Here is a 71,624-nt window from a genome sequence, read left to right on the forward strand (position 1 = left end):
CCCCTCTCTCCCCCCAGCGCTGAGCCCCCCTTCGCCGCTCCCCTCAACGGTGGGCCTTGAGAGCAGCCAGACTGAAATTGCTATCTGGAATCAAGCACGGCGGACAGCTGTTTTCCAGGGTGCCCGAGGGATTCAGGCCCTGATCCCACAACCCCCTAAGTGATCTGAACCCAAATCCTGCTCTCGCTAACACAGGGATCAGCCCACCAAAACCTCTTCCTCCGTCCCAATTCTGTTCCTACAGACCCCGCTGCCTCTCTAGCTGTGCCAGCCTGATGCCCCTGCAATACAACAGTTGTTTTAGCACAAATGAGCCAAGACTGATCAACGACATCTCCAACGTTTATTAACCAGCAGAAGAGATGAAACCGCAGACATGGCCAGGCAGACACATAGGGGAGTACGCAAAAGGCCTGGGGTGGGGGAGGCCTGGAGGAGATCCCCTGGAATTGGAGAGGTGCGGGGCAAATCAAATCACACAAGAGAGACAGAGGTAAGACCACTCGAAGTGTCCTGTCATTGGCAACACTATCGGTCCACTTCACCAAACACTATGTCCTGGGTGCCTGAAAGAGAAACAGAGACACAGACATGAGCCGACTGCTGTGGAATATTGAACACACAAACTGTACCAAGAACAAATATGTCACTTTCCAGCTACTGGGCTTAATCTGAACCAAAGTTGCATCAACTACCTATATGCTAACAGTGCGTTCAGTGGAAGTTGCATCACCATTCTCAGAATAACTGCTTCTTTTCAGATAGTTCCTCTTTTCAAAAGATCAACAACTAGCTGGAAATCAACATGACTCAAGGATTTGTGTTCCAAGTGCAGTAAATCTCCCTCTACACTGTCCCCATCAAACACTCCCAGAGCCTTGTTGCAATGGAACGGAGCATGGAGTTAGAGAAGACTAGCTCCAGATGTACACAGCATTGTCAGATCACATTGAGGTCAATTATGGGGTGGGATTTTCAGGCCTCACTTGCCCTGAAACCAGAAAATCCCACCCGAGGTCAAGTCCTTTCCAGGGTCCGCCACTCACCCGCTACGATTCCCATGGCAGACAGAACAGGAAATTCTGGCCATGGTCTCCTGGCTTAAGGAAGGACATACTTGCTTTGGAAGTTGTTCAGGGGAAGTTGACTTGGCTGATTTTTGGCACAAAGGAGATCATCTGATGAGGAAAGGTCGAGAAGGTTGGGTCTGTAACTCACTGGAAGAACGAGAAGCGACCTAGTTCGCAGGGGCATTGGGCTGGCACAGCCAGAGAGGCAGCGGGGTCTGTAGGAACAGAATTGGGACGGAGGAAGAGGTTTTGGTGGGGCTGGTCCCTGTGTTAGCGAGTGTTCTAGAAGACTAGAACTCGAGGGCACAACCTCCGAGCGAAGGGAAGCTCCTTTAAAACTGAGATGAGGGGGAATTTCTTCAGCCAGAAAGTGGTGAACCATATTGCCACAGAGGACTATGGAGGTCAGGTCATTGAGTGTCTTTAAGACAGAGATAGATAGGTTCTTGATCAGTAAGGGGATCAAGGGTTAAGGGCAGAAGACAGGAGAATGGGGATGAGAAAAATATCAGCCGTGAATGAATGGTGATGCAGACTCGATTGGCCAAATGGCCTAATTCTGTCTTATAACTTATGGTCTTACTGGCATTGGGGGGGGGGGGGGGGGGGGGCGAGGGGGAGCAGACCCCAGAGTGGGGGTATGGGAGTGGCTGGGGGAGGGGGGAGAGTAAGTAGGAAATTGGATTTGAAGTCACACGTAGAGCAGTGCTGCAGGCTGGAGGGTTGAGCGGATGCTGTTCTATATCCCCAGCAGCAGGTCAGTGACAGCACTGGCTTAAAATGGACAGAGAGATAGTGTGCAGTACATGACACTGAACACTGTTCTCACGTGAATAACGAGAATGGGGAAGTGTGTCCCTTTGACAAGTCAGTTAACAACCACAGTATGGCCGTTCAGAGCTAATTCTGGACATACAGTCAGAGATATTTGCAGCATGATAGCGGTCACTTTGCTTTGGAGTGTGTGGAGCGGGGGCGGGGTGGGGAGAGAGGAAATCTTGCTGCTCAGGTAAACAATCAGCAGAGACAGTCTGGGGTCTACTCACTCTCAGCTCAGGCAGCAATTCAGGATCCAGACAGACTCTATGCCTGGGTGGGGGCAACTAATCTGTCCTGCAGCAACACTACCCCCCCCTCCCATTGTCCCCCTGGTGTATCACACCCTCCCATATCCACTCCCCCCCTCAAACCCGGCTGCTCATTCTCACACTCGTCCCCTCCCCCCATCTCTCACACACACACCACTCTCCATTCTCCCCACTCACTCTCTCACACACACACACACACACACCCTTCTCTCTTGTCCCTCTTCTCTCTCTCATCCCTCCCTCTCTCCTTCACATCCTCTTCCTCCCACCCACCCCTTCCACTTTTCCTCCTCTGCCCTCAGTAATACAGACCAGCAGTGGCTGTGGCTGAGAGACAGGCAGTAATGTCAGGTGGATACATGTTGTGAGAATGAGGAAATACAAAAGGACTGAGTAACATTAATAGGCACAAGATTAGACACAGGAAATCTGAATCATGGAAAACAAGTGTTATGTCCTTCAGCTGTCCATCGCCCAGAATTTACTTCCCTCTTTCCCCATCAGTACTGATCTGACTCAGTCCACAGCTCACACCCCAAAGGCAAAACCAGGCTGATTTTAGAGCTTCTGCACTGCAGAGGCTGTTCCCATCAAACACTCCCAGGACAGGTACAGCACATGGTTAGATACAGAGTAAATCTCCCTCTACACTGTCCCCATCAAACACTCCCAGGACAGGTACAGCACGTGGTTAGATACAGAGTAAAGCTCCCTCTACAATGTCCCCCACTGCCAGCATTAGAACTGAGCAGTGTGTGTGATGCTTGTGTCTGAAGGGAGTGATGCTGACTATTCCTGTCTGTTGCTTAGATAGATCGAGCAAAGAGCAGGCAGGAATTGGTCGAATGGCCTCAGTCTGTACTGCGAAACAGCGAGCACACAGAAACGGAAATCTGATTTCAAAATCAGCCTCTTGCAGCTGATGTGATGACAGTCCATCCAGCTCCCCTTGGCACCATCCTCCTCCCCCCTCACACCCAAAGTCAGAGACTCACCAATGATTGCAACCACATCGGCCAGCATGTGTCCCTCAGACATTCTGTCTAGTCCAGCCTGCATAAAAACAATGGAGTTAGATCAGGCAAGTGGAGAGAGACAAGGGGGGCACAGGGATGGAGGGGGCGGGGCAGTTTGGCCACACGAGGGCAGGCCCACGGTGGCGCATACACTCAGGTGCGCGCGCACAGGGAGGGGCCCGCGCGCACGCGCACAGGGAGGGGCCCGCGCGCACGCGCACAGGGAGGGGCCCGCGCGCACGCGCACAGGGAGGGGCCCGCGCGCACGCGCACAGGGAGGGGCCCGCGCGCAGTGCCCCCACCCCCTCCCCCAATACACACACACACACACGCCCACGGAGACAGTTGTTGTTTCTCCATTGTCATCGATGAGGAGCTCGACACCATTAATCATTTTGAGGCTGGTTGCGGTGTGTCTGAAGATGACTGATCAGGGCAATTCGGGCAGGGAATGTCCTGGCACATACTGGACAGATGATGGTGTCGAAACTAGTGCTTGATTTGGATTCAAGTGAGGGAGAGTTGCGCAGCGTCAGCCTCACTCTCTCTTCCCAATTCCCATCTAGATCCAGTGGCAAGACAAGAGTCAAGATGGTTAGAGATGGGATCAGGACGTCTCCTGTGTCTTGTCCTGCTCTTCGCGTTCCACAAAATTTGCAGAAACCGCCTTCTTGACTGCTGGACCTTCCACTGGTCTTGTCTGCTCAATCCACCGGACTCTGTCTTCACATGCTGGGATAGACATCTCCCTATCTCACTGAGGGTTGAGACTCTCACCTGGTTTAGCTGGCTTGTCGTAGCCGTTGCCCGGGGTGTGGCTGCTGTTGCATGCAAACAGCTACGGAGAGCCACAGATGAGAGCTAAGTGCCAGGTGGGACAAAGGGTGGACAAACCGCCCTGCAAAAGACGTGACATGTTCCCCCACCAGAGGTACTACCCCTCCCTGACACCCCATACACGCCAGAGAGAGAGAAGCACACACACATTGCTGCTTCCCAGCAGCAAGAAATTAGGACTCGTAGAGATACAGATACACCCAGACCTACATGACCTACCAAGTGGGCGAATCCCGGTGCTTTTATCTTGCAGCGATATGGACGACTGCTTCCGTCCGAGACCAAGTATACGCCAAACTCCCCCTGTGGTGAGAGAGCGAGCGAGAGAGAGACTGTGAGCAGAATACAGAGTGAGCTGTCTCTCCTCACTCTAGGTGGATGGGGAAGGAGGTGGCATCGTGAGGGGTGGAGTGGGGGGAACAGGAGGGGGGAGAGGAGGGAGAGTGAGGGGGCAAGTGGGGGCAAAGGGGAATGCTCCTCGTACGCTAGCGGGGTGTGGCTGGGGGCGGGACAGGCGACAAGTTCATTCGGGAAGCTGTGAATCGCCTGAACTCAGTTCTCATCCCCTGGGGTGGGTCCAGGAACTCGTCAGTGCTCTCTCCTGGCTGGAATCTCTATCACTCTCCTTCTCTCCAAATTGTCCTTCTTACTGTCTCCATCCCTCCTTCAACGCCTGCCCTTCATACTGAATGTCTCATTTCATCTCCTTCCCTTCCTCTGTCCACAATCTCCTGTTCTTTGCTGAGCCTCCCTCCCCAGTTTCCATCTCTCCATTCCTGACCTCCCAGGCATTCCACTGCATCCCTTCCCCTCACTCAGTTTGTTTTCCCCCTTCCTCCATCTCCCTAGCTCTCCTCAAACTGCCCCTCTCTCCCTGGATCCCAGCCAGGTTTCCACCTGTCTGCCTCCCTCAACTTCAAATTCTCTCTAATGGCCTCTCTCCCCTCGCTCCCCCCGCCAAGCCGTCCCTTGACTCCCTTTTCATTCAAGAATCTAAATCAACCATAGAAATGTTCGGTGAGCCTAGGTCCACCAATCTGAAGACTCAGACAAGAATTTCTCATGGCATTCTGAAATTAGAAATCCGTAAGATGTAGGAGCAGAAGTATTCCACTCAACCCATCGAGTCTACCATTGCCATTCAATGAGTTCATGATGATTGATAATTCTCCACTCCCACCATATCCCAATAACCCTTGATACCCTTACTGATAAAAAATCTGTCCATCTCAGCCTTGAATATATTTAAGGCCTCTACTTTCTCAGAAGACTGAGGACATTTGGCATGTCAGCTACGACTCTCACCAACTTTTACAGATGCACCATAGCAAGCATTCTTTCTGGTTGTATCACAGCTTGGTATGGGCTCCTGCTCTGCCCAAGACGGCAAGGAACTACAAAAGGTCGTCAATGTCGCGCAATCCATCATGTGAATCCCAACCACAGACTCTGTCTAAACTTCCCACTGCCTCAACAAACCAGTCAGCATAATTAAGGAGCCCACACACTCCAGACATTCTCTCTTCCACCTCCTTCCGTTAGGAAAAAGATACAAAAGTCACGTACCAACCAACTCAAGCACAGCTTCTTCCCTGCTGCTGTCAGACTTTTCAATGGACTTATCTTTCATTAAGTTGATCTTTCTCCACACCCTAGCTATGACTGTAACACTACATTCTGCACTGTCTCGTTTCCATCTCTATGAACAGTATGCTTTGTCTGGAGAGTGCACAAGAAACAATACTTTTCACTGCATATTAATACATGTGACAGCAATAAATCAAATTAAATAATGACCCAGACACTACAAACCTCTGCAGTTAAGACTGCCACAGGTTCACTACCCTCAGAGAAGAAATTCCTCATCTCTGTCTTAAACGGGTGACTGTTTATTCAAACATTCTGCCCTCTCAGCATCTACCCTGTCAAGCCCCCCTGAGAATCCTTTATGTCTCTGTGTACTGTGCTGTACTCTTCTATGTTCTATGTAACACCAATGCCCCACAAGACTGTGTCCTCAGCCTCCTACTTTATGCCTTATACACCTATGAATGTGACCAAATTCCCCTCCAACTTGATTTTTAAGTTTGCTGACAACACTACCATAGTGGGTCAGATCTCAAACAACATCGAGACAGAGCACAGGGGAATGAGATAGAGAATCTGGTGAACTGATGCAGCAACAATAATCTCTCCCTCAATGTCAACAAAACGAAGGAGATTGTCATCGACTTCAGGAAGGAGAACGTGCCCCTGTTTACATCAATGGGAATAAAGTAGAAATGCTCGAGAGCTTCAAGTTTTTCGGCGTCCAGATCACCAACAATCTGTCCTAGTTCCCCCCATGCTGACACTAACGCCCAACAACACCTCTACTCTCAGAAAATTTTAAAAATTTGGCATGTCCACTACAGGTCTTATCAACTTTAACAGATGCACCATAGAAAGCATTCTCTCTGGCTGTATCACAGCTTGATATGGCTCCTGCTCTGTCCAAGACTGCAAGAAACCACAAAGGGCCATGAACGTAGCCCAATCCATCACACAAACCAGCCTCCCATCAATTGTTTACACTTCCCGCTGCCTCGGCAAAACAGCCAGCCTAATTAAGGATCCCACACACCCCGGACATTCTCTCTTCCACCTTCTTCCTTCAGGAGAAAGATACAAAAGTCATGTACCAACTGATTCAAGAACAGCTTCATCCCTGCTGCCATCAGACTTTTGAATGGACTTACCTTGCACGAAGTTGATTTTTCTGTACACCCTAGCTATAACTGTAACACTACATTCTGCACTCTGTTTCCTTCACTGTGAATGGTATGTTTTGTCTGTAGAACGTGCACAAAACAATACTTTTCACTGTATGCTAATATAAATAAAATAAATCAAATCAAAAGGTCCCAGGGAGACCACTCCCTACATTTTCTAACAACACTCTTACCTTGGGAGCCTCGATGGCAGTGTACGTGGCTCCTGGCGGCACCTGATATCCTTCAGTGTATAACTTGAAGTGGTGAATCAGAGACTCCATTGAGGTCTGTGAAGCAGTAAGAGTCACAGAGGGTGATGGGAGGGTGCAGAACAGAGCAAAAACTTGAGGCAGCGAGCAAGCAGAGCGAGGGAACCATCCACCGCAGTCCCAGTCTAGCATTTATGTCTTTCAGGACCCGGACAGTTCAGTCTGTGGTGCTGCTACCAAGCCCCTCTTGGTGACTGACATTGAAATTCCCCATCCAGAGTACATTCTGTACTCTTGTCACCCCTAGTGCTTTCTCCAGTTGGTGTTCAACATGGAGGCATACTGATTCATCGGCTGAGGGTGGAACAGTACACATTAATCAGTGGGAGGTTGCCTTGCCCATATATGACCTGGTGTCATGAGACTTCAAGACTCCCAGACTCCCAGGGCAACTTCCTCCAGACTGTACCACCTCTCCCAATGGGATAGGACACACTAAGGAACGGTGAAGGTAGAGTCTGGGACATTAGCTGTAAGGTATGATTCCATGAGAATCATATATAGACCCCCAAACAGCAGTGATGTTGGGAATGGCATTAAACATGAAATTAGTGATGCATATTGGCGATTATGAATGATTTTAATCTGCATAGATTGAGCAATCAAATTAGCCTCAATGCCGTAAATGAGGAATTCTTGGAGTGTACCTGGAATAGTTTTCTTGATCAATATATGGAGGAACCAACTGGAGAGCAGGCCATCTTAGACTGGGCACTGTGTAATGAGGAGAGGATCATTGCCAATCTAGCTGTGTGAGACCCTTTGGAGATGAGCAACCATAACATGCTAGAGCGCGTTCTCAAGATGGAGAGTGAAGTAGTTGATTCAGAAACTAGAGAAAGGTGGAAGAGAGAATGCCCGGGGTGCGTGGGATCCTTAATTATCTTAATAAAAGAAACTATGAGGCGTGAGTTGGCCTTGGGAAGTTACTTAAAGGGATGACAGTGGATAGACAATGTCAAACATTCAAGAAACGTATAGGGGAACTGCAGCAACTGCTTATTCCTGTCTGACACAAAAGCAAAACGGGTAAGAGGGCCAGCCAACCCATGGCTTACATAGGAAGTTAGAGAAGTATTTGATCGAAGGAAGAAGCATATAGATTGGCCAAGAAAAACAATAGGTCTGAGGTTAGGAAGCAGTTTAGAATTCAGCAAAAAAGGACTAAGGGATTGATTAAGAAAGAGAAAATACAGTGCAAAAGTAAGCTTGCAAGGAACATAAAGACTGACACTAAGAGTTTCTATAGAAACGTGAAGAGAAAGAGGTTGAAGACAAATGTAGGTTCCCTACAGACAGAAATGGGGGAAACGTGTAATAGGGGACACAGAAATAGCCGAGCAACTGAATATGTACTTTGGTTCTGTCTTCACAAAAAAAGGACACAAATCAGATGCCAGAAATGCTGGAGAATGCAAGATTTAGTGAGAGGGAAGAACTGAGGGAGATCAATATTAGTAGAGAAATGGTACTGGGGAAGTTGATGGGATTGAAGGTGGATAAATCCCCAGGGCCTGATAATCTACATCCCAGAGTACTTAAGGAAGCGGCTCTAGAAATAGTGGATGCACTGGTGGGTCACCTTCAAGAACTCTATAGACTCCAGAACAGTCCCTGCAAATTGGAGGGTAGCAAATATCACTCAAATATTCAAAAAGGGAGGTAGCAAGAAAACAGGGAATTATAGACCATAAGCCTAATATCGGTAGTGGGGAAAATTTTCAAATCCATTATCAAGCACTTTATAGCAGAGCATTTAGAAAGCAGTGGCAGGATCAGACAGAGCCAGCATGGATTTATGAAGGGAAATCATGCTTGAGAAATTTGTTGAAATTCTTTTAAGGTGTAACTAGTAGAGTTGACAAGAGGGAGCCATTCGATGTGGTATATTTGGACTTATAGAAAGTTTTTGATTAAAGTGCACGGGATTGTATTGAGATGGATAGAACACTGGTTGGCAGAGAGGAAACAAAGAGTAGGAATTAATGGGTGCTTTTTAAATTGGCAGGCAGGAACTAGTGCGGTGCCGCAGGGATTGGTGCTGGGATCCCAGCTATTCCTAATATATATTAATGATTTGGGCGAGGGAACAAATGTAACATCTCCAAGTTTGCAGATGACACCAAGTTGGGTGGGAGGGTGAACTGTGACGAGGATGCAAAGATCCTTCAGAATGATCTAGACAGGTTGGACAAGTGGGCTGAATGGCAGATACAGTATAATTTGGATAAATGTGAGGTTATTCACTTTGGAAGCAAAAATAAGGCGGCAGATTACTATCTGAATGGCTGTACATTAAGAGAGGGGAGTGTGCAGCGGGACCTGGGTGTCTTTGTGCACTAGTCACTGAAGGTAAGAATGCAGGTGCAGCAGGCAGTAAAGAAGGCAAATGGTATGTTAGCCTTCATTGCGAGAAGTTTCAAGTACAGGAGCAGGGATATGTTGTTGCAACTATATAGGGCCTTTGTGAGGCCACACCGAGAGCACTGTGTGCAGTTTTGGTCTCCTTTTCTGTGGAAGGATGTTCTTGCTCTCAAGGGAGTGCAGTGAAGGTTTACCAGGCTGATTCCAGGGATGGCGGGACCAACATACGAGGAGAGATTGACTCAGTTAGGATTGTTTCTGCTTGAGTTCAGACGAATGGGGGGAGATCTCAGAGATCAAACAGGATTAGACAGGATAGATGCAGGGAGGATGATCCCAATGGTGGGGGAGTCCAGAACCAGGGAGCACAGTCTGAGGATTCAGGATGGACCATTTAGGACAGAGGTGAGGTGACATTTCTTCATCTAAAGAGTGGTGACCCTGTGGAATTCATTACCACAGGAACTAGTTGATGCTAAAACATTGAATGCATTCAAGAGGTGGCTGGATGTAGCACTTGTGGCGAATGGGATCAAAGGTTATTGGGAGAAAGCAGGATTAGGTTATTGAGTTGGAGGATCAGTCATGATCTTAATGAGTGGCAGAGCAGGCTCAAATGGCCTCCTCCTGCTTCTATGTTTCTACTACGTCAGGCTGTTGCTTGACTAGTCTGTGAGACAGCTCTTCCAATTGAGGCACTGGCCCCCAGGTATTAGTCAGGAGGACTTTGCAGGGTCAACAGGGCTGAGTTTACTGTTGTAGTTTCCGGTCAATCTGTCTGGTTTCAATCTTTTTCTTTTGCTTTGTAAAGGTTGAATGCAACTGAGTGTCTCGCTCAGTCATTTCAGTAGGAATTTGAGAATCAACTAGATTACTGTGGCTCTGGAGTCACCCGCAGGCCAGATCGGGTAAAGACAGCCAATTTCTTCCCCTGAAGGACATTAGTGACCCAGATGGGTTTTTATGACAGTCATCGGTAGAGCCAAATGTCACCATGTGCCATGGTGCGATTCCAACCCGAGTCTTCACAGCATTACCAGAAAATTCTGGAAAATCTTAGCAGGTCTGAAAGCATCTGATAATAGAGGCAATGTTGAATCTGGATGAATATTTGTCAGAGCTCCTAACAGCAGTCATCCAGACTCGAAATGTTGACTCTATTCTCTCCCCACAGATGCTGTCAGACCTGAAGAGATTTTCCAGCATTTTGTTATTATTTCAGATTCCAGCATCTGTAGAAATTTGCCTTTATCCTCAGAGTATTACTCTGTCTCTCTGGGTTATTAGTCCAGGGATTATGCCACTACACCACTGCATCTCCTTACCATGACGGTGAGTGGGGGGGGTATTTGAATATGATTAAGAAATGTTGTCAATGGCCAGGTTGGTCTACCTGGAATCCAGGCATGCAGCAACGCACGGGGCTCCCAAGTGAAAAGCCACTTGATTATGGCAAACCATTACTACACAATGCAGGCTGGAGTGGCTCAATGCAGGGCCTCAGCACTATGTTCCCTAGGCTGTCCTAGCCAGTGACAAGTGCATCCCAGAAGCAAATAACAGGAAGTTGCGTGACTGCGTGTACCTTCATCTCACTTCTTTTGGGAGGAGAGATCTTGGCATCATCCACTTTGATTTCACCTTCAGGCATTTTATTCAGACACTGCAGAATGATTCGCAGACTCTGCCTCATTTCCTCCACTCGGCACAAATACCTGTGGAATAGTATCGAGGGCAGGTTAGATACAGAGTAAATCTCCCTTTACACTGTCCCCATTGAACACTCCCAGGACAGGTACAGCACGGGGTTAGATACAGAGTAAAGCTCCCTCTACACTGCCCCCATCAAACACTCCCAGGACAGGTACAGCACGGGGTTAGATACAGAGTAAAGTTCTCTTTACACTGCCTCTATCGAACTCTCCCAGGACAGGTACAGCACGGGGTTAGATAGAGTAACACTTTCTCTACACTGTCTAGATGAGACTCAGTCTATCAGTGTGAAATCAGCGCGCTGTTTGCTGACCTGTCATAACAGTCTCCTCGGCTGCCAATCGGAACATCAAACTCAACTTGGTCATAAACATCGTAAGGCTGCGTCTTCCTGAGATCCCACTTGATTCCGGATCCGCGGAGCATTACCCCACTGTGATGGAGAGAGGCGAGGTTAGATGTATACAGGAGTGGCAGGGCATGATTTCCAGTCACCATATATCCCTCCTCTCCCACCCCACCTCACCTAAATCCGTAGTTCAAAGCTTCCTCTGCACCAATCACACCGATATCCACTGTCCGCTTCTTCCAGATCCTGTTGTTGGTGAACATCTGGAGGAGGGAAAGAGGCACAGTGAGCATGAGAGAACGAGTCAGTGCATGTGGGGGAGCGCAGGGACTCGAACAGGCAGAAGGGAGCAGGAAACAGAGAGCACGCTCAAGAGAGTAAGGGAGAAAAGAAGAAGGAGGCATAGAGGGCATGGCGGGAGATGGGGCAGCGGGGCAGTGAGGAGGAGGGGGCCGGCGGCGCGAGGGGGCAGTGAACGTGAGAGACGGTGGCGCGAGTTGAGAGAGAGCGCGAGAGATAGCAGCTGAAGGGGAGAGCAAGAGACGGCAGCGCGATGAGAGAGGTAGCGAGATGGCAGCATGAGGGGACAGAGAGTCACAGAGCCATAGAGGTTTACAGCATGGAAACAGGCCCTTCGGCCCAACTTCCCCATGCTGCTCTTTTTTTTAAAAACCCCGAAACTAATCCCAATTGCCTGCATTCAGCATATATCTCTCTATACCCATCGTACTCATGTAACTATCTAAATGCTTTTTAAGATAAAATTGAACCCGTCTCTACTATTACCTCTGGCATTTTGTTCCAGACACTCACCACCCTCTGGGTGAAAACATTGGTCATGATGTGGAGATGCCGGCGTTGGACTGGGGTAAACACAGTAAAAAGTCTGACAACACCAGGTTTTAGTCCAACCTTATAACTCAATCCATCAAGTCCATAGTAAACTCACTAGCTTTCGAGGGGATTCCCTCTTCTTCAGGTGAATGGAGGGTTCTGGCCTCAGACAGAGCATATAAAGCACAGACAGTTCACAGATTACTGAGTAGAATGCGAATCTTTACACCTAACCTGCTGTTCAAGTCCTAAAGTGGCTGACAATGTGTGTGGAAGGAGCACTGAGCACAGGTTAAAGAGATGTGTATCGTCTCCAGACAGTACAGTAAGTGAGGTTTTGCAAACCCAGGCAAGTCACGGGGGTTACAGATAGTGACAAGATCCATGTCGCACTATCTGTAACCCCCGTGACTTGCCTGGGTTTGCAAAACCTCATTTACTGTACTGTCTGGAGATAATACACATCTCTTTAACCTGTGATCAGTGCTCCTTCCACACACATTGTCAGCCACTTTAGGACTTGAACAGCAGGTTAGGTGTAAAGATTCGCATTCTAATCAGTAATCTGTAAACTGTCTGTGCTTTATATGCTGTCTGAGGCCAGAACTCTCCATTCACCTGAAGAAGAGGGAATCCCCTCGAAAGCTAGTGAGTTTACTATCAAATAAATCGGTTGGACTAAAGCCTGGTGTTGTCAGACTTTTTACTGTGAAAACATTGGCCCTCTGAACACTTCTGTGTCTCTCCCCTCTCACCTTAAACCTATGCTCTCTAGTTTTAGATTCCCCTACTTTTGGGAAAAGATATTGACCATCTACCTTGTCTCTGCCCCTCATTATTTTATAGACCTCTATAAGGTCACCCCTCAGCCTCCTATGCTCCAGAGTAAAAAGTCCCTGTCTATCCATCCTTATAACTCAATCCATCAAGTCCCAGTAGCATCCTAGTAAATCTTTTCTACAGTCTTTTTAATTTAATAATATCCTTTCCATATTAGGGTGACCAGAATCGTGCACAGTATTCCAACTGTGGCCTTACCAATGTCTTGTACAACTTCAACAAGACATTCCAACTCCTGACTGATGAAACCGAGCATGTCAAATGCCTTCTTCACCACTCTGTCCACCTGTGACTCCACTTTCAAGGAGCTATGAACATATACCCCTAGATCTCTTTATTCTGTAACTCTCCCCAACAGCCTACCATTAACTGGGTAAGTCCTGCCCTGGTTCAATCTACCAAATACTATCAAACAAATAAATCGGTTGGACTTAAACCTGGTGTTGTCAGACTTCTTACTTAATCTACCAAAATGCATTACCTTGCATTTGTCTAATTAAACTCCATCTGCCAATCGTCAGCCCACTGGCTCAATTGATCAAGATCCTGCTGCAACTGGAGATAACCTGTCCACCATGCCACCAATCTTGGTGTCATCTGCAAATTTACTAACCATGCCACATATATTCACATCCAAATCATTAATATAAGTGACAAATAACAGGAGGCCCAGACTGATCCCTGAGGCACACTGCTGGTCACAGGCCTCCAGTTTGAAAAACAACTTTCTACAACCACCCTCTGGCAAGGAGCCAATTTTGTATCCATTTAGATACCGTAACCTGGATCCTGTGAGATTTGCTTTCTGCAACAACCTACCATGTGGTGCCTTGTCAAAGGCCTTGCTAAAGTCCATGCAGACAACATAACTGCACTGCCCTCATCTACCTTCTTGGTTACTCCTTCAAAAAACTCTTATCAAATTTAGGAGACATGATTTTCCACTCACAAAACCATGCTGACTGTCCCTAATCAGTCCTTGCATCTCTAAATGCCTGTAGATCCTGTCTCTTAAAATATCTCCCAACAATTTACCCGCTACACAGGGTTCACTGGCCTGTAGTTCCCACACTTTTCCTTGCAGCCCTTTTTAAACAAAGGCACATTTGCCAATCTCCAATCTTCAGGCACCTCACCCGTGACTCTCGATGATGCAAATCTCTCTGCTAGAGCACCCACAATTTCCTCCCTCGCCTCCCACAACATCCTGGGGTATACCTCATCAGGTCCTGCAGATTTATCTATCTTGATGCGCTTTAAGACTTCCAGCACCTCCTCCTCTGTAATATGTACACTCCTCAAGACATCAATATTTATGTCCCCAAGTTCCCTAACATCCTTGCTTTTCTCAACAGTAAATACTGATGAGAAATATTCATTTAGGATCTCACCCATCTCTTGTAGATCCGCGCACATAGATGACCTTGTTGATCCTTAACAGGCCCTACTCTCTCCCTTATTACTCTTTTGCCCTTTATTTATTTGTAGAAGCTCTTTGGATTCTCCTTTGCCTTATCTGCCAAAACAATTTTGTGTCCCCTTTTTGCCCTTCTGATTTTTTTCTTAACTCTACCCCTATTCTCTTCAAGAGATTCATTTGATCCCAGCTGCCTACGCACTTCATGTGCCTCTTTCTTCTTGACCAGGGCCTCAATATCCAGGATTCCCGACTTCTGCCAGCCTTGCCCTTCACTCTAAGAGAAATGTGCTTACTCTGAACCCTGGTTAACACGCTTTTGAAAGCATGCCACTTACCATGTGTCCCTTTTCCTTCCCACAGACTTCCCCAATTAACTTTTGAAAGTTTCTGCTGATACCATCAAAATTGGCCTTGCCCCAGTTTAGAATGTTAACTTTTGGGACAGACCTATCATTTTCCACAGCTATCTTAAAACTAATAGAATTATGGTCACTGGTCCCAAAGTGATCCCTCATCAAGAGTAGTCACCCGTTCTTCCTTATTTCCCAAGAGGAGGTCAAGTTTTGCCCCCCTCTCTAGTCAGGCCATCCACATACTGAATGAGAAATTCCTCTTGAATACATCCAACAAATTTCTCTCTATCCAACCCTCTAATACTATGGCCGTCCCAGTCAACATTGGGAAAATTAAAATCTCTATTACCACCCTTTTTTTGGACCTATCTGTAATCTCCTTACATATTTGCTCCTCAATTTCCTGCTGACTATTTGGGGGCCGATAGTACAACCCTATCAGTGATTTCCCCCTTTTTATTTCTCAGTTCTACCCATTTAGATTCAGTGACTGAACCCTTGGATATATCCCATCTCAGTACGGCCGTGATGCTTTCCCTTATCAAAAGTGCAACGCCACCTCCTTTCTTACCTCCTGTTCTATCTTTCCTGTAGCATCTATACCCCGGAACATTAAGCTGACAATCCTCTCCCTCCCTTAGCCATGTTTCAGTAATTGCTATAATATCCCAGTCCCAAGTACCGATCAATGGCCTGAGTTCATCTGCCTTGCCTGTCAGGCTTTTTGCATTGAAATAAATGCAGTTTAAGCTGGACTTCCCTTGCTCTCTGTCTTGCTTCTGTCTGATACTAGGACTACTGACACTGCCTTTATTAACTAATGCACTCTCTTTAACTTCTGTGCTGTTGTCAAACTTCTCTTCTGTCTCCCTACTACTTTGGATCCCACCTCCCCCCCCGCCAAACTAATTTAAACCCTCCCGGGTGCTCTAGCAAATCTCCCCGCCAGGAAGTTTGAGCCCCCCCTCCAGTTCAAGTGGGACCCATCCCTTTTGAACAGATCAGCCCTTCCCCAGAAAAGATCCCAATAATTCAAAAAGCAAATCCCTGCCCCCTGCACCAGCTCTCAAGCTAGGCATTCATCTGTCTAATCCTCCTACTGCTACTCCCAGTGGCACGTGGCACTGGTAGTAGTCCTGAAATTATTATCTTCGAGGTCCTGCACGTTAGCCTTCTGCCTAACTCTCTGTATTCACATTTCAGGGCCTCATCTCTTTTCCCACCTCTGTCGTTGGTACTAATATGTGGCTGCTCACCCTCCCCTTTAAGAATTTCCTGCAATCGTTCAGCGACGCCTTGACCCTGGCACCAGGGAGGCAACACACCATCCTGGAATCTCGATTCCGGCCACAGAAACGCTTCTAACTAGCCAGTCCCCTATTACTACTGCTCGCTGGCTCTTTACCCGACCCTTTCCCACAGCAGAATCAGCTGTGGTGTCACAGGCCTGGCTACTGCTGGTATCTCCCCCTGATAGGCTATCCCCCTCAACAGCATCCAAAATGCTATACTTGTTTGAAAGGGAAATAGACACACAAGACTTCTGCACCACCTGCCTGCCTCTCCTGGTGTCAGCCAATTTACCTGTCTGAACCTGTAGTGTGACAACCTCCCTGTAACTAGTGTCTATCACACTCTCTGCCTCCTGTATGCTCAGTAAGAAGTCTCACAACACCAGGTTAAAGTCCAACAGCTTTATTTGTAGCAAACACCAGGAGCTTTCGGCTGTTCCTTTGTCAGGTGGGTGGGAGGACCTGACGAGGGGAGAAAGAGGGCGAGAGGAGGCAGGGGCGAGGGGAGAAAGAGGGCGAGAGGAGGCAGGGGCGAGGGGAGAAAGAGGGCGAGAGGAGGCAGGGGCGAGGGGAGAAAGAGGGCGAGAGAAGGCGGGGCGAGGGGAGAAGGAAAGCGAGAGAGAGGAGGCAGCAAGAGGGGAAAGAGAGAAGGCAGCAAGGGGACAGAGAGAGAGAGAAATAGAGAGAGAGAAGAAAGAGAAAGTGAGAGAGAGCAAGGAGGCGAGGGGCACAGTTTGGTGAATGTTATGAGAAAATCTGGCCTAAGCAGTTACGGTGAGCCTCACCTCCTCAACCTCATCGATGCGTATGGAGAAGTTCTTGATAAACTCGTAAATATCATCCATTAAGCCGAGAGGTAGATCCTGCAAACAAAGTGATAGGTACTGAGAAGGGTGAGCCACCATTGGAGATCAGATGCAAATCTGCGAGGAGGGTGGCTCGAGCAGAAAGCTGCGGCTGGTAGCATCACAACCCAACATGCCCGACACCCGTGACTGTAACCCCTCAACCCTGCCCCACGTTCTCCCACCACCGCCCGCCATTCCACGTCCCCTCTGACCTGGTGGACACCGCCTGGTCGGATATAAGCTGCGTGCATCCGAGCTCCGGACACTCTCTCATAAAATTCAAACATCTGCAGAGATAAAAAAAGAGAGTGAGGTGATAAAAGACAGGAGAGTGAGAGAGGAAAGAAGAATTAGAAAGAGAGTGAGACAGAAAGAGAGGATTGGGAGTGAGAGAGAAAATGAAGTATAGAGAAAAGTGAGAGAGACAGAAGGGATTGAGAGAAATAGTGATAAAAGGGATTGAGAAAGAGAAAGAGGTTATTAATTTGTTCACTAGTTCATAGAACCATAGAATCCCAAGAGTGCAGAAGGTCATCATTTGGCCCATCGAATCTGCACCGTCAACCATCCAACCCAAGCTCTATTCCCATAATCCTACGTATCTACCCTCCTAATCCCCCTGACACTGAGGGCAATTTACCATGGCCGATCTACCTAACCCGCACATCTTTGGACTGTGGGAGGAAACTGGAGCACCCAGAGGAAACCCACGCAGACACAGGGAGAATGTGCAAACTCTACACAGACAGTGATCCAAGGCCGGAATTGAAGCCCAGTCCCTGGCGCTGAGAGGCAGCAGTGCTAACCACTGTTTCACTGTTAGTTCAATAATTAATCAATTTGATGGTTTCAAAGAATTAATAGTCAATTGATGCCATTCGTTAATTCATTCGCAAATTGTATTTTCACGTTTTACTCAAATAGTTTGCAATTTAGTCAATTAGTTAATGAGCTAGTTCATTATGGAATCATTTGGTTGTTTGGTCAATTGTCTAACCTGCTAAGTCTGAATTAACCACTGAGTCAATTGTCTCCATTAATAAATCGTTAACTCGTTCAATAGTTTAGTTAGGTTTTTCAGTTGACTTGTCAAGCCAGCAGAGTGTGGCTCTGTCTCTCACCCACCCTTCCGTGACCCTCACCTTCTCCCGCTCCTCAAACATCCAGAAGAAAGGGGTCATGGCTCCAATATCCAGGGCGTGGGTGGTGATAGCCATGATGTGGTTTAGAATCCGCGTGAGTTCGCCGAAGAGGACTGGTGGAGGGAGAACAAAACAGATAGGGTCAAAGGCGGCAGAGAGGATCAACACAATCACAGGGTTAGAGTGCTCCCCAGCCACAGTCAAATTTCTCCCTGCCCATGTGGATGGCGAACCCACCTACATTCTCCTCCGTCCCCAGCTAAATAGGCTGAGGGGGAATGCCCCACACCGCCGAGACACCAATAGCGACAGACAATGCCACAGCGTCCACTCGACGGACAGCCTTACCTCGTATCCACTGGGCACGGATCGGAGGGCGGATGTTCAGCAACTTTTCCACAGCCAGGGAATAGCATTGTTCATTACACATCATAGAGACGTAATCCAGGCGGTCAAAATATGGGAGGGCCTAGCAAAAGCAGAGAGAGAGAAAATGTCAGTGACATCTGGTGGCCCGCATACGGTAGCATTGGCACCACATAAGCAGCAGCCAATGACCATCTGCAACAAGAGAGGATCTATCACTCTGTTACAGGAATTTCAAATAATCAGGGATTTAAGACACTAATAAAACGACTAGCGCTGAGCGAATGACTCCAGATCACAATTACAGACGAACAGGGCTACTATCTGCATAAAGACCATATAATCACAGTAAGAGATTTAAACAAGAAAGAGATTTGAACAAGTGTTTCTGATTTAAGCATGTATTTTGGATTTTAAAATGTTTTTCAGATGTATTTTTCAATCTGTGCACTTTAGCCAAAGGCAGGCTACCCAGCAGCATGATGGCTTAGTGAGATGAACCACATTCTTTGGAACAATGAAACCACAGGATGTGTATATTCTTCTTAGCACAAGGACAGCATGAGTTTCCAAAACCATAGTGTGAATAGAGCTGTTCAATTGGTACTGATAAGACAGTGTTTCTCAGATACGGGAATATCAACTGTGTGACTAATTGAGAGTTGGTGTGAACAGCACCTTTGAAATCAATAGCTAAGCATCTGGGGTTGCTAAGCGACAGGGAGAAGCAGCATTTGGATTCTATGGACCAATAAAATCCTGTAATGGCAGAAGGTAGAATGTAATTGGCTAAGGTATAAGACAACTATTGACAATGATTGATTTGTACTAACGATGACTGGTTAATAACTAATGGGAAGGCGGGAAAAGCAAACTGAAATGTATAAATGTCCTGTCTGACGTACTGCAGAATGGTATTGGAATGGTCAGGGCCTTCTCTTTAGAGAGGTGTTGAGCTGACCAATGCTATCTCTCCCAGAGATCGCTGGTCAAATAAATATACACCTTTAGTCACGATACTGACTTTGCGAGCCTCTGTATTAGCTGAAGTTTCAGCATTACTTAGTCTTTGAAAAGAAAACCCAACCCTTGACATTCGATGATATTACCATCACTGAATCCCCAATATCAACACCCTGGGGTTGCCATTGACCAAAAACTGAACTGGACCAGCCATATAAATACTGTGGCTACGAGAGCAGATCAGAGGCTGGGAATCCTGCAGTGAGTAACTCACCTTCTGACTCCCCAAAGTCTGTCCACCATCAACAAGGCACAAGTCAGGAGTGTGATATAATTCTCCCACTTGCCTGGATAGATGCTGGTCCAACAACACAAGAAACTTGACACCGTCATGGCAAAGCAGCCTGCTTGATTGCTACCCCCTCCACAAACACCTACCCACTGGCACACAGTGGCAGACATGTGCACCATTTACAAAATGCACTGAAGGAACTCACTGAGGTTCCTTAGGCAGCACCTTCCAAATCCATAACCACTGCTGTCTAGAAGGACAAGGCAGCAGATACCTGGGAACGCCACCACCTGGAGGTTCCCCTCCAAGTCACTCACCATCCTGACTTGGAAATATACAATGTTCCTTCACTGTCACTGGGTCAAAATCCTGCAACTCCGTCCCTAACAGCACTGTGGGTGTACCTACACATCAGACACTGCAGCGGTTAAGCTCACCACCACCTTCTGAAGGGGCAATTAGAGATGGGCAATAAATACTTGCCTCCCCAGCAGCAACCCATGTAAAGAAAGGGTGGGAGTCAGCCATTCAACCTTGAGAGGCTGCTCCACCAACCAAAGAGCTAGCTCATGGCTGATCCGATAATGGCCTTAACTCCACTTTACTGCCTGGCTTCCATCACCTCCTACACTCACCATTGGCCAGGATTGGAGCGGTGCTGGCTGAAGGGAGGAGTGAGCTGGATGACTCCATTTGAATTGGCATGCTGGGCATCAGTGGATGTCCAGCCCATAATTGATAACATCTGTTACCCAACGAGCCGAGCCACCTTGAGGACATGCCCTCCTTGCCTTCACCTGTGTGCTCGGGCATATCCAAGGCAGTCCTCCCTCTTATCATCAGGGACAGTGGTTGGAAGTCTTGCACACAGCAGCCCCATACAACCATAGCTTGTTGGTTCACAGTCTCCCAGGACGCCTGTGCTTTTTTGTGGCCTTGTGGAGTCCATGGATCAGGCATATCTGATTGGGTATAGGCCGCACCCCCTTTTCATTTCCTGGAAGACCTTTCACTCACGAATCTCCTGTTCTATGGGCACCCAGTGCCACCAGCCAAACCTGCTCCTGGCTGAACTCGCCGCCAACAGACGATCGAGGGGTTGGTCTGGCCAGCTTGTCTGCCCTTCCTCCGTGGTGGGTGCTTTTGGAGAGGGAGCGTGCAGTGTCTGCAGCTTGGTCGAGATCTTCGTAGCCACTGGGCACCAGGAGGACTGGGATGCCTTGGTTAATCCCTTTGGTTGTAATTTCTGAGCTTTCAGTCAGAGAATCTCTACAGTGCAGAAGGAGGCCATTTGGCCATCGAGTCTGTACCAACCACAATCTCACCCCGAGGCCCTATCCCCATATATTTACCCTGCCAATCCCATAACATTAGGGTCAATTTAGCATGGCCAATCGACCTAACCCACACATGGGCTGTGGGAGGAAACGGGAGCACCAGGAGGAAACCCACACAGACACTGGGAGAACATGCAAAACCCACACAGACACAGGGAGAACATGCAAACTTCACACAGACAGTGACCCAAGCTGGGAATTGAACCCAGGAACCTGGTGCTGAGAGGCTAACAGTGCCACTGTGCTGCCCATCCACATCTTTAGACTGTGGGAGGAACCCATGCAGACACGGGGAGGGTGCAGACTCCCACTTTCCTCAGGAATTTGTTTATGTTTGATGCCAGGTTGATTTATTTTCTCTTCTACTTACCTCCCTCAATTTAATTTTACTGATTTGCCAGAAAAATCCTCTACTCCTTGTTGGTCAAGGGTTTGTCCAACACAATGTAGAATATATCCAGTGACATCCACTGTCCTCTGAGGAAGAGAACTGCAGCAACAAACATTTCTCCTGGACTAAATCCCTGCTCATCCTGGTTAAACTAAATACACCAGCTGCTGAAATGCTGCTGGCTGTTTGGGCTTCAATGGTGTCAGTACATTGGGGAGCCACTGGGTGACAGAATCACACTCGGTTCAATAAAAAGGCAAATGTACCTTTTCACATATCCAGCACCTTTCACAGGCAGCAAGGTACATTGACAGTGTCATCACTTCTGTAACGTGGACAGTCAATCTGCAAACAGCAAGATCCCACAACAGGCCACATGCTTGTGGCTGGATCAGCTGGACTCTTATCACTGTGCTGACAGGAATAAATATTGGCCCCAGGACAGCAGGGAGAGCTCAGGAACATCAGATACACTGCGCGCTCTTCGATATCCAACCGAAGGAACAGCTGCTGCAGCACTCCATCAGCACCGACTGTCTGACACTGCAGCACTGACCCTCTGACAGTGCAACGAGGAAAGCTGCGAGGGAGTTCCTGAGGGGAGAGGACGTACCTGCAAGTAGGTTTTGTATTCAATGAGCTTCTCTGTGCCCCGGTGCAGGAGGCCGATGTGAGGGTCACATTTCTTCACAGACTCCCCGCTCAGCTCCATGACCAGGCGCAGGACTCCATGGGCTGCAGGATGCTGAGGACCAAAGTTGATGACGAAGTTGGTAACCTTCCTGTCCTTTGGTGGATCTTTGTCTGTGAAGGCGTGCATGGACACAGGGAGTTGGAAGGGAAAGGAGGGAGAAAAAGATGGGTTTGCCAGTCAGCCATTGTGAACACAAACCAGAACGACCTTCCTCAGCCCTGGATGGCAGAGTGGGGGAAGCTCAAGAGTAAAAACAGGTGGATTGCCCCTGTCCCTTTGTTTCCACAAGCCTCTCTTACCGTTCCAGGGGGGGGGTTTCCACTTGGCTGTGATTTCGGTGGGGTACATCACTGCCCCTTCATATTGCTGCAGCCATTCTGGGTCAGGCTGCCATTGCCTTGCACCCCTGAAAGAGAGAAAACAGCAACAGTAACTCATCCCCCTCATATAAAAAAAACAACTGCAATTTAATTCCTTGGTGTCCGTTCTCCAGGAGACACTTCCCCCGCCTCCCCCACACGTGCTGCAGCACCGTACTGACACTCTGCCCCCTGCACTGAACCCCTGCACCCCTATGACAACCCCGACACTGTGCACCACCCCATGCCCACGCTGATGCTCCCCCCCCAGCCACCCCAACGCAGATGTTCCCCCACCTCTCTCACCAACACTCCACACCCCATGCCAATGCTTCACTGCCCAGCCACGCCAACACTCCCTGCTGCCCATCCCCACACCGGTGCACCCCCCTGCCTCCAACTCGACAATGCGCCACCCTGCACCCCATCACCACCCCCACACAGACACTCCCCCCGCCCGCTCAGAGACAGACACTGCCCGCAGGTACACTCCCCCAACCAAGACACCAAACTCCCACCCCAATCCCCTCCATCAACGCCATCCTCATAGCCCCACCACCAACCATCCTCTACAAGCCCACCTCTGACCCCCAGACCCTCCCCCACAGCTCCGTCACCCCCAGACCCTCCCCCACAGCTCCGTCACCCCCAGACCCTCCCCCACAGCTCCGTCACCCCCAGACCCTCCCCCACAGCTCCGTCACCCCCAGACCCTCCCCCACAGCTCCGTCACCCCCAGACCCTCCCCCACAGCTCCGTCACCCCCAGACCCTCCCCCACAGCTCCGTCACCCCCAGACCCTCCCCCCACAGCTCCGTCACCCCCAGACCCTCCCCCACAGCTCCGTCACCCCCAGACCCTCCCCCACAGCTCCGTCACCCCCAGACCCTCCCCCACAGCTCCGTCACCCCCCAGACCCTCCCCCACAGCTCCGTCACCCCCAGACCCTCCCCCACAGCTCCGTCACCCCCCAGACCCTCCTCACTCTACTCCTCCCTTAAGCCCCTCCCCCTCCAAAACCAGGCCTCCACGTTCCCCTCCTCTCTGGCATTGTTACCTATCGGGAATGGAGCCGGCAGAGAGCGCGGCCCCTACCCTCCGCTGAAGCAGTTGCAGAGAACAGCCCGGGTTCCCCCCGGCTCTGAGCAGAGCCCGCACTGCCGCCGCCATCAGTCCGACCTTCACTGACCGGGTTACCGGAAACCCACTGATACTGCCAGCCGTCACATCCGCCCGTCCGCCATCTTCCTGAGGGGTGATCGGGCCAATCAACGCGCAGAGAGGGCTTGTTGGGACTCGCCATCTTTGTGAGGGGCAAAGCGCTGGCGTCCATCTTGGGTGCCCATCTTGATGCGGGGCACTCTTTCTCACTCGATCTGCATAACGGCTGTTAACCGAGGGCTACTCGCCATCTTTGTTAGGGGCGCATTCTCCCTTCTGTGCGAAACTGAGGAACGGAATGGAAGTCAAGACATCTATAAGCAGAGCCTAACCCAACTTCGATCCTTATCTCCATTTCACTGACGGGCTACCCCCATATTATTTATTTCTTTCCTCCTAAAAACAGCTTTCTGATGTGAATGCGTCCATTATTTTTTTAAGTGCCAAACTAGCTACATGGCGATCAATCAGCTAAATTGATTGTTCAAGTGCAAATGATTTATTTAAACCTGCGGCCCGCTCCAGACATCGCTTTCGAAACTGCCCCTCATAAACATGGCGGACAGCCGCAGCAGCGGACGGAATGCAGACGTTGCTTTGCCCCGCAGAAAGATGGCGGTCCGGTGCTGCGGCGGCGCCTCTTATTGTGCCCCTAAGTAACATGGCGGGTAAACAGATAACACGGTGGGGGCGATCAGTCGGCGATGCCCTTTTCAAAAATGGGGCCATCCAACCAAATCAATGAGTGACTCCTCATCTAGATTCACCACAGTGTGGAAGGGAGAGTCAATGTGGATGGTGCCTGGGCAATGTATGAAATATAATATAAATGTATAAACACTTGGCGGAGGCAATCCATAGGATCTAGGCTGGATTAAGAAATAAGGACACAAGGAACATGAAATCGATGGAAAATGATGAAATGAGGACGATCCGGTTAATTTGGACCGATTCCCCCCCGCCTCTTCGCCGGGCATTCAGGGTGATGTAGTCCCTTTGTCTGCCCATCTCTGGGCTGACATCACCCAGAGGTCCGCGCGGACAGGCGGCCGCCACTGGCATCATGGGAGTTGTAGTGCAAAAGACACGCGTGCGCAGTGGGTAATTCCACCCGAACCACCGTAGCAGGCTGGAACTACAACTCCCGGCAGGCATCGCCGCCGCTCCTCCCCTCTTACGTCAGTCTCGGTCCTGACAACGTAAGAGCGCGATTCCGTCAAAAGAACAGAGGTGGGCGGAGAGATAGGGGCGGGGAAATGGAAGCTCCAGACACCTGACGGGAACTGTAGTCCGTTTTGCCGGCAGACTCCTTTGGACAGAAAGGGCAAACGTGGCTGGGAAAACTACAACATCCAGCCAGCCACGCGACGTCGCCACGCCCCCCCGGCCATGGTGGAGACCACGCCCCCGTCCCTCCTCCTTCTCCTCCTCCTTCCAAGGTCCAGCGGAGGAAGATGGCGGAGCTGATATGGTGGAAGCTTTGGCTTTCGTTCTGAGAGAAGCGGTGCGGTGTCAAGCGGCAAGAGAGAAGGGGGAAAGAGAGACGTAGAAGGGAGTAAGAAGCAGGAGAAAAACATAAAAAAAACCCCAACCCCCCCAAATCAAGGGTCAGCATTCAAGATGGCCGCCTGCTCCCTTGCCCATTGACAGCCCCCAAGAGAAGGTCTTTGGTCAATATCAGTTCCTTGCTGTTCTCCAAGACCTCATTTTGACCTGGTTGACCATTCAGACCACGGCCATCATCAGGAAGTCAGAATCCAGCTCCTAGGATTGACCAAATCCCCTCCATTATATTCCCTCTGAGAGGTCCAATTCTACTTAAGAGTTTTCCCTGACCCTCTCAATCTGCTGTCCTGTTCTCCCTCATCCCTAAACTCCTTTTCCAAGATTCTCTTTTGGCACATTATTGCCCCCCCCGCCCCTGGCCTGAATAGCAGAGAGCTAGGACTCTGTCTCAAGGGGTCAGTCACACTTCTCAAATTGTTTTCCTCCACAGGATTGAGGCTGCCGGTTAGACTTGATAGCTCCTCTGAAGACTTTCCCAGTATCCCTTGATTTGGCCTGGTGAGCTACTCTAACCCAAGCAGCAACTTGCTTCCAAGGGCTCAGCAAAGTTGGCCTTGGTGAAGGTGCTAAGGTATACTTTGGGGACGGGAAGGGAAAGGGAGTCTTAGCTTATTTTTGGCCTAACCCAAACAAAGGGCTTATTTTTGTATTTCCCAACCCAGTTGGAAGTATCCTTGAGCTCTCAGTGTGGAGGAAATTCCTGCCTCAACTCTCACCACTCCCCACGACCCATATTTAGAAGATTGCCAGAGCTGTTCACTTGGTTGGAATCATTTTGTGAAAGCTCTTTTGCCTTTTTTGTTGTGTTAACCAGGACAGCAGGCTGAAGCTAACTGGACTTTCTCAGTCCACTGACCAGATACTCCTTGTTTCTTAGGAGAGGATTTTTTTTGACATTGAACAGTGTGAGGTTGGGGAGCTGTTTTTCCCGGCAAAAAAAGGGTGGCACAGTGACAGAGGGAGCTAGGGGAACACGGAGGGGGCACAATGAGAAGGAGTGGGAAAGGGACTGTCTGTTACCCTGCTGCTACTCATTTGGAATAGTCCCTCCATTTTGCCAACCCTCCCCACCGCATTATTTCTAGACCATCACTTTCCAAAGCTCCAAACTAAAGGTGGTCCATTGGAATTGTTGTCTGTGACTCTCGGTCTCCAGTGTACTCTTGTGCTTCTTCATCAGAACGGCCGACAGGTCTGTTCTCCGAGGACGGATGGCCAATGCCAAGGGGAGCGGGCAGCAGTGGCCCGAGGAGCAGGTCAACAGGGAGCACGGGCTGTACTCCCTCCACCGGATGTTCCAGATAGTGGGTGCCCAACTCACTCATCGCGATGTGCGGGTACTCTCCTTCCTCTTTGTTGACGTCATTGAGGACTATGAGCGCGGCATGATCCGCAGTGGACGGGACTTCTTCCTCGCCTTGGAGCGTCAGGGTCGCTGTGATGAGACCAACTTCCGGCAGGTGCTGCAGCTGTTACGCATCATCACCCGGCATGATCTCTTACCCTACGTCACACTCAAACGAAGGAAGACGGGTAAGAGCAGCTCATTATGAGGGTGCCATGTGTGGGGGTGCCAATCGCGGGTGTCAGCTGAGAGGGTACTAAACTTACATTGCATTCTCCTAGGGTCAGTGCTGGGGGCATGTGCACTGTCAGAGGGTCAGTACTGAGGGAGCGCCGCACTGTCAGAGGGTCAGTACTGAGGGAGCGCCGCACTGTCAGAGGGTCAGTACTGAGGGAGTGCCGCACTGTCAGAGGGTCAGTACTGAGGGAGCGCTGCACTGTCAGAGGGTCAGCACTGAGGGAGCGCCGCACTGCCGGAGCATTGGTGCTGCGGGAGCGTCGAGTTGACGGAGCGCTGTGCTGCTAGAGTGTCGGTGCCGGGGTGGGGGTGCCGCACCACCTCCCCTCCTCCATGCTGATCCGCTGGCAGCGCAACCCCCCCCCCCACCCCGGCGACTGCGCTCCTATAGCGGGGTGCCCCGACAACGCAGCGCACCTCAGTTACCGGGATCATGACTGTGCGCCCCCCCCCCCCGTCCCCCACTTGGTGCCCCAATGGCGCGGTGCCCCCTCGTGCTAATGCTGTGACAGTGCGGTGCCCCTGGGCGCCAGTGCCCCGATGGCATGGCGCACTCCCTGGTGCTGACACAGCGACTGCGCCGTGCCCCCCTTCCACGACGCTGTGCACCCCCCAATGCCCCAACAAGTGCAGTGTGCCCCCTGGTGCCGATGCCCTGACAAGCATGCAGCCCCCCCATCCCTGGACGACGAGCCACCCCCTCCCCCGTGTTGACGCCCCAACAAGCGTGGGGCACCCTTCGGTGCTGACTCGCCGCCGCGCTGTTGTGATGTTGGCGCCAAGGGGGCGTTGCACCATCTGGGTGCTGGGTCGGGAGGCCGCGCTGTCATGGTTCTGGTGCCCGAGGTGCACTGCGTTGTCAGTGCCCCGGCGCTGCGGGGGATACCATGCTGTCACTGCGCAGGCGCCAAGGGGGGTGGTGCACTGCCAGCGGGTCAGCATGGGGGAGGGAGGAGGCGGCGTACTGCTGATGGGTCAGTGCTGGGGGCGGCGCATTGCCGGCAGGTGAGTGCCGGGTTTTGGTGGGGTTGGGGGGGCGGTGGTGCGACACACTGCTGACGGGTTGATGCTGGGTTGGAGGGGGGCGGCACACTGCCAGCGCGTCAGTATGGTAGAGGGGGTGGCACACTGCCACAGGTCATTGTGAGCAAAAGAGGTACGTGTTCTCATTGGCAGAAAGGTAGGTTTGTTTGTTGGAGTGGGCTGAGATTACTGTTCAGAGAAGTTATGGAAATGGCTGAAGAAATTGCTAATTCAGGATCTCCTTTTCAAGGGAATATAAAACCAAGCTAATTCTCTCAATGGGTTGCAACATTGGTGGTGACTAACCCCTCTCTTTCTCAATAGTCTCCCCAGATCCAGTGGACAAATACCTGGAGGACACATCGGTAACCTACGTGATGCCACGGGCATTGGCAGCAACCAGAGGGGCAGAATACAGTAAATCAGGTATTTCCCAGGGCGCTGCTTCATACACTTCTGTTCCCCTTAAGTCTGACCCTCCAGTGGCAGCTACACAGGGTTTAGTAAAGCTCCCTCTACACTGTCACTCCAATCACTCCCAGGAGGGGTACTGCTACGGAGGGAGTGCCACACAGGTTTATTAGGCCGATTCTGAGGATGTAGGTCTATCATCTGAAGAGAACAAGTTGGTTAGGATTATTTTCATTCAGGTTTAGAAGAGCAACAGGTGATCTCATAAAATCTTTTTGATTTTTCTGAGAATAAAATTCTAAAAGATTTAGATGGGGTAGATTTATAAAGAATGTTCCCATTGGTGGGGAGTCATTGTTTTAGGATAAGAGCGAAATCTGTTCACCCAGACAATGGTGAATGTGTGGAATTTACTTCTACAAAATGTAGATGACGCCAAAACATTGTATAGTTTCAAGAAGGAATTAGAACATAGAACATTACAGTGCAATACAGGCCCTTCGGCCCTCGATGGTTTCACAATCGATGGTGCAACAATCTAAAGCCCATTGAACCTACACTATTCCAATATCATCTATATGTTTACTCTGTGTCTAACCCCGTGCTGTACCTGCGCAGGGCGTGTTTGATGAGAATGGTATAGAAGCACCTTTAAATGCCCTTAATGTTGGCGAATTCATTATTGTTGCAGGCAGGGCATTCCACGCCCTTACTGCTCTCTGAGTAAAGAACCTACTTCTGACACCTGTCCTATATCTATCACCCCTCAATTTAAAGCTATGACCCCTCATGCTAGCCACCTCCATCCGAGGAAAAAGGCTCTCACTGTCTGCCCTATCTAATCCTCTGATCATCTTATATGCCTCTATTAAGTCACTTCCTAACCTTCTTCACTGTAACGAAAACAGTCTTAAGTCCCTCAGCCTTTCCTCATAAGACCATCCCACCATACCAGGCAACATCCTGGTAAATCTCCTCTGTATCCTTTCCAATGCTTCCACATCCTTCCTGTAATGTGGTGACCAGAACTGTACACAATACTCTCAGTGCGGTTGCAACATGACCTCGTGGCTCCTAAACACAATCCCTCTACTAATAAAAGCTAACACACCGTATGCCTTCTTAACAACCCTATTAACCTGGGTACCAACTTTCAGGGATCCATGCACGTGGACACCAAGATCTCTCTGCTCATCCGCATTACCAACTATCTTACCATTAGCCCAGTACTCTGTATTCCTGTTACTCCTTCCAAAGTGAATCACTTTACACTTATCCGCATTAAATTTCATTTGACACCTCTCAATCCAGCTCTGCAACTTATCTGTGTCCCTCTGTAACCTGCAACATCCTTCCGCACTGTCCACAACTCCACCGACTTCAGTGTCATCTGAAAATTTACTAACCCATCTTTCCGGGCCATTTATAAAAATGACAAACAGCAGTGGCCCCAAAACAGATCCTTGTGGTACACCACGAGTAACTGAACATTTCCCATCAACCACCACCCTCTGTCTTCTTGCTTTTTGATCCAAACCGCTAAATCCCCCTCAATCTCATGCTTCTGTATCTTCTGCAACAGCTTACCATGGGGAACCTTATCAAATGCTTTACTTAAATCCATATACACCACATCAACTGTTTTACTCTCATCCACCTCTTTGGTCACCTTCTCAAAGAACTCAATAAGGTTTGAGAGGCAAGACCTACCCTTCACAAAACTGTGTTGACTGTCGTTACGAGGTTAGGTGTAACTTTTCGGGCTATGGAGATAAAGGTATAAGGGGAGAAGGCAGGATCAGATTATTGAATTTAATCAGCCATGATCATAATGAATGGTGGCACAGGTTCGAAGGGCCGAATGGCCTTCTCCTATTTTCTATTAATGTTTCTACACTGTCTGCATCAGTCACTCCCAAGGAAGGTACAGCAGGGATTTAATACAAGGTTATGCTCCCGCTTCACTGGTCCCATCAAACATTCCCATGGTAAACACTGTAAAGATCTCTTGGGGCAGGTACAGCATGGGGTTAGATATGGAGTAAAGCTCCCTCCCAAAGGGAGAATAAAGCTCCCTTTGTACAATCCTCTTCAAACACTCTCAGAACAGGCACAGCACATGGTTAGATACAGAGTAAAGCTCTCTCTGTACCCTTTAAACACTCACAGAACAAGTACAGCATGGGATTAGATGCAGAGTAACGTTCACTCTGCACTGTCCCCAAGAAACACGCCCAGGGTGTACAGCACTGGGTTAGGAACAGAGTAAAGCTCAATGGCTGCAGGATGTAATAGTTTGGGACCAGAATATTGAAGGATATGTGACTTCTTGGAAGGATAAGAAGCTGAGAGGAGTGGCTCTGATAATTAATGATGGTATTAATACATTGAAGAGGATAACCTAAGTTTCAGAAACAGGTTGTAAAGCAAGATTGAGATGAGAATTGATAAGGACACAAGATAATTTGTAGCAGTGGCAGCTGCCCCTTGTAGGCACATAGTAGGACAGAGTATAAATGAAGAGATAATGGGAGCTTGCCAGCAAGCTACTGCAAAAATCTGGAAATTTTAATCATTATATAGATTTGAAATATCAGAAGGACAGAGGTGGCCTAGATTAGGAATTTGCAGGATATTTTCAGGATAGTTTCTGTATGCAGCAAGTTCTGGAGCCAACCAGAATACAGGCTATACTGGACCTGGTATTATGCATTGAGAAAGGATTAACTGGTAACCTCACAGAGGAATTGGTAATGGGAAGTAGTGAGATGGAGGATGAGTTGAACAAGTATATTACATCTGTCTTCACTATAGAGGACACAAGTCAACTCCAGCAGTGATCATAATATGGTGAATTTTACATTCAATTTGATGGAAAGAAGAAGGGGTTCAAGACTAATACTTTAAACTTGAAAAGGGCATGAAAGCGGAGCTAGATAGAGGGAACTGCAAATGTGCTTGAGGGATAGATCACTCGAGGTTCAGATGCAGACATTTAAAGGGATATTTCAAAATACACACAATAGACACATTCCAGTAAAAAAGAAAAACTCCTAGGGGAAAGGCCCATCTTCTGCTGTTAACCAGAAAAATTAAAGATAGGATCAAAGTTAAGGAAAAAACATATATTTGTGCAAAAATGGATGGCAGTTTAAAAATTAGGAAAGAATATGAAGAACACAATAATGATAAAAAGGTTGCTGAGGAACAGAAAGCTAGAGTATGAGAAATATAAAGGGGAACAATAAGAGTTTCTATAAATATTTGAACAAAGCAAGCACTGGTCCTATATAAATGGCTTCTGAGGAATTGGTAATGGAAAGTAGGGAGTTGGAGGATGGTTGAACAGGTATACTGCATCCCTTTTCAATATAGACGATATAGGTAACATCCCAGAAATAGCTGTAAATCAGGAAATGAAATGGAAAGGAGGGAATAACTCAGAAAAATTACAATTAACAGGGAAGTGGTATTGAACAAATTGTTGGGGCCCTGGGCTGTCAAACCCCCTGGTCCGTCAAACCCCCTGGTCCAGATGGACTTCAACATAAGGCCATAAAAGAAGTGGCTCGTGAGATAGTTGATGCATTGATTTTAGTTTTCCAAAGTGTTCTGGATTCGGGAAAGGTTCCATTAGATTGGAATTTAGCCAATGTAATTCCTTTCTTTGAAAAGGGAGACATAAAACTGAAACTACAGGCCAGTTAGCCTAACATCTGTCATTGAAAAATATTAGAAGCCATTATTAAAGATGTTAGAGCAGGGCACTTGGAAAAAGTAAAGGCAATCAGGCAGTGTCGATGCATTTTGTAAAAGGGAAATCCTGCTCAATCAACTTATCGGCATTTTTTGAAAAAGTCGCGTGCTGTGGATAAAGGGGAACTGCTGGATGTAATGTCCTTAGATTACCAGAAGGCAGATGATAAGGTTCCACATCAAAGGTTATTTGCATGAAAATAAACTCAAAGTTTATGATGCTCAAAGCTGTGATGATGCTGTGCCTTTATGAAATGTATTTGTGTCACGTTTCTTGTACAGGATTTGTTTAAGCAGTCAGTTCTGTTCATCAGTGCCACGTCAGCTCTTGTTGATACTGCAGAAGCACAATTGCTCCCAATTGCTGGACTGTTTGTTTTAATCTGGGTTAATCCAGTTTGATTATTTTAGTGTACTCCTCTGGAGTTTTTCAGAGTAGGGTTGATTGATAGGAAAAAAATGTGAGTGGATGGGACTTACAAGGAAAAATCAAGTCAGTTGCTCCTTGGGATCTTAAGAGAGAGGTAGCTTTCTCTGAACCTTTTTCTGTCTCTGGATTTGAAGACTGGGTTCTGCCAGGAAATAAGCCCCTTTCTGTGGAGGCTGCTGTATGAGACTCAGAAGACAGGTGTCTTTATGTATCTGTCAAGAGTGGTTCAAAAGCTGGCAGTCTAGCATCCCTGTAAGCATTTTTTTATGTGCCAACTTGGTCTGAAGAGATAGTTATAACTTACATTGGAACTGCAGAGGTAGTTAGTTGTTGAGAGTTATATGTCGTATTTAGAGTATTTTTCAGTTTGTAAAGTTATGCTAGTTCTTTTTGTTATATTTTAACAGTGTTGTTAAATAAAGTTTATTTTAATAAAAGCTTCTTAGTGGGTCAATCGAATCATGCCTGGAGCAAAACACCATATGCTGACCCTAATGCCAAAATCAAACAAAGTTGGGGTCAAGGCTAACTTCCTAATATACTTGGACTTTCTGATCTGATCGCTGACAAGTGGGTAAAATGTTGGCATGGATTGAAAATTGGCTAGCTAGCAGGACAGAGTTGGCATAAATGGGTCTTTTTCTGGTTGGCAGTAAGTGACGAATGGTGTACCACAGATATCAGCGCTGGGGGCCTCAACATTTTATAATTTGTATAAATGATTTAGATGAAGGGGCTGAAGGTGTGGTTGCTAAATTTGCTGGTGAGACATAGGTAGGAAAGTGATTTGTGAGGAAGCTACAAAGGAACATAGGTTCAATAAGTGGGCAAAAATCTGGCAAATGGAGTATAATGTGGGAAAATGTGAGATTCTGAATTTTAGCATAAAGGAAAAAAAAGAAGCTTATTATCTAAATGGTAGATGATGAAGAGATGCAGAGCAATCCGAGTGCCCCAGTGCACGAATCAAAGCTTTGTATACAGGTACAGTAAATAATTAGGAAAGCTAATGGAATGTTATCATTTATTGCATAGGGAATTGATGACAAAAGTACAGAGGTTATGCTTCAGCTATATAGGGCATTGGTGAGACCATAGCTGGAGTCTACTGGTCTCCTTATTTAAGAAAAGATGCTAATGTGTTAGAAGCCTTTCAGAGAAGTTCACTAGACTAATACCAGGAATGGGCAGCTTGTCATATGAGGAAAGGTTGAGGAGTTTGGTTTGTATCCACTGGAGTTTCGAAGAATAAGATACAACTTGATCGAAGCTTTTAGGATCCCAAGGGATACTGACAGGGTGGATGTGGGAGTATCTAGAACCAGAAAATAACAGGTCATTCATTTAAACAGAAAGAAGTCTCACAACACCAGCTTAAAGTCCAACAGGTTTATTTGTAGCAAACTCCACAAGCTTTTGGAACACACTGCTCCTTCGTCGGGTGGGTGGGAATTCTGATCACAAACCGGGTACAAAGACCCAAACTCAATTTCGGTGAATAATGATTGGAATGTGAGTCTTTACAGCTAATCAATTCTTAAAGGTACAGACAGTGTGAGTGGAGAGAGCATTAAGCACAGGTTAAAAGGATGTGTTTTGTTTCCAGACAGGAAAGTTAGATTTTGCAAGTCCAGGCAAGTTGTGGGGGTTACAGGTATTGTGACATGAACTCAAGATCCCGGTTGAGGCCGTCGTCATGTGTGCGGAACTTGGCTATCAGTCTTTGCTCAGTGACTCTGCGCTGTCGCGTGTCGTGAAGGCTGCCTTGGAGAACGCTTACCCAAAGATCAGAGGCCGAATGCCTGTGACCGCTGAAGTGTTCGCCAACAGGAAAAGAACAGTCTTGCCTGGTGATTATCGAGCGGTGTTCATTCATCTATTGTCGTAGCGTCTGCATGGTCTCCCCAATGTACCATGCTTCGGGACATCCTTTCCTGCAGCATATTAGGTAGACAATATTGGCTGAGTTGCAAGAGTATGTACCGTGTACCTGGTGGATGGTATTCTCACATAAGATGATGGCATCCGTGTCTATGATCTGGCATGTCTTACAGAGGTAGCTGTGGCAGAGTTGTGTGATGTCGTGCTCACTCTTTTACTGAAGGCTGGGTAGTTTGCTGTGGGCAATGGTCTGCTTGAGGTTGTGCGGTTGTTTGAAGGCAAGCAGTGGGAGTGTGGGCATGGCCTTGTTGAAATGTTTGTCTTCATCAATGGCATGTTGAAGGCTCCGGAGAAGATGTCATAGCCTCTCCGGGGAAGTACTGGACAACGAAGGGAACTCAGTCCGCTGTGTTCCGTGTTTGTCTTCTGAGGAAGTCGGTGCAGTTTTTGGCTGTGGCGCGTGGAACTGTCGATCGTTGAGTCGAGCGTCATATCTTGTTCTTACGAGGCATCTTTCAGCGTAAGGAGGTGTCTGTTGCGATCCTCTCATCTGAGCAGATCCTGTGTATACGGAGGGCTTGTCCATAGGGGATGGCTTCTTTAATGTGTTTAGGGTGGAAGCTGGAGAAGTGGAGCATTTTGAGGTTATCCATGAGCTTGTGGTACAGTGAGGTGCTGAGGTGACTGTCCTTGATGGAGATGCACGTATCCAAGAATGTAACCGATTTCAGAGAGTAGTCCATGGTGAGTCCGATGGTGGGGTGGAAATGTTGATGTCGTTATATAGTTGTTTCAGTGATTGTTCACCATGAATCCAAAGGAAAAAAGTGTCATTTCTGTATCTAGTGTTTAGAATCAATTGAAGGTCCTGTGTGGTGAAGAAGACTTGTTCAAACCTGTGCATGAAGATGTTGGCATATTGAGGTGCAAATTTGGTCCCCATGGCTGTTCCGTGTGTCTGGATGAAGAACTGATTGTTGAAGGTGAAAACGTTGTGGTCCAGGATGAAGCGAATGAGTTGTAAAATTGGATCTGGAAATTGACAGTTGTCAGCATTGAGTACTGAGGCAGTTGCAGCAATGCCATCGTTGTGGGGGATGCTGGTGTAGAGTGCCGAGGAGTGCTCCTGGTTCAACTGTTCCACGTGTGCTGAGTTTTTGTAGGAAGTCCATAGTATCGCGACAAAAGCTGGGGGTTCTTTGTACAATGGGCTTCAGGATGCCTTTGACATAGCCGGAGAAGTTCTCACACAGGGTCCCATTGCCCGATATGATGGAACGGCCAGGTGTGTTTGCCTTGTGTGCCTTCGGGAGGCAGTAGAGATCTCCAACAGGGGGAGTACGTGGGATGAGAGCACGGAGGGTGCTCTGAAGGTCTGGATCAAGGTCTTGATCAGTCTGCTGAGTTGATGGGAATGTTTTTTGGTCGGATCTGTGGGTAACTGTCTGTAGTGTTTCCTGAGGAACACTACAACTGATGTTGTACACTAGATACATCGATGACATTTTCTTCCTTTGGCCTCATGGTGAACAATCACTGAAGCAACTATCTGATGACATCAACAAGTTCCATCCCACCATCAGACTCGCCGGAATCGGTTACATTCTTGGACACACACATCTCCATTAAGGACGGTCACCTCAGCACCTCACTGTACCACAAGCCCACAGATAACCTCACAATGCTCCACTTCTCCAGCTTCCACCCTAAACGTTAAAGAAGTCATCCCCTATGGACAAGCCCTCCGTATACACAGAATCTGCTCAGATGAGGAGGATCACCACAGGCACCTCCAGACGCTGAAAGATGCCCTGATAAGAATAAGATATGGAGCTTGACTCATCGATCAAAAGTTCCGATGTGCCACAGTGAAAAACCGCACCGACTGCTTCAGAAGACAAACACAGGACATGGTGGACAGAGTACCCTTCGTCGTCCAGTACTTCCCTGGAGTGGAGAAGCTACTACATCTCCTCTGGAGCCTTTAACGTGTCATTGATGAAGGTGAACATCTCGCCAAGACCATCCCCACACCCCCACTTCTTGCCTTCAAACGACCACACAACCTCATAGAACATAGAACATAGAACATAGAACATTACAGCGCAGAACAGGCCCTTCGGCCCACGATGTTGCGCCGACCAGTTACAAAAACAATGACCCACTAGCCTATACCAATCCCTTTTCGTCCATAAACCTATCCAGAGATCTCTTAAACGCCCCCAAACTAGACGCATTTACAACTGCAGCAGGCAGGGCATTCCAATCCCTCACCACCCGCTGGGTAAAGAACCTACCCCTGACATCCGTCCTGTAGCTACCCCCCCTTAATTTAAAGCCATGCCCCCTCGTGCTAGCTTTCTCCATCCGAGGAAAAAGGCTATCACTATCCACCCTATCTAAACCTCTAATCATCTTATATGTTTCAATAAGATCCCCTCTTAGCCGCCTTCTTTCCAACGAAAACAACCCTAGATCCCTCAGTCTCTCCTCATAGGACCTCCCCACCATACCAGGCAACATCCTAGTAAACCTCCTCTGCACCCTCTCCAACGCCTCCACATCCTTCTTGTAATGCGGGGACCAGAACTGCACACAGTACTCCAAGTGCGGCCGCACTAGAGTAGTGTACAGTTGCAACATTACACTGCGACTCCTAAATTCAATCCCCCTACCAATAAACGCCAAGACACCGTACGCCTTCTTGACAACCTTATCTACTTGATTCCCAACTTTCAGGGATCTATGTACACACACACCTAGATCCCTCTGTTCATCCACACTATTCAAAGTCCTCCCGTTAGCCCTATACTCGACACATCTGTTGCTCCTACCAAAGTGAATTACCTCACACTTCTCCGCATTAAATTCCATCCGCCACCTCTCGGCCCAGCTCTGCAACCTATCTAAGTCTCCCTGCAGACTATGACACCCTTCCTCACAATCTACCACACCTCCAACTTTGGTGTCATCAGCAAATTTACTAATCCACCCAACTATACCCTCATCCAGATCATTAATAAAAATTACAAACAACAGTGGCCCCAAAACAGATCCCTGAGGCACACCACTCGTAACTGCACTCCATGATGAATATTTACCATCCACCACCACCCTCTGTCTCCTATCTGATAGCCAATCTCAGACCATTGTCCGCAGCAAACTACCCAGCCTTCAGGAAAATAGTGACGACGACATCACGCAACCCTGCTACAGCAACCTCTAAGACGTGCCAGATCACCGACACGGATGCCATCATCTCACATGAGAACACCATCCACCAGGTGCACGGTACGTACTCTTGCAATGTGGCCAATATTGTCTATCTGATGCACTGCAGGAAAGAATGTCCCAAGGCGTGGTACATTTAGGAGACCATGCAGACGCTACAACAACGGATGAATGAACACCGCTCGACAATCACCAGGCAAGACTGTTCTCTTCCTGTTGGGGAACACTTCAGCGGTCACAGGCATTCGGCCTCTGATCTTCAGGTAAGCGTTCTCCAAGGCAGCCTTCACGGCACACAACAGCTCAGAGTCGCTGAGCAGAGACTGATAGCCAAGTTCTGCATACGTGAGGACGGCCTCAGCCGAGATCTTGGGTTCATGTCACACTATCTGTAACCCCCACGACTTGCCTGGACTTGCAAAATCTCATTAACTGTCCTATCTGGGAACAATACACATCTCTTTAACCTGTGCTTAATGCTCTCTCCACTCACATTGTCTGTACCTTTAAGCCTTGGTTAGCTGTAAAGACTCACATTCCAATCATTATGCATGTAAATTGAGTTTGTGTCTTTGTGCCCTGTTTGTGATCAGAACTCCCATCCACCTGACGAAGGGACAGCCTGTTCCGAATGTGGAGTTTGCTACAAATAAACCTGTTGGACTTTAAGTTGGTGTTATGAGACTTCTTTCTGTTTTTACCCCAATCCAACGCCGGCATCTCCAAATCATCACTCATTTAAGACAGAAATGATCATTTGTTTCTTTGAGTGTTGAGTTTCTGGAACACTTCCTCAAAAGGCAATGGAAGCAGAATCTTTAATATTTTGAAGGCAGAACTAGATAGGTTCTTTATTAACAAGGGGGTGAAAGGCTATCGGGGTTGGCAGGAGTGTGGAGTTGAAGTTACAATCAGATCAGCCATAAACATATAGAATGGCAGAGCAGGCTTGAGGGGACGAGTGGCCTACTGCTGATCCTAATTCATATGTACTATGTACACTGTTCCCATCAAACACTCTGAGGACAGGTACAGCACAGGGTTAGATACAAAATAAAGCTCTCTCTATACTGTGCTAGGATACAAGATCAGAAACCCCAATGTATGCTTTGTAGCCTGATTAGACTCCAACAGGTTTTCTATTTTGGCATCAGTGTGAGGATAATGTATTTCACTGCAGGTATGATCCTATTGACACACTGAAAAGCTTTTATCAAAACAAACTTTATTAAAGAATAGTTTAACTATAACAAATTAATTAGCTCAACATTTGAGTGATACTTGAGCGACACTTAAACTTGATGAAATATAATTCTTAACTGCTAACTTATTTATTAGTTTCAATTCAGCAGTATTCCTCTTATTGACTTAAACAGCACTTCAAAATCAGTTAACAACACATACACTTGCGTGTTTATACTTGTTAACAGTCCTAGAGTCTTTGAACACTCTGGAGAAAGAGTGACAGATAGACCCTTGTCTTCTGACAATCCCAATACATCCATTTTGCTGCTTTCAGGACCAGGCAGAATTACAAAATAGAGAAGAACTGCATGTGTTTTTCCTGCAAGCTTAACTCCGCCCATTTGCATGACTCTTCCTCTGTCAATCAAAACCTTATTCAAACTCAGGGGAAAACCAAAGTAAACAAAAACGCATTAACTCTAAAAGAAACACAACCTGAGATAAAATTGATTATTATCTGCAGTCTCGTCATGTGAACTGCCCGATGCCGACGTGTAAAACAACTGAATTTCAAACACAGCCTTCACAAGAAAATGAAAATATACATTTATTAAAGTTACAATATCGTAAGACCTCCCCCTTAAGTAATAAGCCAACTATATGAAAAGAATGGCTTCACTTTTCAAAATCTGTTTCACACTATTTTTACTGTATAATATTTATTAAATCTAAGCTTGCAAATATAACAGTAGTATAGCCCAGTTCAGTCTTTATTTCCCAACATTGAACATTCCTTTTTCTTTAATCAAAGTCATGATAAAGCATCTGCAACAATGCCCTCTCTTTCTGCTTATCTCAACACACTGCTATTGTTCAGCTGCTTCCTCTTTCTTTTCAGAGGCCTGCTTTAGTTCACGATCCTGCTTTGATTCCAAGTTCAATTTTGTTCTCATGATTATAACTTAGTTCTGGTAATGTCTTGAGAGCTGAGCAGGATCTGGAGGGTAAAATTTTACATGGAATACAAATAGGCACAAAGCATACTGGATTTGCTTTTAATTGCGTTTGCTTAGTCCAACCAGTTCTTTTAACTTTCAGTCCTGAAACGTCAAAACAACGCTATCTTTTTTAGAAGGTTGAACAGCTCCCTGACTTTGTCAAAGAGAACCTGTATCTTTTCACACATTCTCAACATCATGTGTGTTCAGGGTCATCCAGAAGGGTCACTTCATCTCTGTCCCCTTGTTAATTGGCCTTAATTTTGGCCAGGCAGGCCAACCCCACCCTCTATTCCAAAGTAAGATGGTCAAAGTTCTTCCCAGAGTCTCCGATTGTATATCTTTTTTGTTCCAGGGTAGTTTACCAATTCCTTTCTTTGTTCTGGATCTTCGTCATTTTTTGCATGTTCTTTGGGAAAGATATATGAAGCAGATTATCTTCTTTGGTGTAAGGATTTGTTGTAATTATGGTTTTAGGAATCATTATGGCAGTTATGCTGTTGCGCAAGCCAGCATAATTTACTCGAACAAGACTGTTTCTTTGGGTATCCATGCCTGTGCAAACCGTGTAGATTTATTATCCCAGCAGTACTTTTGGAGTAATGACATAGTTTCATCAAACAGTCTTAGTTTACATCATTGTTTCTCTCGTCTGTCTATAGTAGTAAAATATTGCTGCTCTTCAATCTCCAGATCTCACATGTCTGCTGATTTGATCTGCAGTTTATTTCTCTGCCTTCACCAATTTTACATCGAAGTATCTGCTCCGATCAGTATCTTTCTCAACTGAGATGTATAACTATCCACCACGCCTTCACAGTATTTGATCGAAACTTTCAGCTGCATCTCTGACCAAGCAAACATCAACTTCTTCTGAACCTGTGCCAACTTGAGTAGATTAAGTCTATGCAGATATTTCTTAATTGGAACAGTGTTTCCTACATCTATATCATGCACAATTATTTTAATACTTCCCAGTTGTTCCCATGAGACTAATAACTCTTTCAGGTCATATTGATTTTCCTCTGGAAGGTAACTCCATAAGTTATCCTAATTTCTGATTGCTTTCTCATTATCGAATCTAAATGGAAGAATGTCAGACAGTATCACCTGGACTTGTTTCTTCCCTCGAGTTGAAACAACTAACACACCCTCCTCTTACTTTTCTTCCTAATCAAAATACTGTTTGAACATATTCACAGTGACACGCTATGAGTTTTCCTTCTATCTGGCTTTCTTATTAAATAATTCACCTCACTCAATTTTCTTTTGGTTTCACTAAACCTTGCTTTTAATGGTTCACCTACCACTGGTTATAATACTAATGCTTTACCCCACTAACAAAACTATGATTATTTTGATTTTTATCCGCTTTTTTATCACGTGTTGTGCCACCTTTAAATGCTGTCTAGCTAACTCACCAGCCCTAGTTAATGTCTCCCTAAGGTCTTACACATAGTTGAACAGTGCAATTTCAGAACATTGATCAAGGAGAAATTGGTGAGTCAATTTAAATGGTCCTCTTACCTCATGACCAAAAATCAATGGACTGAATTTAGTTGATTCATTAGATGCATCCCTAATTGTGAATAGTACAAATGGAATTCCTTTATCCCAATCCTCTGGATAATCCTTACTATAGGCCTTCAACATGGTCTTTAAACTTTGCCACCATTTCAATGTCCCTGCCATTCTGGATGGTACGTAGTAGATTTAAATGACTTTCCCCCTAAACTATCCATAACTTCGCTGAATAACTTCAATGGAAAATTTCATCTTTGATCTGATTGTATTTGGTTTTAAAAAAAACCAAAGTAACTTCTCTACAATCCTCTTAGCTGTAATATTACATAATTGAATAGCCTGCAGAAATGCAGTAAGTAGACATACCCATTAAGGTCAACAAATGTTGATTCCCACTTTTCATTTTAGGGAAGTGTTCTACTCAATCAGTTAGGACCCTGGTAAAAAGATTTGCAGGTTAAGTTGATTGAAAAATTTGGTGTCTGGGGGACTAGCAGGGTGGATATGTGGCATTACGAGGATAGGGTCTGAGTGGGATTGTAGTCGGTGCAGACTCAATGGGCCAAATGGCCTCCTTTTGAACTGTAAGGATTCCGTGATTCTGTTTTGTGGAAAGGTTCCTTAAATGTCAGAATGGACATTAAGGCTGCTGGTTTTATCACTACTTCAGGTTTTCCTATTCCCTGATATGTGACATGTACGATAAAATTCTCCTCCACCTTTATGCAGACCGGGCCAATATAAATGTTTTTGTATTTTTGCTTGTGTTTTCCTTACTCCTATATGACCTCCAACTGGAACCTCAGGCACTACTCACAAGACCTCGCCTCTATAACCCATCGGTAATATCACTTGATCCATTTTTCATCTGCCTGAATATGTAAAGGTCCCCACTTCCATATTAAGACATCGTTTTTAATATAAAAATATTGCAATAGACACTTCTTCTGAGACTTCTGATGCAATTGCTTTATCTCTACCTCTTTCTCTTGGAAGTCTACCACCTTTCCTGAACTAAAGATATCCGCTTCATTCTCCACCTGTTCTTTCAAAAGAGAAAATGCTGGAATATCTCAGTAGGTCTGGCAGCATTTATAAGGAGAGAAAAGAGCTCATGTTTTAAGTCCAGATGACCCTTTGTCAAAACTAAAAGGCATAGAAAGCGGAAGATATTTATGCTTGGGGTGAGGGAATGAAAGATGAGTCAGAACCATAGAAACCAGGGGAAAAGACTGCTAATGACAGTCCATAGAGAGAATAAGGGGTGTGAATGGCCAAACGGCAGGGAAACTGAAATCAGAGGGTAAGCTGTAATAGATGAAGATGGGGGAAGGCAGGTGGGGAAGAAAGGGAGGAGAAAAGGTAAGGGACGGAGGATAAAGTTCTGCGAAAGAGTTGGGGGCGGGGGGAAGAAACATTAAGAAAGACAATAAAGAAATAAAAGGTAGAGAACAATAAAAATGTTTTAAATAAAATTGAAAACGAAGGAGTCAAGGTGAGGTTGAGCAAATCATCTGAAGTTGTTGAATTCTGTGTTGAGACCAGAAGGCTGTAAAGTGCCTGAAAGATGAGATGCTGTTCCTCCAGTTTGCGTTGAGCTTCACTGGAACATTGCAGCAAACCAAGGACGGACATGCGGGCATGGGAGCAGGATCGTGTGTTAAAATGGCAAGCAACACAGACCAAAGGTGCTCAGCAAAGCAATCACCCAGTCTATGCTTGGTGTCTCCGACACAGAAAACAACACACTGGGAGCAGCAAACGCAATAAACCAAATTGAAAGAGGTGCAAGTGAAATGCTACTTAACCTGGAATGAATGTTTTGGACCTTGGATGGTAAGCATGGAAGAGGTAAAAGGACAGGTGTTACTCCTTCTGCGATTGGCATGGGAAAGTGCCATGATTGACGGGAGAGGTGTTGGATACAGTGGAGGAGTGGATCAGGTTATCCCAGAGTGAACGGTCTCTGCGAAGTATAGACAGAGTCACTGGGTGGGAGGCTGGTTTGCATGATGGACTGGGCTTCATTCACAACCCTTTAGTTTCTTGCGGTCTTGGGCAGAGCAGGAGTCATACCAACCTGTGATACCATCAGAAAGAATGCTTTCTATGGTGCAACTGTAAAAGTTGGTGAGAGTCGTAGCTGGCATGCCAAACTTTTTAGTCTTCTGAGAAAGTAGAGGCATTGTTGTTCTTTCTTAACTATAGTGTCGCATGGGGAACCAGGGCAGATTGTTGGTGATCTGGACACGCAAAAACATCAAGCACTCCACCATTTCTAATTCGTCCCCATTGATGTAGACGGGCTACGCTTCCTAAAGTTGATGACGATCTCCTTTGTTTTGTCGACATTGAGGGAGAGATTACTGCTGTCATACCAGTTCATTCTCTCTATGGACTGTCACTAGCAGACTTTTCCCCTGGTTTCTGTGGTGCCGGATCTCAAACAATGACGAGACCAGAGTACAGGAATGAGATATTCATCAGCGAACTTGAAAATCGAATTGGAGGGGAATTTGGCCACACAGTCATAGGTGTATAAGGAGTATAGTAGGAGGCTGAGAACACAGCCTTGTGGGGCACTGGTGTTGAGGATGAATGTGAAGAAAGTGTTCTTGCCTATTCTTACTGATTGTGGTCTAAAAAGTTAGAAAGCTCAGGATCTAGTTGCAGAGGAAGGAGCTGAGGCCTAGGCCATAGAGGCTGGAGATGAGTTTCATAGGCACTGTTCTAAAATGAAGGAGAACACTGCATTTCCTTGCAAGCTTGGCTAGAACCATCGTGGAGAAACATATAGTCTCTGCAGTGCAGAAATAGGCCATCCGGCCCCACAAGTCTGTACCTAACCTATACACCTTGGGGCATTAAAGGGCAATTTAGCATGGCCAATCCACTTAACCTGCATGTTTTTGAACTATGGGAGACAACTGGAGCACCCGGAGGAAATCCATACAGACATGGGAGAACGAGCAAACTGCAACCAATAGTCCCAAGGCTGGAATTGAATCCATGTTCCTGGTGCTGAGAGGCAGTAGTGTTAACCAATGTACCAACCATTCGCATGACCCTGCCTATGTTCATCAACCAAATCAAAACCCTACTCTGAAACTCTAGGAGGAAAAGAAAATTAAACAAAAATGCATTAACTCAGATTAAAACAAACACATCCCGAGCTTGATTCAATCATTAGCCTGAATTCTCAGCATGTGAGCTGCCAGGTTCAGACAAATCGGCACGGTATTAAACGGAGCGGGATTTTAAGCATACCCCTACATGTAAAGTACATATGATAAAGTATATTTGTAAAAGGCACAGTATCGTCAGAACTGTCGGAACAGGTACAGCATGGGGTTAGATACAGAGTAAATCTTCCTCTACAGTACAGCATAGAGTTATGTCCTGAGCAGTGCTCTGTCTGATGTCTCTCATTCATGTTTCTGCAGACTCCCCCCACCGTTTGTTATGTTGTGCACCCACAGCACGGCAGCCCCTCCGACAGAGAATGTTTCGGGGCAGAGCCTCAACACACAGTCGGGGCAAAAGGAAGAAATCAGCCACCATGGAGCCAAACGAGAAGCAAACATGTGGTGAGTGTGTGAGGGGAGAGCGCGAGCACGGGCATGACAGCGTGCCGGAGGCTATGAGCAGGTGCCCGCCTGAGGTGAGCACGGGCTGGAGGCTTTGTGCACAAGCACGGCTGGTTGAGTAAGGGCCCAGCTGGGGTGAGTGAGGGCTGGAAGCTGCGTATGCATGCGAACATGGGCTCAAAACTGTTTTCGCAGGTCTGGCTGGGGTGAATGCTGGCTGGAGGCTGTGTGTGCATGTGCCTGGCTCGGGTGAATGCGGGCTGTGTGCCCACGGGCCTGGCTGGGGTAAACATGGGCTGGAAGCTGTGTGTGTGGGCTAGTTTGTGTGAGCTCCCAGCACAGAATGAGTCTATCATCTGTGCAGCCGGTCTCAGTGAAATCGCCTGCAATACCTTCTCTTGTTGCTCGTGCATCTTTCCCTCTGTTATTCCCAACTATCTATCCTGGGTTCCCTCCTCTTTCCCATTGATGTGCTGCCCCTCAGCACCATCATCCCAAGGCATTGCTTTAGTTTTCACATATACACTGACCCTCCCCGGCTCCACCTGACCAACTCTCCCGACAATTGCCACCGTTACTAACCAACCAGACTAATTATTCGGCATTTAGTACCGGATGAACAAAAATATTCTAATAAATATCAGGAGGGGAAAGCCATTATCTACAGTCATGGCCCCAGATTCCGTTCCCTCACTACCAACCCACACTTCTCCCAGGACATCTCTGCAGCGTTCCTCAGAGTTGTGTCCTGGGTCCAACCACCTTCAGTAGCTCCATCAATGACCATCCTCCCACCATAAGAGATAAGCGATTCTATAGATACTGAAGCAGTTCAAATCGATATGAGCTTGAATGTTTTCCAGGGTCTTGTTGCATAAGTGACAAGTAGCGCTTGTGCCACTCAGGTAGCAGGGAGGACGTAACCACCTTCCCTTGACACTCAATGGCATTGCAATCATTTATCTCCCACGAGCAACATCCTGGGGGTTACCATTGACCAGAAACTGAACTGGACCCAGCGATATAAATACTGGAGCTTTCAGAGCAGGTCAGAGGCTGGGAACCCTGCAGTGAGTAATTCACCTCCTGACTCCCCAAAGGCTGTCCACCATCAACAAAGCACCGTCTGGAGTGTGATGAAATTCTCTCCATTTGCTTGGATGAGTGTAGCTCCAACAACAACGCAAGAAGCTTGACACCATCTGAGTCAAAGCAGCCCCACTTGATCAACACTCCTTCCACAAACATTCACTCCCTCCACCACTGACACACAGTGGCAAGATGCACTGCAGCCATTTACTGAAGTTCCTTAGGCAACACCTTCCAAATGTATGACCACTTCCATCTAGAAGGACAAGAGCAGCAGATACCTGGGAACACCAGCACCTGAAGGTTCCCCTCCAAGTCACTCACCATCCTGACTTGAAAATACGTCACAGTTCCTTCACTGTCGCTGGGTCAAAATACTGGAGCTCCCTCCCTAACAGCACTGTGGGTGTGCCTACATTTCAGGAACTGCAGCGGTTCAAGAGGCAACAGCTCACTATCCTGTTCTCATGGGGCAATTAAGGGTGGGTAATAAATGCTGTTCCAGCCAGTGTAAAAGGATATAGTAAGCTGTCTGTGGTTTGAACAGATTGCTTGTTGCTTTGGTGTCGTATTTGACCCTGAGATGACCATCCGCCCACATACGAAATGGGAGCAGCAGTCGGCCATTCAGCCCATTGAGGCTGCTGCATCGTTCAATTAGACCATGACTGATCTGTTTCTGTTGAGTTCCACATTCCCATCTACTCCCCAAAACCTTTGATTCCCTTGCGTATCAAGAATCTATCTACTTCTGCCATAAAATATTTAATGATCCTTCTTTTCACTGTCTTCTGAGGGGAGAGTTCCAATGTCGCATAATCCTCTGAGAGAAAAAACGTTCTCCTCATCTCTGTCCTAAAAGAACAACCCTTAATTTTAAACCAGTGCTTCCTAGTTCTGGAATCGCCCACAAATGAGGCTGTGTGTGCACGTGGGCCCGACAGGGGTGAGCACAACCTGGAGGCTCTGTGCGTGTGTCCAGCTGGGGTGAGTGCGGGGTCCGGACTGGGGTGAGTGCGGGCTGTGTGTGCGGGGGCTGGGCTGGGGTGAATGCAGGCTGGAGGCTGTATGTGCGTGGCCCCGGTTGGGATGAGCTCCGACTGGAGGCCGTGTGCCCACGGGCCTGGCTGGCTGGGGTAAGCGCGGGCTGGAAGCTGTGTGTGTGGGCTAGTTTGTGTGAGCTCCCAGCACAGAATGAGCCTATCATCTGTGCCGTCGGTCTCACTGAAATCGCCTGCAATACCTTCTCTTGTTGCTCGTGCATCTTTCCCTCTGTTATTCCCAACTATCTATCCTGGGTTCCCTCCTCTTTCCCATTGATGTGCTGCCCCTCAGCACCATCATCCCAAGGCACTGATTTAGTTTTCACATGTATACTGACCCTCCCCAGTTCCACCTCACCAATTCGCCCGTCAGCTGCCACCATTACTAACCAACCAGACTGATTATTCAGCATTTTGTACTGGATGAACAAAAATATTCTATTAAGTATCAGGAAGGAAAAAGCTATTACCTACAGTCATGGCCCCAGACTCCTTTCTCTTGTTACTGACCCCATGCTTCTCCCAGGACATCACTGCAGCGTTTCTCAGAGTTGTGTCCTGTGTCCGACCACCTTCAGTTGCTCCATCAATAACCATCCTCCCATCATAAGAGATAAGCGATTCTTCAGATACTGAAGCAGTTCAAATCGATATCAGCTTGAATGTTTTCCAGGGTCTTGTTGCACGGGTGACAAGTAGCGTTTGTGCCACTCAAGTAGCAGGCAATGACTATCTTCAAGAAGGGAGGACCTAACCACCTACCCTTGACACTCAATGGCATTGCAATCACTTATCCCCCAAGATCAACATCCTGGGGGTTACCATGGACCAGAAACTGAACTGGAGCACCCATATAAATATTGAGCCTTCAAGAGTAGATCAGAGGCTGGAATCCTGCATTGTTAATTCACCTCCTGACTCCCCAAAGCCTGTCCACCATCTACAAAGCACAGTCTGGAGTGTGATGGAATTCTCTCCATTTGCCTGGATGGGTGCAGCTCCAACAACAACTCAAGAAGCTCAACACCATCCAGGTCAAAGCAGCCCCACTTGATCAACACTCCTTCCACAAACATTCACTCCTTCCACCACTGACACACAGTGGCAGCTGTGTGTATCAAACTCTACAAGGTGCACTGCAGCCATTCACCAAGTTTCCTAGATAGCATTTTCCAAATGCACAACCGCTTTCATTTAGAAGAACAAGAGCAGCAGAAACGTGGGAACACCAGCATCTGAAGGTTCCCCTGCAAGTCACTCACCATCCTGACTTGGAAATATGTCACCATTCCTTCACTGTCACTGGGTCAAAATCCTGGAACTCCCTCCCTAACAGCACTGTGGGTGTGCCTACACCTCAGGAACTGCAACAGTTCAAGAAGGCAGCAGCTCACCATCACCTTCTTATGGGGCAATTAGGGATGGGCAATAAATGCTCTTCTAGCCAGTGACGGCCACATCCTGTAAAAGGATATAGTAAACTGTGGTTTGATCACATTGCTTGTTGCTTTGGTGTCATATTTGACCCTGAGATGACCATCCGCCCACATACGAAATGGGAGCAGCAGTCGGCCATTCAGCCCATTGAGGCTGCTTCATCGTTCAATTAGATCATGACTGATCTGTTTCCATTGACTTCCACATTCCCATCTACTCCCCAAAACCTTTGATTCCCTTGCGTATCAAGAATCTATCTACTTCTGCCTCAAAATATTTAACGATCCTTCTTTTCACTATCTTCTGAGGGGAGAGTTCCAACGTCGCATAATCCTTTGAGAGAAAAAACATTCTCCTCATCTCTGTCTTAAGAGAATAACCCCTAATTTTAAACCAGTGCTTCCTAGTTCTGGACTCATCTTGTCGATACCATTCGGGATCTTTATAAATTTCAATCGTCACCCCTCACTCTTCTGAATTGCAGCAGAAACAATGCCCACCTGTCCAATCTTTTCTCAAAGGAGAACCCCCTCATTCCAGATATCAATCTAGGAAATCTCCTCTGAACCATCTCCAATGCATTTACAACCCTTACCTTTATGTTCATAAAGGATAGCATTCCAATAAACACATACTTGTGTTTGCTCCTCAGTATCATCACCTGATTCCCAACCAGCCTCAGCTCATCGTACAAGCCTCAGCCACCCCCTGACTCCACTACTCCAATCCACTCTTGCTGGACTCCTGCAATCTCTCCTTGCCATCATTCAGTTTATACAAAACTATTCTGCCCAAGTATCTGAACCACCACCACCACCACCACCCTCTATCTCGGTAACATTTTCATCAAGAAGGAAATGTAATTGTTTCTGAACCGAGGGCCTTGAATCTTGCTAAAGGTGACTTTGATGATATGAAGTGCAAGTTTGCTGTGATAGATTGGGAGACGTTACTTAAAGGGATGATGGTGGATAGGCAATAGCAAACACTGTAGGAGCGCTTGGGGGAAGTGCAACAGCTGTTTATTCATGTCTGGGGTAAAAGGTGGCCAAACCATGGCTTATGAGGGAAATTAGAGTTAGTATTAGAGCCAAGGAAGAGGCATACAAATTGGCCAAGAGAAAACAGATCTGAGGATTGGAAGCAGTGTGCAATTCAGCAAAGTAGGACCAAGGGACCCATTAAGAAGGGGAAAATAAAGCATGAAGTAAGTTTGCAGGGAATATAAAAACTAACTGTAAAAGTGTCTATAGGTATGTAAAGAGAAAAAGATCGATGAAGACAAATGTCAAAAACAGAAGAGAAAGAAATGGCTGCCCAATCAAATATGTACTTTGGTTGTACCTTCACAATGGACGACGCAAATAACATAATCAGAAATATTGAGGGAACACAGATTTTAGTGAGAGGGAAGAACCGAAGGAAATCAGTATTGGAGAAATGGTGTTGGGGAAATTCATGGGATTGCGGGCTGATAAATCCCCAGGGCCAGTTAACCTAAATCCCAGAATAGTTGAGGAGTGGCCCGAGAAATTGTAGCTGCACTGGTGTCATCTTCCAAGATTCTGTGGTATGTTGGCGTTCATAGTAAGAGGATAGGAGTACAGGAGCTGGAATGTTTTGTTGCAATTGTATAGGGCCTTTGTGAAGCTACATCTGGAGTATTGAGTGCAGTTTTGGTGTCCTTGCTGTAGAAGGAGTGCGGCAAAGGTTTTACGAGGTGGATTATTGGGATGGCAGGACTAACGTATGAGGAGAGGCTAAAGCGATTACCTGCCCCTGCCCCCCCCCCCGTCCACTCCTCATGATTTCGTCCGTCCACCCCTCGTCATCCTGCAACCCCTTTCCATCTCTGCCTTTCTTGTTCTCTCCTTGTTTGCCACCTACTCTCTCTCCACCTGCCTCCTTTGGGACCCTCCTAAACTTGACCCTCTTTCTCTCTGCCTGCTCCTCCCACCAGATATCCGCCTGCGGGTGCGTGCCGAGTACTGTCAGCATGAGACGGCGCTGGAAGGGAACGTCTTCTCCAACAAGCCGGATCCCCTGGAGCGTCAGTTCGAACGTTTTTCCCAGGCCAACACAATCCTGAAATCCCGGGACCTGGGTTCTATCATCTGTGACATCAAGTTCTCCGAGCTGACCTACCTCGATGCCTTCTGGCGGGACTATATCAATGGCTCACTGCTCGAGGCCCTCAAAGGCGTCTTCATCACCGACTCTCTGAAGCAGGCGGTGGGTCACGAGGCCATTAAGCTGCTGGTGAATGTGGATGAGGACGATTACGCAGCCGGACGTCAGAGGCTGCTGCAGAACCTGATGCTGCAACACGCGCCCTGAGAGACTCAGCCCCTCCCCCCATGCCCTGAGAGACTCAGCCCCTCCCCCTGCGCCTTGAGAGACAGTCCTTCCCCCCGTCCCCTGAGAGTCAGTCCCTCCCCCTCCACACCCTGAGAGACCCAGCCCCTCCCCCTCCAGACCCTGAGAGAGACTCAGCCCCTCCCCCTCCACACCCTGAGAGAGACTCAGCCCCTCCCCCTCTGCACCCTGAGAGACTCAGCCCCTCCCCCTCTGCACCCTGAGAGACTCAGCCCCTCCCCCTCCGCACCCTGAGAGAGACTCAGCCCCTCCCCCTCCGCACCCTGAGAGACTCAGCCCCTCCCCTCCGCACCCTGAGAGACTCAGCCCCTCCCCCTCCGCACCCTGAGAGGGACTCAGCCCCTCCCCCTGCGCCTTGAGAGACCCAGCCCCTCCCCCTCCGCACCCTGAGACCCAGCCCCTCCCCCTCCACACCCTGAGAGAGACTCAGCCCCTCCCCCTCCGCATCCTGAGAGACTCAGCCCCTCCCCCTCTGCACCCTGAGAGACTCAGCCCCTCCCCCTCTGCACCCTGAGAGAGACTCAGCCCCTCCCCCTCCGCACCCTGAGAGAGACTCAGCCCCTCCCCCTCCGCACCCTGAGAGACTCAGCCCCTCCCCCTCCGCACCCTGAGAGAGACTCAGCCCCTCCGCCTCCGCACCCTGAGAGAGACTCAGCCCCTCCCCCTGCGCCTTGAGAGACTCAGCCCCTCCCCCTCCGCACCCTGAGAGAGACTCGGCCCGTCTCCCTTGGTGCCCTGAGGGTCAGTTCCCTGTACTTCTGCACTCCTTCCCTTGGAACCTGGAGAATTTCCCTCTCTCTCCCTCTCTGTCCTGAGGGATTTGGCATGAGCCTCTGCCAATCTGACCTCTTCCTGATACATCAATTTAACCCACATGTTTTCCTCTTCATCCCCAGCCCAGCCAAACACACATTCCTATCTCATCCCCTACCCTGAACTGTCTCTCTGACTCTGAGGAATCTTCCCCTCTCCCACTAACTCTGACACACAGAGCCTCTCTTTCCGCCTCTCTCTGTCTCTCTCTCTGTCTGTGTCTCTCTCTCTCTCTCTCTGTCTGTCTGTCTCTCTCTCTCTGTCTGTCTGTCTCTCTCTCTCTGTCTGCCTCTCTCTCTCTCTCTCTCTCTGTCTGCCTCTCTCTCTCTCTCTCTGTCTGCCTCGCTCTCTCTCTCTCTGCCTCTCTCTCTCTCTGTCTGCCTCTCTCTCTCTCTCTGTCTGCCTCTCTCTCTCTCTCTGTCTGCCTCTCTCTCTCTCTCTCTGTCTGCCTCTCTCTCTCTCTCTCTGTCTGCCTCTCTCTCTGTCTGCCTCTCTCTCTGTCTGCCTCTCTCTCTGTCTGCCTCTCTCTCTGTCTGCCTCTCTCTCTGTCTGCCTCTCTCTCTGTCTGCCTCTCTCTCTGTCTGCCTCTCTCTCTGTCTGCCTCTCTCTCTGTCTGCCTCTCTCTCTGTCTGCCTCTCTCTCTGTCTGCCTCTCTCTCTGTCTGCCTCTCTCTCTGTCTGCCTCTCTCTCTGTCTGCCTCTCTCTCTGTCTGCCTCTCTCTCTGTCTGCCTCTCTCTCTGTCTGCCTCTCTCTCTGTCTGCCTCTCTCTCTGTCTGCCTCTCTCTCTGTCTGCCTCTCTCTCTGTCTGCCTCTCTCTCTGTCTGCCTCTCTCTCTGTCTGCCTCTCTCTCTGTCTGCCTCTCTCTCTGTCTGCCTCTCTCTCTGTCTGCCTCTCTCTCTCTCTGCCTCTCTCTCTCTCTGCCTCTCTCTCTCTCTGCCTCTCTCTCTCTCTGCCTCTCTCTCTCTCTGCCTCTCTCTCTCTCTGCCCCTCTCTCTCTCTGTCTGCCTCTCTCTCTCTCTCTCTGTCTGCCTCTCTCTCTCTCTCTCTGTCTGCCTCTCTCTCTCTCTGTCTGCCTCTCTCTCTCTCTCTGTCTGCCTCTCTCTCTCTCTCTCTCTGTCTGCCTCTCTCTCTCTCTCTCTCTGTCTGCCTCTCTCTCTCTCTCTGTCTGCCCCTCTCTCTCTCTCTCTCTCTCTCTCTGTCTGCCTCCCTCTCCCCCTCTCTCTCTCTCTCTCTCTGTGTACGTCCCCCCCCTCTCCCCCTCTGTCCGGCTCTTCCCATCCCTCTCTCTGGCTCTCTGTGCCCCTCACACAAGGATAGCCTGCACAATCTGGCCAGGGGTTGTAGAGTGGGCCGGAGGGCAAAGGTCACTGCGCTGTTTCCCAGCAATCGCCCCAGGTTTGCACCTTCCGTGAGGGAAGCGGCTGTGGTCTCAGCACCCGAGGGCAAATAGAAAGGGTGTGACAGACTGCGGGCTGCTCTCCCCACTCACTGATTGACCTCCCAGGTAAAGTCATGACATCTGACCTTTCGCCACCCACTGGCAACCTGACTGGGAGATGTTTCTGGACACTTGTTTTTTTTTAAATGAAACTCTGGTTTGTGTCCTCCTGTGGCTTCTGTTTAATTTTCAGTTGCGGTTTTTGGGCTTCTTTCCACAATTCTTCAGTCATCGTAGGCTGATGAAAGTCAAAGTGTGCGGAGTGTGTGAATGTCTGTCACTGTGTGTGAGTCTTGGGTCAAACAGGCCAGAGACTTGTATTCTGTGAATCACGATCTGTGCTTCCGGGGAAATAATGAGACGTTTCAACTGTCTCCTCCCTTTGAGATTCTTTCCATTCCATAACTCCACTGTCTGCTGGCTTTCGCTCAGAACACAACACCACAAGGAGGGGGTAATGCTCCCTCTGCACTGTCACCATCAAACACTCTCAGGACAGGTAGAGCAGGGGGTTAGATACAGAGTAAAGCTCCCTCTGCACTGTCCCCATCAAACACTCCCAGGACAGGTACAGCACGGAGTTAGATACAGAGTAAATCTCCCTGTACACCACCAAACACTCCCAGGACAGGTACAGCACGGGGTTAGATACAGGGTAAATCTCCCTCTATACTGTACCCATCAAACACTCCCAGGACAGGTACAGCACAGGGTTAGATACAGAGTAAATCTCCCTCTACACTGTCCCCATCAAACACCCCCAGGACAGGTACAGCACAGGGTTAGATACAGAGTAAAGCTCCCTCTACACTGTCCCCATCAAACACTCCCAGGACAGGTACAGCACAGGGTTAGATACAGAGTAAATCTCCCTCTATACTGTCCCCATCAAACACTCCCAGGACAGGTACAGCACAGGGTTTGATACAGAGTTAAGCTCCCTCTACACTGTCCCCATCAAACACTCCCAGGACAGTACAGCACGGAGTTAGATACAGAGTAAAGCTCCCTCTACACTGTCCCCAACAAACACTCCTAGGACAGGTACAGCACAGGGTTTGATACAGAGTAAAGCTCCCTCTACACTGTCCCCATCAAACACTCCCAGGATAGGTACAGCACAGGGTTAGATACAGAGTAAATCTCCCTCTATACTGTCCCCATCAAACACTCCCAGGACAGGTACAGCACGGGGTTAGATACAGAATAAATCTCCGTCTACACTGTCCCCATCAAACACTCCCAGGACACGTACAGCACGGAGTTAGATACAGAGTAAATCTCCATCTACACTGTCCCCATCAAACACTCCCAGGACAGGTACAGCACAGGGTTTGATACAGAGTAAAGCTCCCTCTACACTGTCCCCATCAAACACTCCCAGGATAGGTACAGCACGGGGTTAGATACAGAATAAATCTCCGTCTACACTGTCCCCATCAAACACCCCCAGGACACGTACAGCACGGGGTTAGATACAGAATAAATCTCCCTCTACACTGTCCCCATCAAACACTCCCAGGACAGGTACAGCACGGGGTTAGATACAGAATAAATCTCCGTCTACACTGTCCCCATCAAACACTCCCAGGACACGTACAGCACGGGGTTAGATACAGAATAAATCTCCATCTACACTGTCCCCATCAAACACTCCCAGGCCACATACAGCGCATGGTTAGATACAGAGTAAATCTATTCCATTGAGCCATATTTATGACTTTTCCTGTATTAAATGGATCCTAGGGTTTTAAAAAATGAAGTGACGTTCAACAGATTTCTCCTTGCAGTGAGAATGGGGAGAGATAGAGTTTGCATCGACTTGATGGCTGAATGGCCCGTTTCTCTGTATACTGATTGTATGACAACCAAATATTGAGAAGGCTGCCAATTCACAGTCTGAAAGAAGAGGAGTGTGTGCGCGCACAAACACATCGAATTGAATCAGTAACACTTACACACCGTACCCATGGGACTGGTCCATATCCCAGCCCCTAATGCCACAGACACAGAAATTGGTGCAACTGGGGCCCAGTAGTGGGTCACTGCGAGAGGGGGACTTCAGATTTGAACAAGCTCCAGGGCTTGTGCAACAAATTGAATGGACCCAACAATTTGTGTGCTATGGGCTCGAGGGAGTGAACGGCCTCCTGATCCTGTGTCACAAGGGGGGTTAACTGATTTTCGCCCTTGAGTAACAGGCCTGAGAGGGGCTGAATTGCTGCCTTGTGTTCTAATTTCTCGTCCACCTTGAAGGACTTGGCTAGTAATAGTCTGTGTTGAAATTGAGCAAGCGTCTCAAAAGTAATAGCGGAATCAAATGGGGCAGAGTGTAAATGGACAATGAGGGGCATCATCAGTTGAGCATTCAGGATGGATTCACGGAAAGCGAATTAGTGTGGAATTTGGGAAAAAGGTAGGTATGACACAGTTAAATACTTCAATCTGTTATGGTAATGGAAGATTGGATGCAAGAATGGAACGGCTGCAGTTAATGTTGACTAGCTGCTAAAAGGTGTCTGAAACAATCTATACAGGCACTTTGACCAGTTTATTACACATCTACTCAACTGCATTCACTTTGAGACAGAGGACTATGGTTCAAACTTCTCCTTCTTAACAACCACGCAGGTTAAAGAAACAATTCTTACATGATAGCTTCAGTTAACTTTCCCCAAAGTAAGCTAATTGCTTCAGAAATAGATAACTACGTGGTCTGGTGAAATCGATTGGATTGATGGATTCAATTCACTGAACTCAGCAATAGATAAACTGAGGGTCCTGTTAGCGTGAAGATGGATCTGACCCACTGTCTTGCATCATCTCAGGTCACAGGAGGTTTGGTGGAGTCTTCGTTGGAATTTGTCTTGAAATTGGCTGATTTCCACCCCCCACCCAGACATTCCCTGGCTAGCCAGTGGGGTACAGGGCAGGGTGCGGGGGGAGCAGTCAGAACATTCAAGGAGATTGGAAGTCACCCTAGTTGTCCATATCTCCTTTCAGGATATGGTTAGTAGCAGGGAGTGGGGCTGAAACTAGAGAATACACAATCATAATGTCTTCTGGCTGAGTACCTCCTGTTGGGTTTCAAGCCATGACGATTCTTCCATTGTAAAGTTTGAGCCTCTCTATTCAATATCTAAGACATCTGGGTTCTGAATTTGGGTCATTATGACTTAGCGATTGTTAAAGTGAAGTACTCCTGTTCAATATGCAAGACAGCTCTTGTCTGTGTCCCTGTTGGCTTTTGGCCTGTGGTAACCTTGTAGAAGCAGTTTTAGCTGTATTTAAACTGTTCAGTTTTATATTGGGCCTAACTGCTTTTGATCCACTGAGCCTCAGCGTACAGAATCGCACAATGCAGGTCAAATTCCCTTCACAGGCAAGCAGCTGCAGACTGCCCAAATCCTTAGCCCTTTTCACTACACAAAAATTCTTGACCCAGAAAAACCTACGTGTTGCAAGTCAAGACAAAATGGGAATATAAATCTCAAACATTGTAAAAAAAATAAAAACGGGTTTGTACAGTATTTTCGTGGACTCGTACGAAACGAATGTTTACAAATCTGTGCGCAAGAATCTAATATACACGTTGAGACTGGTTGAACATGTAGTAGTTTGTTCTTCTATTGGGCAAGTTTTACTGTGAGGATGATGAGCTAACATAAAAACTAGGAGTAGGTCATCTGGCCCCTCGAGCCTGCTCCGCCATTCAATAATAAAAATAAGCTGATCTTTTTGTGGGCTCAGCTCCACTTACCTGCCCGCTCACCATAGCCCTTAATTCCTTAACTGTTCAAAAATTTATTCATAAAAACATTCAAAGACATAGCCTTAACTGCTTCACTGGGCAGGGAATTCCACAGATCCGATTGTGTAATGTTCACATTGTGTAACTGGACGCCACCAATTCGAGTCATAGAACATAGACCATTACAGCGCAGTACAGGCCCTTCGGTCCTCGATGTTGTGCCGACCAGTGGAACCAATCTAATGACCCTCTAACCTAAACTATTCCAATGTTATCCATATGCCTATCCACTGACCATTTGAACGCCCTTGAAGTTGGCAAGTCCACAACTGCTGCAGGCAGGGCATTCCACATCTTACTACCCTCTGAGTAAAGAACCTACCTCTGTCATTCGTCCTATAATTACCACCCCTTAATTTAAAGCTATGTCCCCTCGTGTTAGCCATCACCATCCGAAGAAAAAGGCTCTCACTATCCACCCTATCTAACCCTCTGATCATCTTGCATGCCTCAATTAGGCTACCTCTTAACCTTCTCTCTAATGAAAATAACCTCAAGTCCCTCAGCCTTTCCTCATAAGACCTTCCCACCATACCAGGCAACATCCTGGTAAACCTCCTCTGCACCCTTTCCAATGCCTCCACACCTTTCTTATAATGCGGCGACCAGAACTGTACGCAATACTCCAAGTGTGGCCACACCAGAGTTTTGTACAGTTGCAACATGACCTCACGGCTCTGAAATTCAATCCCTCTACCAATAAAAGCTAACACACTACGCCTTCTTAACAACCTTACCAACCTGGGTGCCAACTTTCAGGGATCTATGCACATGTACACCGAGATCTCTCTGCTCGTCGACACCGCCAAGAGTCCTTCTATTAGCCCTATGTTCTGTATTCCTGTTACTCTTACCAAAATGAATCACCTCACACTTTTCCGCATTGAACTCCATTTGCCACCTCTCAGCCCAGCTCTGCAGCTTATAGCAAGTCACTTATAGCAATCTTGGAGAAGTGTGGCTGCAAGTGCTGCATCCGTGGTGGCAACTTCTAATGTGTAGGAAAATTGTGAATCTGGTACCTATCGTGCTGGGGCCTTCACCAGGGCTTGTTCTTATTCGGAGACAGCCTGTGTACGCTGCTCCATCCTGTTGTAGGTAAAATAATACCTCGAAGACTGTTAGTGAATCAAAAAGACAGTGATTTATTCCAATTAAGGCTTGCCAGACTTCCCCTCGAATAAACATAAGTGGGTATTTATACATTATGAGCTCCAGCAGGAATCATGATTCAAAGTCCTGATTCCTGCCAGACTTCCAGCTCTTTCTTCCTGGGTCGTGATGCAGCTCAGAGTTCCACAGCAATTACAGTCCTGCAGTCAGGACACAGGAAGTCCCTTCTGCAGTGGTACCGGCATCCCTTCTCTGAAGTTACTTGTGCGATCCCGACTGTCCCAGCAGGTCTCTTCCTGTTCAAAGCCGTTATTGTGATCTGCCATCAGCAGCTGTTAAAAACCAGTATCGTAATCTACCATCTGTGTAACAAAATCTAACTAATACAAACAGGTAAGATTGGCAAAGTCTACAAAATAACAGTCACATTTAATTATCAGCTGCTACAAAAACAAAACTGAATGCATACGATGTCTACAAGTCACAGTCACATTTAACTATCAGCTGTTATAAAAATGAGAGTGAAAGTATGTAAAACATTTACATTAATGCCAGTAGCAATATAAGTCTGGGAAGTTTGGTATCAATGGGTGCTATTCTGATTGGCGGTTGGTGACTAGTGGAGTGCCGCATGGATCAGTGCTGAGGCCTCAGCTATTTACCATTTATATAGATGATCTGGAGGATGAACTGAAGATAGATGGATGGTAGGAGTTGAGGGCCTGAATGTGATTACTGTCACTAGAGAGGTAGTGCTGGATCAACTAATGGGACTGAAAGTGGACAAGTCCCCAGGACTGGATGGAATGCATCCTAGGGTTCTGAAGGAAATGGCAGAGGTGATAGTGAATGCCTTAGTGATTCCGATGGTAAAGAAGGAATGTAGGAGAAGGGATAACCAGCTGTGGTTATCGAAGGAAATAAAGGAGAGTATTAAATTAAAAGCTGATACATTCAGAGTGGCTAAAAGTAGTAGGCGATTAGAAGACTGGGAAAGGTTTAAAAATCAACAAAGAATGACTAAGAAGGTGATAAAGAAAGGAAGGATGGACTATGAAGCTAAACTAGCACTAAATATAAAAAAGGACAGTAAGAGTTTTTACAAATATATAAAGAAGAGGAGGCTGGCTAGGGTGAATGTTGGACCCTTAGAGGATGAGAGGGGGGATTTAGTGGTGGGAGATGAGGAAATGGCTGAGGCCTTAAATAAGTTTTTTGCCTCGGTCTTCACAGAGGAGAACACGAATAGTTTGCCGAATATTAAAGATAGAAGGATGGTAAGAGTTGAGGGCCTGAATGCGAATACTGTCACTAGAGAGGTTGATAGACTAATGGGACTGAAAGTGGACAAGTCCCCAGGACCTGATGGAATGCATCCCAGGGTTCTGAAGGAAATGGCGGATGCCTTAGTGATTATTTACCAAAGTTCACTGGATTCCGGGGAAGTGCCGGAAAATTGGAAAACGGCTAATGTTACGCCACTGTTTAAAAAAAGTAGCAGACAAAAGGCAGGGAATTATAGGCCTGTTAATTTAATGTCTGTAGTTGGAAAAATGCTTGAATCCGTCATCAAAGAAGAAATAGCGAGGCACCTAGAAAGGAATGGTTTGATAGAGCAGACGGAGCACGGATTCATTAAGGGAAAGTCGTGTTTGACAAATTTATTGGATTTCTGTGAGGATGTGACTAGTGCGGTAGACAGAGGGGAACTGGTGGATGTGGTGTTTCTAGATTTTCAAAAGGCATTTGATAAGGTGCCTCATAAAAGGTTGCTACAGAAGGTTAGGGTGCACAGAGTTGGGGATAAGGTGTTAGCGTGGATAGAGGATTGGCTGTCTAATAGGAAGCAGAGAGTTGGTATCAATGGATGCTATTCTGATTGGCGGTTGGTGACTAGTGGAGTGCCGCAGGGATCAGTGCTGGGGCCTCAGCTATTTATAAGAACATAAGAACATAAGAAATAGGAGCAGGAGTAGGCCATCTGGCCCTTCGAGCCTGCCCCGCCATTCAATAAGATCATGGCTGATCTGTCGTGGCTCAGTTCCACTTTCCCGCCCTCTCCCCATAACCCTTAATCCCCTCTCTTATCAAAAACCCATCAACCCGCTTCTTAAAAATATTTAGCGAGGCAGCCTCCACCACTTCAACGGGCAGAGAATTCCAGAGATTCACCACCCTTTGAGTGAAGAAGTTCCTCCTCAACTCCGTTCTGAACTGCCCCCCCTTTATCTTGAGGCTGTGCCCCCTAGTCCTACTGTCTTTTTTGAGCGGGAAGAGTCTTTCCACCTCTATCCTATCCATCCCATTCATCATCTTATACGTCTCAATGAGATCTCCCCTCATTCTTCTAAACTCTAACGAGTACAAGCCTAGTTTATTCAGCCTCTCCTCATAGCTCAACCCCCTCAACTCCGGTATCAGCCTAGTAAACCTCCTCTGCACTCCCTCCAAGGCCAAAATATCCTTGCGCAGGTGCGGCGCCCAAAACTGCACACAGTACTCCAGCTGCGGCCTCACCAATGCCCTATACAGCTGCAGCAAGACCTCCCTACTTTTATATTCAATCCCCCTCGCTATGAAGGCCAGCATCCCATTCGCCTTCCTGACCACCTGCTGCACCTGCAGGCTGGGTTTTTGCGACTCATGCACAAGGACCCCGAGGTCCCTCTGCACCGTCGCCTGCTGCAGTTTTTCGCCACGTAAGTAATAGTCCTTCCTACCATTCTTCCTACCAAAGTGGACCACCTCACACTTGCCAACATTAAATTCCATTTGCCATTTCCTGGCCCATTCGCCCAGCCTATCTAGATCCTTCTGCAGACTCTCCACACCCTCCGCACAATTTGCCTTTCCCCCAATCTTGGTGTCATCAGCAAATTTCGACACCCTACACTCGGTTCCCTCCTCCAGATCATCTATATAAATGGTAAATAGCTGAGGCCCCAGCACCGACCCCTGGGGCACCCCACTAGTCACCAACCGCCAATCCGAATAGCACCCATTGACCCCCACTCTCTGCCTCCTATTTGACAACCAATCCTCTATCCACGCTAACACCCTACCCCCAACTCCATGTCCTCTGACCTTCTGCAGTAACCTCTTGTGAGGTACCTTATCAAACGCCTTCTGAAAATCCAGAAAGACCACATCCACCGGCTCTCCTCTATCCACCGCCCTAGACACATCCTCATAGAACTCCAGTAAATTGGTCAGACACGACTTCCCTTTAATGAAACCGTGTTGCGTCTGCCCTATCAAGCAATTCCCTTCAAGATGCCTCGCCTATATCATTTATATAGATGATCTGGAGGAGGGGGCTGAGTGTAGGTTGACGAAATTTGCTGATGACACGAAGATGAGTGGTAAAGCAAATTGCGTGGAGGGTGTGGAAAGTCTGCAGAGAGATCTGGATAGGCTGAGCGAGTGGGTGCGGACCTGGCAGATGGAGTACAATGTTAGCAAGTGTGAGATTATCCACTTTGGCAGGAATAATAGCAGGAGGGATTATTATTTAAAGGGCAAAAAGCTGCAGCATGCTGCGGTGCAGAGGGACCTGGAGGTCCTTGTGTATGAGTCGCAAAAACCCAGTCTGCAGGTTCAGCAGGTGTCCAAGAAGGCGAATGGACTGCTAGCCTTTATAGCGAGGGGGATAGAATATAAAAGCAGGGAGGTCTTGCTGCAGCTGTATAGGGTACTGGTGAGGCTGCAGCTGGAGTACTGTGTGCAGTTTTGGTCGCCGCACTTGCGCAAGGATATTTTGGCCTTGGGGGGAGTGCAGAGGAGGTTCACTAGGCTGATACCGGAGATGAGGGGGTTGGACTATGAAGAGAGGCTGAATAGACTGGGTCTGTACTCATTAGAGTTTAGAAGGATGAGGGGGGATCTTATAGAGACATATAAAATAATGAAAGGGATGGATAGGGTAGAGGTAGAGATTTTTCCTGCTTAGAAAGGATGGTAGGACTTGAGGGCACAGCCTCAAGATAAGGGGGGCGCAGTTTAGAACAGAGTTGAGGAGGAACTTCTTCACTCAAAGGGTGGTGAATCTCTGGAATTCTCTGCCTGTTGAAGTGGTGGAAGCTACCTCGCTAAATATATTGAAGTCACGGGTAGATAGGTTTCTGATAGACAAGACAAACAAGGGTTATGGGGAGAAAGCGAGAAAGTGGAACTGAGCCACGACAGATCAGCCATGATCTTATTGAATGGCGGGGCAGGCTCGAAGGGCTAGATGGCCTATTCCTGCTCCTATTTCTTATGTTCTTAAGATCAACTATGATGAAGGGCCATGTTTGTGATACACTCTAGGTATAAAATTCATTCACCCTTTCCCTCCTTCAATCCAATTCCACGGGGCATTCCTTTTTTAGGAATGGGGAGGCTTTGGTGGCAAAACCATCACAGTGGTTCCTACAGTATCCCACCAATCCTAGAAAGGATTGTAGTGAGCAGGGGCAACTGTCTGTACTTGCTTCCTTTCAATCTCCTGTTTGCTGTGGGTCATTGTATTCCCTGAGTATGTGACTCGGGGTTTCATGACCTGGGTCTTTTTGGGACTGACTTTTAATTCAAGCATTGTAAGGAGGGTCAGTAATCCATCTAGCAATTTTAAGTGTTCCCCCCTGGGTGTCTGTCTGTAGGAGGAGGTCATCTACATATTGAATCAGGCATTCCTGTTACGAAAAACCTTTCAGTCCCTTGGCTAATCTTTGGTGGAGAATGGACAGGGAATTGTGAAATCCTTGGGGAAAACAGGTCCACGTGTACTGTTGCCCTTGGAATGTAAAGGCAACTTTGTATGAGCACTGCTTAAAGGGATGGACCAAAACGGTGAAATATTTTGTTTGTGGGGCTTGCCTTATCACAGTCACAGGGCTGGTTGCTGCTGTTAGTGGGATTGTTTTATTCAGTTCCCGATGTCAATCGTTAGTCTCCAAGAGCCGTCCAGTTTCCTAACAGGCCAAATCAGTGAATTGTTTGTTGAAGCTATAGGGTGTAAAACTTGTAGGCTGGTGATTGTTTTTGCAACCTTGCTCTCGGCTTGTTTTGGAAAACCATTCTGTTTTTGGGGTTAGGACTAGGGTCTCGTCGACTACGTCACTGTCATGCGGCCGTAGTCACGTTTGTGCTCTGCGAAAGCAAATGTGTCATTCGCGATGATCTCCTGTGCTCCCGATCATTGGTCATATCTGCAGTGTTTTATCCATAATTCCCCAACTGAACACTTGTCTGTATATCTCTGCGTGGCTACTGCTGTTGGTGCCTCATCTGGGGCATCAGCCAACCACAACAGTTTTTCAGGTCAAATGACAAATTCCATTTACGCATGAAATCGGAGCTGATACACTCTGCTTCTGGCTGCAGGTTCACTGGAATGACACACTATATCCCCTATCCTAAACCTAAGAGTCCCATCTCCGATCCCTCCTGTAAATTTCCAGTGAACCCACCTGGTGTGCCCTTGATGCACTGATTTCTCTGGATGTATTCAGGGTAGTGCAGAATCCCGCCCCCGTGTCCCACAGGAATTCAACGGGGTGTCCCACCCACCTTGCTGTCCACTAAGGCACTTCCTACACTGTCCAACCTTGCATCACATAACCCAGATGGGTGTGGCCTGGAACCGCCATGACCCGTGCTCTGTATTCAGCTGAGGGTGCAAGGAGAAGGGGCTCTCAGGTTCCTCCACTGGGGGATTGACATGGTCTGGTCTCCCTGCTCTGATCCCTGATGTTGGCGGGGTGCTCCGTGTTCTCAGGGAGAGTGGCCAGCTAGACCACAGTTGTAGCACCAGCCACTGTTACCTGGGATCCCCCTGGGGCTGACCCCTGCTTCTCTCTGCACCAGGAGTATATGGGAGTGGGTGACCTCTACATTTTCCTCTGTCCTCCACCACCCCCCCCCCCACCCTCCCTTTCCTCCTTACAGGACCAGGGTTTGGGCCTTTTACTGGGAACATAGTTCCACCCTTATCTGCCTTAGCCTGTTTCCTGAACCTCTTTCTCCCAAGCTCGGGCCATTCTCCTGAACATGGGATTGAAATTTTCACAAGCCTTTCTACTCTTTGGTGGCGTGTGTTGCTAAAATCCTGATCCAGTTGCCGAGAATTTGTCCCCCTAATCACGCTGTATTCAAATCCCCAAAGACTCCAGTGAAATGGGTCCACTGGTGATGAGTCAAGGCTTTGGGTGTTCCCATTTTGCCTGCATTTGTTTAAACTCTCCAGAGCATCTCCTGTATTGTAGCTGACGGCTGCTAAAATTGCTGCTTTTGTGTTCTGCAGTTCCCCTCTCTCTCTGTTCTGGCGATCGTGTAAGGCAGAACGCATTGCAGAACACATTAACATTAGCTTTATTTCCTCTGTATCACCGAGCCCGTGTAAAGGTCTTTGCTGACAGCTATTCTCAAAGTACATCTGGGGATCATCAGCGAGCACAAATTGTACAGCCTCGCCCCAGCCCAGAATCGGGGCAGGTGAGGCTTGCAGAATGGCATTGTCCAAAGGCCTTAGGTGGCATCTTCTGAGCCTTGAGCAGGCGAGGTGGTAAAATTCCAGTCATAAAGGTTTACAGCATGGAAACAGGTCCTTTGGCCCAACTTGTCCATACTGCCCAGTTTTTAACCACGAAGCTAATCCCAATTGCCTGTGTTTAGCCCATATCTCTCTATGCTCATCTTACTGATGTAACTGTCTAAATGCTTTTCAAAAGACAAAATTGTTCCCTACTACCTCTTCCAGACACTCACCATCCTCTGTGTGACAAAATTACCCCTCTGGACCCTTTTGTATCTCTCCCCCTCACCTTAAACTATGCCCTCTAGTTTTAGACTCCCCTACCTTAAGGAAAAGATGTTGACTATCTACCTTATCATTGATAGGAGTTACAAGGAGATAGCCACTCCTAAAAATGAGTCTTGGGTAACTGCTAGGAAGAGGGGTAAGAAACAATTGGGGAAACAATCCCCTGGGGCTGTTCCCCTCCAAAATAAGTTTTCTGTCCTGGAGGCTACAGTTGAGGAGGAATCAACTGGAGATAGCCAAAGGGAGCAGGTCTCTGGAGGTGAGCCTGTTGTGAAGGCTCAGGTGGTTAGGGGGAAGTAAAAGATTGGGCCTGATGATTGGGGACTCCATAGTTAGGGGGACAGATAGAAGAGTCAACAGTAATGAACGGGACTCAGGGCTGGTGTGTTGCCTCCCAGGGGCTGGGGTCCGGGATGTTTCAGAGAGGGTGTTCAGGACTCTTAGGGGAGAGGGGAGTCAGCCCCAAGTCATAGTTCATGTGGGGACGCATGACATAGGGAGGATAAGAGAAGGGGATATTAAGCAGAAATTTATGGAGTTGGGGTGGAAACTTAAGGCCAAGTCAGACAGAGTGGTTATGTCGGGACTCTTGCCTGTGCCACGGGATAGTTTAGAGCAGAACAGAGAGAGGGAATGTTTGAACTCGTGGCTGAGGGGATGGTGCAGGAGGGAGGGGTTCAGGTTCTTGAACAATTGGGGCTCATTCTGGGGAAGGTGGGACCTCTACAAGAGAGATGGTCTACACCTGAATCAGAGGGGAACCAATGTCTTGGAGGGAAAATTTGCAAAGGCTATGCAGGGGGGTTTAAACTGATTCAGAGGGGGGGTGGGATCCTGAGTAGCAGGGATGAAAGTGAGGGGGGCATAGATGAGGACTGTAAAGCACAGCATCGTGGGGGTGGAGTAGAGCATGGTTTGAAATGCATATACTTTAATGCGAGGAGTATTCACAATAAGGTGGATGAACTTCCAGCGTGGATCAGTACATGGAACTTTGATGTTGTGGCCATTTCAGAGACATGGATAGAGCAGGGGCAGGAATGGTTGTTGCAGGTCCCGGGGTTCAAATGCTTCAGTCGGAGTAGAGAAGGAGGTAGAAGAGGGGGAGGAGTAGCATTATTAGTCAAGGACTGTATCACAGTGACAGAAAAGAAGTTTGATGAGGACTTGTCTGTTGAGGTAGTATGGGCTGAGATTAGAAATAGGAGAGGAGAGGTCACCCTGTTGGGAGTCTTTTATAGACCTCCTAAAAGTTCTAGAGAGGCTGAGGAAAGGATTGCGGAGACGATCCTGCACAGGAGTGAAAGTAATAGGGTAATTGTTATGTTGGACTTTAACTTTACTAATATTGATTGGAATTGCTATAGCTCTAGCTCATTAGTGGGGTCAGTTTTTGCATAAAGCGTGCAGGAAGGTTTTTTGACTCAGTATGTAGATAGACCAACTAGAGGTGAGGCTATATTGGATTTGGTGCTGGGAAATGAGCCAGACCAGGTGTTAGACTTGGAAGTTGGTGTGCATTTTGGTGATAGTGACCACAATTCGGTTACGTTCACCTTAGTGATGGAAAGGGATAGGCATGAACCTCGGGTCAGTAGTTTTAGCTGGGGAAGGGTAATTATGAGGCTATTAGGAGAGAATTAGGAAGCATAGGTTGGACTAGGAGACTACAGGGGCTGGGAACGTCCGAAATGTGGAGTTTTTTCAAGGAGCAGCTACTGCGAGTCCTTGATGTGTATGTCCCTGTCAGGCAAGGAGGAAATGGTCGAGCTAGGGAACCGTGGTGCACTAAAAAAGTTGTTTCGCTGGTTAAAAGGAAAAAGGAGGCTTATGTCAGGATGAGACTTGAGGGCTCAGGTAGTGCACTGGAAAGCTTTAGATTGGCTAGGAGGGAGTTAAAGAGTGAGTTAAGAAGAGCTAAGAGAGGACATGAGAAGACTTTGGCTGATAGGATTAAGGAGAATCCTAAGGCGTTCTATAGATATGTTAAGAACAGAAGATTGGTTAGGGCAAGATTAGGGCCAGTTAGAGACAACAGTGGGAAGTTATGCGTGGAACCGGAAGAGATTGGAGAGGCATTGAACCAATATTTCTCTTCGGTATTCACGCAGGGAGACATAAATGTAGCTGTGGAGAACACTGGGTTACAGGGTTGTAAACTGGATAGTATTGAAGTAGATAAGGAGGATGTGCTAGATATTCTTGAGGGTTTGAAAATAGATAAGTCCCCTGGTCCGGATGGGATTTACCCCAGGACTCTCTGGGAGGCAAGAGAGGTGATTGCAGAGCCTCTGGCACTGATCTTCAGGTCGTCGTTGGTCTCCGGTATAGTGCCAGAGGATTGGAGGATAGCGAATGTTGTCCCATTGTTTAAGAAGGGGAATAGAGACTTCCCCGGGAATTATAGACCGGTGAGTCTTACTTCTGTTGTGGGCAAAGTTTTAGAAAAAATTATTAGGGATAGGATTTATAGTTATTTAGAGAGTAATGAATTGATTGGAGATAGTCAGCACGGTTTTGTGAAGGGTAGGTCGTGCCTCACTAACTTTATTGAATTTTTTGAGAAAGTGACCAAAGAGGTGGATGGGGGTAAGGCAGTTGACGTATATATGGACTTTAGTAAGGCGTTTGATAAGGTTCACCATGGAAGGCTTCTGCAGAAAATGCAGATGTATGGGATTGGGGGTGATTTAGTTAATTGGATCAGGAATTGGCTAGCAGATAGGAGACAGAGGGTGGTGGTTGATGGAAAGTATTCGTCATGGAGTTCGGTTACAAGTGGTGTGCCTCAGGGATCTGTTTTGGGGCCACTGCTGTTTGTAATTTTTATAAATGATCTGGATGAGGGTATAGTTGGGTGGATCAGTAAATTTGCTGATGACACCAAAGTCGGAGGAGTGGTAGATAGTGAAGAGGGGTGTCATAGTTTACAGAGAGACTTGGACAAGTTGCAGAGCTGGGCCGAGAAGTGGCAGATGGAGTTTAATGTGGAAAAGTGTGAGGTAATTCACTTTGGCAGGAATAACAGATGTGTAGAGTATAGGGCTAACGGTAGGACTCTGAATAGTGTTGATGAACAGAGGGATCTAGGTGTATGTGTACATAGATCCCTGAAAGTTGGGAATCAAGTAGATAAGGTAGTTAGGAAGGCATACGGTGTCTTGGCGTTTATTGGTAGGGGGATTGAATTTAGGAGCCGCAACGTCATGTTGCAACTGTACAAAACTCTGGTGCGTCCGCACTTGGAGTATTGTGTGCAGTTCTGGTCCCCACATTATAGGAAGGATGTGGAGGCATTGGAGAGGGTGCAGAGGAGGTTTACCAGGATGTTGCCTGGTATGGAGGGAAGGTCCTATGAGGAGAGACTGAGGGATTTGGGGTTGTTTTCGTTAGAAAGAAGGCGGCTAAGAGGGGACCTTATTGAAACATATAAGATGATTAGAGGTTTAGATAGGGTGGACAGTGATAGCCTTTTTCCTCGGATGGAGAAAGCTAGCACGAGGGGGCATAGCTTTAACTTAAGGGGTGGTAGATATAGGACGGATGTCAGAGGTAGGTTCTTTACCCAGAGGATGGTGAGGGATTGGAATGCCCTGCCTGCTGCAGTTGTAGGTGCGCCTAGTTTGGGGGCGTTTAAGAGATCAGTGGATAGGTTTATGGATGGAAAGGGATTGGTTTAGGTTAGAGGGTCATTGCTTTTTTAACTGGTCGGCGCAACATCGTGGGCCGAAGGGCCTGTTCTGTGCTGTAATGTTCTATGTTCTATGTTCTATGTTTATCAAGACCCTCATTATTTTATAGACCTCTAAGCTCACCCCCTAAGCCTTCTACACTCCAGGGGAAAAAGTCCCAGTCTATCCAGGCTCTCCTTGTAACTCAAAACATCAAGTCCCAGTACCATCCTAGTAAATCTTTTCTACACTCTTTCCAGTTTAATAATATCCTTTCTAAAATAGGGTGACCAGAACTGCACACAGTATTCCAAGTGTGGCCTTACCAATGCCTTGTACAACTTCAACAAGACGTTCCAACTTCTGTATTCAATGTTCTGATCAATGAAATGCCGCATTCCCAATGCCTTCTTCACCACTCTGTCCACCTGTGACTCCACTTTCAAGGAGCTATGAACTTGTACCCCTAGATCTCTTTGTTCTGTAACTCTCCCCAGTGCCCTACCATTTACTGACTGAGTCCTGCCCTGGTTCAGTCTACCAAAATGCATCACCTCGTACTTGTCTAAATTAAACTCCATCTGCCATTCATCAGCCCACAGGCTCAATTGATCAATACCCCACTGCAATCCTAGATAACTACTTTCACTGTCCACTATTATACCCAATCTTGGCGTCTTCTGCAGACTTACTAACGATGCCCCCTAAATTTGATCCAAATCATCAATATAAATGACAAATAACAGTGGATCCAGCACCGATCCCTGAAGCACACCGCTGGTCACAGGCCTCCAGTTTGAAAAACAGCCATCTATAAACACCCTCTGCCTTCTGTCATCAAGCCAATTTTGTATCCGATTGGCTGCTTCACCCTGGATCCCATGAGATTTAACCTCATGCAACAATCTACCAAATGGTACCTTGTCAAAGGCCATATAAACATTGACTGCCCTCATCCTCCATCTTGGTTACTCCGTCAAAAAAAAATTCAGTCAAATTCATGAGACATAATTTCCCATTTACAAAGCCATGCTGACTGTCCCTAGTCAAACCTTGCCTGTAGATGCTGTCTCTCATAATACCTTTGAACAGCGTTAGGTTCACTGGCTTCTAGTCCCAGGCTTTTCCCTTGCAGCCCTTCTTAAACAAAGGCACAACACTTGCTACCCTCCAATCTGCAGGCACCTCACCTGTGACTATTGATGATTCAAATATCTCTGCTTAGGGGACCCACCCTCGCCTCCCACAATGTCCTGGGATACACTTCTTCAGGTCCCAGGGATTTATCCAACTTGATGCACTTTAAGTCTTCCAGCACCATCTTTTTTGTAATTTGTACACTCCTCAAGACATCACTATTTATTTCCCCAAGTTCCCTAACATCCATATCTCTCGACATTAAATACTGATGAGAAATATCCATTTAGGATCTCACCCATCTCTTGTGGCTCCGCACATAGATGACCTTGTTGATCCTTAAGAGGCCCTATTCTTTTCCTGGTTACTCTTTGTGTGATGTGGAGATGCCAATGTTGGACTGGAGTGGGTACATTAAGAAGTCTCACAACACCAGGTTAAAGTCAACAGATTTATGTGAAGTCACGAGCTTTCGGAACACTGCTCCTTCATAGGTGAATGGAGGTAGGTTCACAAACACAACAAATCTTTGTCTCTCTCAGACGCAAATCTTTGTCTCTTTGGACACAGGTGAGGTCCCAGAAGACTGGAGGGTAGCTAATGTGGTCCCACTGTTTAAAAAGGGTAGTAGGGATAACCCTGGTAATTATAGACCAGTGAGTTTGACATCGGTGGTAGGAAAATTATTGGAAAAAATTCTTCGGGATAGGATGTATGAGCATTTGGAGCTTTGCGATCTGATTAGGGATACGCAACATGGCTTTGTTAGGGGGAGGTCTTGCCTTACGAATCTGGTGGAATTCTTCGAGGAGGTGACAAAAATGGTTGACGGTGGGCGAGCCGTTGATGTCATCTATGTGGATTTCAGTAAGGTGTTTGACAAAGTCCCTCACGGTAGGCTGGTAGAAAAGGTTAAGGCGCATGGGATACAAGGACAGGTAGCTAGGTGGATTGAAAACTGGCTGGGAAATAGGAGACAGAGAGTAGTTGTCGAGGGGACCTTTTCTGGCTGGAGGCCAGTCACCAGTGGTGTGCCGCAGGGCTCAGTACTGGGACCTCTCCTCTTTGTAGTATATATAAACGACTTGGAAGAGGGTGTACGTGGTGTGATCAGCAAATTTGCGGATGACACCAAGATGGTAGGATTGGCAGATACTGAGGAGGACTGTCAGGTGACACAGCAGGATATAGATAGGTTGGTATATTGGGCAGATAGGTGGCAGATGGAATTTAACCCTGACAAATGCGAGGTGATGCATTTTGGAAGGAATAATGCAGGGAGGAGTTATGTGATAAAAGGTAGACCGATTAAGAGTATAGAGATACAGAGGGACCTGGGAGTGCAGGTGAACAACTCTTTGAAGGTGTCGACACAGGTAGAGAAGGTTGTGAAGAAAGCTTATGGAATGCTAGCTTTTGTAGGAAGGGGTATAGAGTATAACAGCTGCCGTCTAATGCTTCAGTTGTACAGAACGTTGGTTAGACCGCATTTGGAGTACTGCGTCCAGTTCTGGTCACCTTACTACCGGAAGGACGTGGAGACCCTGGAGAGGGTGCAGAGGAGGTTTACCAGGATGTTGCCTGGCATGGAAGGACTGAGTTACGAGGAAAGGTTGGAGAAACTGGGGCTCTTCTCCTTAGAAAGACGGAGATTAAGGGGGGATATGATAGAGGTGTATAAAATACTGAAGGGAATAGATAGAGTAAACAGTGGTAGGCTTTTCCCTAGACTGGGGACAATTACAAGAGGTCACGATCTAAGGGTGAGGGGGGAGAAGTATAATTTGGATATGAGAGGAAGGTTTTTCACGCAGAGAGTTGTGGGGGTATGGAACGTGCTACCGAGTAGGGTGGTGGAGGCAGGCATGTTGGACTTAAGGTTTACTTAGATACACATGAGCGAAGCAAGGATGGAGGGTTATAGTAGGGGGTATTAAATAGGGTCAGAGCCTCGGGATGACACCGGAAA

The 71,624-nt window shown here is 47.5% G+C and overlaps 2 protein-coding genes across 2 annotated transcripts; one reads left to right on the forward strand and one right to left on the reverse strand.

The window, feature by feature from the left end:
• Positions 1-326: 326 nt before the first annotated feature.
• On the reverse strand, positions 327-23,797 carry ndufs2 (NADH:ubiquinone oxidoreductase core subunit S2). The gene is made up of 14 exons (XM_080183939.1): positions 23,648-23,797; positions 22,531-22,637; positions 22,151-22,341; positions 18,537-18,657; positions 18,189-18,301; positions 17,259-17,333; positions 16,984-17,061; positions 11,637-11,722; positions 11,424-11,543; positions 10,983-11,112; positions 6,956-7,051; positions 4,231-4,314; positions 3,154-3,211; positions 327-566 (listed from the first exon to the last, which is right to left on the reverse strand). The coding sequence occupies exons 1-14, from the start codon at positions 23,758-23,760 to the stop codon at positions 529-531; spliced, it is 1,410 nt and encodes a 469-aa protein (XP_080040065.1). The 5' UTR covers positions 23,761-23,797; the 3' UTR covers positions 327-528.
• A 1,391-nt stretch (positions 23,798-25,188) lies between these two features.
• On the forward strand, positions 25,189-50,878 carry dedd (death effector domain containing). Its single transcript, XM_080183940.1, has 4 exons — positions 25,189-26,850; positions 28,247-28,348; positions 44,782-44,925; positions 50,455-50,878. The coding sequence occupies exons 1-4, from the start codon at positions 26,529-26,531 to the stop codon at positions 50,829-50,831; spliced, it is 945 nt and encodes a 314-aa protein (XP_080040066.1). The 5' UTR covers positions 25,189-26,528; the 3' UTR covers positions 50,832-50,878.
• The last annotated feature ends 20,746 nt before the right edge of the window (positions 50,879-71,624 follow it).

Source organism: Carcharhinus amblyrhynchos, unplaced genomic scaffold (genome assembly GCF_965287045.1).
Source record: "Carcharhinus amblyrhynchos unplaced genomic scaffold, sCarAmb.v2.hapA scaffold_483, whole genome shotgun sequence".
In the NCBI taxonomy this organism is placed as follows: Eukaryota; Metazoa; Chordata; class Chondrichthyes; order Carcharhiniformes; family Carcharhinidae; genus Carcharhinus; species Carcharhinus amblyrhynchos.

Excerpts from the sequence above, each read along its gene's own strand:
- ndufs2 (XM_080183939.1), bottom strand. The coding sequence starts at position 23,760 with ATGGCGGCGGCAGTGCGGGCTCTGCTCAGAGCCGGGGGGAACCCGGGC. Across the intron at positions 18,302-18,536 it reads CCGTGCCCAGTGGATACGAG|TCCTCTTCGGCGAACTCACG; the intron begins GTAAGGCTGTCC and ends TCCCTCCACCAG. Across the intron at positions 3,212-4,230 it reads CACCGGGATTCGCCCACTTG|GCTGGACTAGACAGAATGTC; the intron begins GTAGGTCATGTA and ends GTTTTTATGCAG.
- dedd (XM_080183940.1), top strand. The coding sequence starts at position 26,529 with ATGGCCAATGCCAAGGGGAGCGGGCAGCAGTGGCCCGAGGAGCAGGTC. Across the intron at positions 28,349-44,781 it reads GGCAGAATACAGTAAATCAG|ACTCCCCCCACCGTTTGTTA; the intron begins GTATTTCCCAGG and ends ATGTTTCTGCAG. Across the intron at positions 44,926-50,454 it reads AAACGAGAAGCAAACATGTG|ATATCCGCCTGCGGGTGCGT; the intron begins GTGAGTGTGTGA and ends TCCTCCCACCAG.